This window comes from Triplophysa dalaica, chromosome 24 (genome assembly GCF_015846415.1).
Source record: "Triplophysa dalaica isolate WHDGS20190420 chromosome 24, ASM1584641v1, whole genome shotgun sequence".
NCBI classification, from domain to species: Eukaryota; Metazoa; Chordata; class Actinopteri; order Cypriniformes; family Nemacheilidae; genus Triplophysa; species Triplophysa dalaica.
In genome coordinates this window covers 2489919-2561726 of record NC_079565.1, presented here as the reverse complement: position 1 = coordinate 2561726, position 71808 = coordinate 2489919, and the positions used below count along the sequence as shown (strand labels likewise).

Sequence of the window (71808 nt, the reverse complement as noted above, 5' to 3'; positions counted from 1 at the left end):
CAAAGGAAGTGGGAAAGAGGAATTCTGGGTAAAGGGTTAGGTGCCTGAACTGAAACTGCAGTATTTACACTCACGTTTGGACAAAAACATGGTGTATTTTGCCTTGATCTATTGTAAGATCAAAGAAAAATGTTTTCAAGCATAAAACGTTTTCAAGCATCTTACTTATCTTCTTTTGTAAACAAATGCTTTAAAAATGAATATTTGAGGTGAGAAATAAACCATAAAAGAACAGTTTGCCTTGTAAAATTTGCGGTCTTTTACTGGAATTTTATTTTTTTTACCGTATTTTTAAAATTACATGAAAAATCTATAAATACAGAAAAGTTTTTTTTACAGTGTTGATAACATAAAATGATGTGTGTGTGTGAAACATGGTTATTTGACCTCTTGACCTCACCTATTTTCACATTGCCATGACAACCATAGACGATATTCGTAACTGAGTCTGTCACACATACACACCTCGGGATGTTATCCTGCGTTCAACTCACAGCTCATCTGGACATTAAACTCTTCCGCCCTGAAGAGAAATGGACCGTAAATCTGGAGACCGGTAAACCGTTCAGCAACCATTTACTCATGTGGGCTCTTTATCATGAGAGGTGTCAAACCCCTACACCCACCCCATAACACAATGGGGATAATCGCCCAAGAAACAGGACCCAAGAAGTGATTCAGAGATAGGAAACAGATTAATAGAGATAAAAGATCATTTCCAAATCCTATTGTCTCATTGGTTCTTGTGAATGTAAAACATTCGTTTAGCTCTTCACTTTTGGAGTCCAATAAATATTTGTAAGCAAACTACTTCAACTACTGGACTGCAGCCTCAAGTACAATCTCATCAGTTTGTCTTCTGCCAAATATTTTTCGACATCTTTTAAAATAACCTGCGGCTCCTCTGATCATTTTGCTGTAATCCTCGCCAAGAATGTGTTGTTTTAAATGAGATTTTACACCGCGGCTGCATTCCAATTGACATATTTTCATACAAACTATAAATATGTGCTATATTGGTGGTGTGTAGGCCAGTGTTGTTTATCAATAATATACATGTTTTGGCACTACAGAAACTTTGTCCCTTATGTTATCAGTTTTTAAAAAGTACTTTTAAATGTTTGCGTATATGTCAAAATCCTTAAACATCATTCAAACTCCTTAATATGGCTCCTGTACCCCTCTCTCTACTCTCTCTAATATATAAAAAGGGCAAAAAATATATACGTTACTACTTTAACTTATGGTTCATTCAACATTTTCTGTATCACATTTGTAATTCATGTGGAAATTAACGTGTAATTAATTTGCATATAAAAGCTTATTTGCATAACAGTTTTAAAAAACTTTAGAGAAGAAAAACTAACAAATAATTAAAAAAGTTTATTGAAATCTGAGTTAATTTTGTCTCTCTCTCTCTCTTCCTTTTTGTCTCTTAAACTTTTTAACCATAAAACTTAAGTATTATTCACACAATCGTGTGCAGTTTATCCTACAAGGACAAAGAATTCACTTCTTTCCTCTCGAGTGACTGAGGATTTATTTTTGAATAAGAGGGGCGGGATTGCCATTTCCCCGAACTTGAAACATTTGAAGTATCTGAACCCTTGGACCGACTCTGGTCTGGATTAAAGGAATTGCCGGCTGGCTCTGGACTGTCAGGGTGTAATAACTCACAGATGGGCTCCGCCAGACCCCATCGGGGCACTCAAACCGGGTCACCTTAAAACACATTACCCTCTTGATCTTATTGAGTTATTTACACTGATACGCCGGAACCGTCTGCGGTGAACAGACTATTCATTTTCCTCATGCTTTTTAAATTGTACATTAGATGAATGGTTAAAGAAATATCTGCTGTCTGATGATACGGTATGGTTTTGTAATTCTTCCAGAAGTCTTGATGTTGATTCAGGTGTAGTGCATGTTTGCATGCCATGCATGATGCGGTAATGAATTACATCTTCTGCTGACTCATCACCAGGTGTGTTTTACTCTCCTTCGCGTGTTTGTTCGCAGGTGTTGCGGTGGAATTCACGTCTCCGTCTTCACTATCATTTACGAGACCCACATAAAGATCTGTTCATCATTTCTATTCAGGAGACACGGAGCAGTTTACGAACAGGTAAGAACAGGGCAGAACCTCCACGCAGGTGTGCGGTCGAAACCAGGGCAGAATCCCAAACTTCTTTATGGGACTGGCGAGGAAACCGAGAATCAGGACCACATGCAGATGTCGTCATTACGTGCCGTCAAAATCACAGCCTAGATCAAAGAGGGCAGAGTTACGCTCGCGTGAGTAGCGCAGGGGCCGGGGTGGACTGGACGGCATTAGAGCTTTGGGTTGGTGAGGCGTTCCAAAACTAACAATAAAACAAAAAAGTCAAGGGGTGGGGTGTTTCATTAAACCAGTGGTACCACCTAAACCTTTACTCAGAGTTGACACATTTAAAGAAACAATACAGTATATTCACATCCAGGTTTTTCCAGAAATGTAATCTTAAGAATATTAGGCTTCTCTTTGCCGTAGTAGTCTAAGGTTCTTAGAAAATAATCATTTTTTGTTGCCGTTTCATACTCTGTAGAACCATTTCATTACAAATACCCGTTTTTATGGAACCCTATAGCCAGAGAAAGACTCTTTTGGGAACAATTATTTTTAGGAATGTTGTTTGATTTTGTTGTTATTTAGCTTTTCTAAGGAACTGAAATTGGAGAAATTTTTTATTTCATAAGTAATATTCACTTTACTCCCAAACCACATTATCAAGCATGTATCTATGACTTCACATTTAACGTATAAAGAGAAATAGTACAAAGTTGAACAGTATACAATATTTATATGAAATGTTATTCTGCTTTGTGTAAAATGTAAGGTTCTTGAAATAAAACCGTCCACTTTAATTGTTGGAGCAGGTTGGTGATCTTCTGTTTGTTTTACAAAGAAAAAGACATTGAGGTGAATGTCGGTGTAAAAGTCATTTTTGGGCAAACAGTTGCTGATTGTTTTAACTATGCCGTCTAATGACGACTTAAATGTTTTAAACTTGTAACACGTGATCAACACAGAGAATATAACAACAAGCGATTAATCGATTGCAAAATAAATGTTTGTTTTTTCATAATATTCAAGACACAGATTCCCACGCATCTCTGTGTATATCTGCGTACACCTTGCAGCAAAGAATATGTTTTGTCCCTACACAAATAAATACAAATAAACAAAAATTGGTATGTTGTTGTATCTAAATTGGTGCTGTTGTATCGATTAATCACGATTAATTGATTGTAAAATAATTGTTGGCGTTTAGGTAATGTGTGTGTGTGTGTGTAAATACACAAACATGCATGTATACATTTGATAAATAAGTTTCATTTATTTATATTTATAGATAATATAAATAAAATATAAATGTATATATATTTTTTAAACATGTGTTATATTATATTACATATTCACAATCGTTTATTTTGGAGTTGATTCATCATGCACTAATTCAGTTACAACTTAATATCTCACATACCACATTTTTTTCAGTAATATTAATTTGTGTAGAGACAAAAAAAAATATGCAAGAAGTACATATACAGTAGATTGGAGTCTGTACCTTGGATCCATACAGCTGCGCTGGAATTCCTTCATTACGAAAGCATCAACCATATCCATTCTAGAAAAACATCCATAACAAAACAAAAGTAAACCTCAGTAACCCGAGAGTCTTTAACTTCACGTGTCGAATCCATCAACTGCAACAACAAGAATGCTCTTTAAATATTTATTATCTTGACTTCTCTTGTTTGAATGAACGCCTAATCAAATTTAAAAGGCCTATTTTCCCATCACAAAATAAAGTAGACGGCCGTAATTACCGCACCGTTTGGCTCTACACACCTCGTAAATGTTGTTCACACTGCTGTTTCGCATTCATGTCTTTGTGTTTGTATCATTTGTGGTTTGTCTTTTATAAAGTGATGATTAGATTGTTTGGGAGACCCAAACACTGACACCTTAATGATACACGGATGATTTTTCCTTACATTATAGTTTAACAATCGAACTAACACTTACGCATTTGGTCGCTCTGTGCCAAACAACGTTTCAAAATGAGATTCTTTTCTGTTTTCCAAAGAGGAATGACTGAGCAGTAATGCAGTCCAGACCCCCCCATCCAACATTGCTACTGACCGGCTTCAAACTTCTCCATTTCTAACAACAATAAATGACTGCCACTCACATGGTCCTGATCTCCCATCCAGCCCACCCAAAATCTCAGACCTGGCTGTGAACTTGACCCTCACAGCGGTGGAATCCCGCCCGGACCCGTGCTGAGATCACTGGCGTAGTTGAGATCTTAGAAGTCTCCCTCTTGAGAATAAAGTAGAGGTGGATGATGAAACAGAGATGATGTGTGTATAGACATGCATGTGTGTGGGTGAGAACGTGCTGCCTTTCCTGTAACCTGCTTTCCAGATAAACTAAGTTGTAGGTTTTAAAGAGGATGGTCCAAGCTGGTATAGATGCTCAGAGAAAAAAATCTGGCGAGTTGATGGTGTTCTCTGTTGTGTTTCATTGAGTCATCAACTTAATCTCAGATGTTTCTTCTATGGTTGCTTACGAGAAATCAAACAAATGAGACTGTAAATGTTGGAACACATGAAGGAGTAAAATTTGTGTAGATTGTGGAAGTAAAATAATCTGGATTTCGGTCAATTTGATGAGAAATGTTTGAGTTCAAATAGAGATATTCAATAATACTGACTTTTGATTGCAGACTTGACAAATCTGAGCTCAGTTTGAGAATTTTTTTGAGATCTCGTCTCTCTCTCTTATGAGCTTTCTGCCTCTTTTTCTCAGGAAAAAAATATCTGAGACACATGCAAAAGTTTCCATTTGCTCTAGGAGTAACTGAGAAGGAAAGCTCAAACCAAGCACCTCGAACCTTGTACAGTCAAAATGAAGGTAAAGATTTGTGGCATTTGAAGGACAGTCTGTTTAGCTTCTGTCGAAATGAAAAGTTATATGATAAACCGATATGTCAGACAAAGGAAAGTAAAACACATTTGACAGTTTTGTTCTTCTAGTAGTCAAACTGTACCTGTTCTCAGAAGAACCGCAGAAGAACTTTCTGTCTGAAAACATTTTTCTCCCACTTTTCTCTCCAGGACAGAGTTTGATCTAAAATTAGGTTTATTTAAGGACTTGAGAAGTCGTCCAACTGTCTTTCACATTGATTCAGAACAGTTAATACCCCCCCTCTCTCTCTCTCCCAGGTGTGGGGGTCTGTGAAATAAAATCCAGTTCATTTTTATCATCCTCTTGGCCTTTTGGAGAGTTTTGGATTGGCATTCCTCCTCGCTTGATCCTAACGCTCCTGCGTGACATCATTAAGGTGGAATGCATCCGTACGCTCTCCGATTCCAGTTTTCTTCTCCATCCCCCTCGTTTCATGTTTAATTCCCTTCTTTCCTGAGTGACAATCTAGCCGTGCTTTCATCACGTGAGAGCTGACCACATTCCAACCCTTCAGACATGACCCCCCCCTCACACACACGTACATACATACACCCGGGCTGTTGTTTGGCTCTGTTTCACCTGCAGACTTTGTAGCTGTCAAGCGTTTTGAGTTGTTTCACTGACCTACTTTCTGCCAGCGGTGAATACATGAGTTATCGGAGGCGCCCGTTGGACGGAATATTTCTCTGGACGGGCGCGCGGCTCGCCTTTCTCCTCTAGTGCTCAGCACTGCTTTTGTCTGCGCACAGAGCGATATAAATCAGCCAACAACTCTGAAGTAAAACTGAAGCTCTGTGGAGTCTGAGGGTGTGTGGAGCAGAACTCCAGAGGTCTGCTGTGGATTCATATCTTCCAGCTGACAGTGGAGGAAAGCTTTGTCGTGCACTCAGAGATGAGCCTTGGACATACATTAAACCCGTGTGGGACTACAAAGGATTTCATGTCCAGAATTTGAGTTTGTGTAGAGTTCAATCTAAGAGTTGTCTTGAAGGAGAAGTTCAGCCAAAAATGAAAATTCTGACATCATTTACTCACTCTCAAGTCGTGCCAAAACCGCATGACTTTTTTCTTCCGTGCAAAAAGAACACAGAAATTTTCCATTGAAGGAAAAAAGAATAGAGAACTGTGGAAAATAATAGTACAGAAACAGGCCAAAAAGTTATATTTCTGCCATAGCTAAAATAAAATGCTGACAGATTATAACTCTCTGTGAGTCGCTTTGGATAAAAGTGTCTGCTAAATGACTAAATGTAAATATATGTAAGCTGTATGTAAGGTATTTTAAAGATGCAATACAATGTAAAAATATAATATATTTTTTCCATTTATTTTGGAAAAAAAATCATACTAAAGGTGTAACAATATATAGTTTTTACATGACGATAAAATATTTTTGTTTTTGTTGCAACAACATAAATTTACATACAGAAGGTTCAGTTCAACCTTAAATAATTTCGATATAGGTTGATGTACAATTTCTTTTTAACTTGTTAAAGTGATAAAAAACAAATATTACATTTTTTTATTTCACTTTCATTTTTAAATGTTGTTTATCGTGACAGCATCCTGTCATATATGAGCCCTGTTGTTTCTATATATTTTATATTATATTTTAAATACCCAAAAATCCTACATAATATTTACATGACATTTACAAATTATACATAATATACATAATTTTGGGGAGTTATGGAAGAGGGGAATATTCTCTGAATTAGAACTTTTGGTCTGTCCCTATGTATTTATACGTTTCATCCTACATGACACAAAGTTCTTAGTGTGAAAATAAAACCATGCAATCTTTAAAATTGAAAGTACGTTCATGTGAAAACTTTGATGCTTGTTCTCTCATCACTCATCGCTCAATTTCACTAGTCTGGTTTTCACAGGGAGGGTCTTATTTTTGCTGGAAAGAAGTACGTATACGTACATATTAAAATGCACATTTTTAACACAGACTAGATATCTCGGTACAGATCATTCACTTCTGCATATGGATCTAATAGAATTAAAGCAGCCCTCCGAGGTCCGTTTCTCCCCAAACAAACACATGAGCATTACATAACACCCCTGCATTCCATTACCTATCCAGTGATGTTTACCATCTCACATTTCTCATTATAGTTCACAATACATCATGGGATGAGTCTCAGGAGAGCGGAAGGCCCGCCGAACCTCTCTGTACAAACTCTTGTGTAATGCTTTGTAGGGGAGCACAGACATCTACACAAAAATGTTCATTCTCATTGCTGTTATCAGATCTCACCGAGTTCCATGTGGGCCACCATACGTGTCCAAACATGCGTCCGTTCTTTTAAATAAGTGTAAGAGTTCATTATATAAGAGTGCTCGTGCATTCTTACGGAGTGATGCACATGTTGCGGAACATAACCGCACAACCTCTTAAAACATCACAAGGTGACCTGCCGCTTTGGGCAGAAAAGGTTCATTTAGAACAGGTGCTAGACAAGGCTCGCCAGACGATGGAGGGTACGTTGCCGTGGCGACCGGAGAGTAGTCACAGTAATGACAGGACACATGTATGCGTGTTCTCTATTAAGAGAGAAAGAGGCGGGCATGTCTAGTAGAGTTTTAATGTTCCCTTGGTTTATATCATTTTTATTTTTTTTAATGCGTTTACTTTTATCCAAGTTGGTTTTCTGATCTCTTGCATGTAATAAACTTAGTGACCCCGCTACATCTCTCACTTGGAAATATTCGGTCGAGCCATCAGCAATGGCATAAACCTCACAGACATCTCGGGTATGACGGGACGCGCGCCGCCCGACAATTACGCCACTGTTACCCGAAAGCCAATCTCACGAGGGCATCTGGGTTCGCCTGCCGCGCTTCCATCGCCGCGGTGTCAGATACATGTTGAAAGAGCTGGCATGCGGTTCCTGTGCTGTCCCAGTTGAAGCTATGCAGTACCAGCTCGCCGCAGGCTATTTTAGGGTCAACCGCAACCATGCGCGTACGCTGCCCAGATACTGTCAGTTTTCTGGGGCCCGTATCTCAGCGCTGACCCACAGTATGCATCCTTTAAAATTGTTGAGCGGTGAGCCAGTGGCTTTATGAGCATCCGTGGATTAGTGCTATTTCTCTTTGGGAAAAGCGAGCTGTAGGTTTAAATGTGTAAGGTCTGGCTGCTAAACTGGGACCCCATTACAACCTGATACGACTTTTATTCTGTTTAAGGTTAGAAAGAAGTTCAGAAATGCTTCCACAGAGAGATTTGTGATATTTTCCTCTATGACTCAGTTTTTGTTCAACAGTTGTCAATCACCACTGCTCTTTAAAATAGTTTTGGTTTCATTTACATTACAGGGTCAACCCTGCGACTTGACATTTCGACAATGACATCTCTCTCACAACTGTCTAACTCTTGGGTGTGTCCTGTTTTGTAATCTATTCAAACATTGTCTTCTATCTCTCCCTCCATCCGCAGATCGCGCTGGGACGTTGGATCTCTCATCTTACACAAGCCAGTAATCTCTTTAAGCGTCGACCTGAACAAAGACAGGCCTAAATTTGCTGCGTTTCAGATTTTCCTGGAAGCAAGTCAACCATGAGAATAGCAGAGATCTGTGTATGAGGGCATAAGTGATCGAGATAAAGGATTCTTGTTAACTCAAGTCGATTTGGTCGCGGATATCTTTAGACCATAGTAATCTTAAACCAGTTTTTATCTGCAAAGCTTATCTGCAAATTATGTGGTCCTTCCTTCAATGAAAGTCTATAGACATTGCAGCCAGGTTATCATCCGTCAGGGAAAAATCATTAGTATTATCATATAATTTATAGATTTAAATCAAGTCTGAGCACAAAAAACTTCTCGAAATGATTGCTGCCTGATGAATCTTAATATTATGACGTGCATGTAAACAAGTCCACGGAAACGATTCTTAGCTATTTTAAAACCCAGAGTAACTGAGTCTGTTGTGCATTAATGTCACACATTTGTGTGCGATTACAGTGAAGATCTGAAGGATTAGAATTAAACACAGGAACAGACTGAGTCAAACAACCATTGTTGGCGTTTTGATGAAAGCGTTATAAGTGATAAGACGGCGCTCATTTCAACAGCCACTTCCTGCAGTATGTGTTTAAAATCAAAAAGATCCGTCATCATGTGAGAGGGTCGGATGTTCTTCTGGGATTTGTTCCTTTAAAACAAACCACAAAAAAGGACGTTGGCTTTATTTTTGCTGAATAGACCCACTTCATTATCGAAACAATGACCGCAGCGCACATGAAACAAAGATTGACGGATTTCTTTTTTTTCTGGTTGTCATGTGCCAAATTTCGCAATGTGCCGGAAACAAAGATGGCCAGAATTTAAAACCATTTCCTTCACTGGCAAATCGAAGGGTTTAAATGTTCCCAGACAGCTTGTTTTTCAACGATAAAACATTTGTACTTTAAATTAAATAGTTTAAAAGATTGAGCAATGATATCAACATCTGATCTTAATTCTGTTAAATTCATTCAAGACTTCTGACGAAGATATTACATTTCGTGTTATAAGACAACCCATGAGAAAGAAAAGTTGCTGAATACTTTCTCCTAGATATCAATACATGCACAGTCTTACGTTGATTATGCTTCATAAGCTGATATATGTAAGGTCATATAAACTTCTAAAACGGTTTTATTTTATTGGGGAAAGCTCATTTTTTGCACATTACTCCATTTCGCGCTGCACGTAAACGCCTTTACCGGTTTTCTCTCAGTTTTGTTTATGTGCGCATTTCTGATCGCGCAGTAGTAAAAGTCCCAAACGGAAGTAGTAGTAAAATAATGCATAAAAGTCTGCTCTCGAATCTTGCAGTTGATGTAGAAATGTCAAAATGAAGAACTATTGTTGCATATGCAGGTCCTGCGGACATGATAAGAGTTCTGAAATACAGCTTCTGACCGTCTTCCCGCTGCATTTTTAATTACTAAACAGATTATCGACGATGACGTCACTGCAAGCGAGAAACTCTGCAAGTCTCAAACTTCCATGTAAACACGGTTTTCAGCGTAGCCGGTTTATTGTATGTAAACACGTGATTTTTGATATATACGTTTATTCAGTGCATGTAAAAGCACACATTGAGAGAACAAATGAATGTCTCATCTAAAAGAGACCTCAACAATGCCTCAGATTTCAATATTATTGAAGATCTCAATATGAACTCAAACAATTCTCGTCACATTTACTAAATCCAGAATATATTCCCCCTAAAATCCACATCCATTTTACACCTCCTAAGCAATTTTTGGAGAAACTTCTCAAACTAACACAGCTGAGAACTCCATCTAATCTCTTGAGCCATGAAAGAGCAACATCTGAGGCATGAATAGATTGATTTCATTAAGCCTGGCGCCGTGTTTACTTTCTAACCCCAACACAACCAAACACAAAAGTCATTTGCAGGAAACGTGCTGTACGTTCACCAACGCAATTAAACGCGACTGCATTACAGGCTGCCGGTGAAACCAGAAGCACATTTTTCGACGGTCATTCATCAATGCCAAACCTCAGCCTGCCTCATGCAGGACGTGTAACTCTTTAAAAACAGAGAATAAAAATCAACCCTGATTGCAGATACCAGTTATCCTTCCTGAGGGACTCAGACCATTAGCTTCTTAATAACTCCTGCCCTGCAGAGGCACAAACCATCGGCAGAACCGGCTCGGATCCAAACCGCAGAGCTCATTACACTTCACGTGTGTACATTTGCGTACGAGATGAGTGGCACCCCCGTGGCGTGGGTTTAATACGTTCAACTCGTGGAATTTCTTTGCATCTTGTTGATGGAGTGAAGAAGGAATCATGAACCGGTTTGATTGCTTTCGTTGCGTTGGTCGCTGTTGCCATCGACAATTAAGAAGCGGTACCAAGGAAAACTCATTTGGTGCACCATGTGCCAGCGGCGGTTGAATTTGGATGATGAGGTGACCAGACGCGTATGTGGTTTAAGAAGGATTTACTGCGGTATGCAAGGAAACGTAATGTAGAACGACACGCTGTGCCCAAGAGAAAGAGAGAGATGTTTAACTGGTTGTTGACCCGTGTGGGTCACAAAGATAATGGCTTTAATTGTCTGTTTCCTGATATTAACTCCACACCGCAGTCCAGATTCATCAACCAGCTATTCGTGATAGAAGAAAAACAACCTTTTTGAAACTTTCGTTTATTTTGAGAATGATGTTGGGTTGAAAATGTAATGATAGGAGAATAATAACTTCATCTCAGATGTTTCTCATATAGTTGCTTATGAGAAATACGTGAGAATGTTATTGTTGAAATCCATGATGTAAAGCAAGTGGAAATTATGAAGATAAGAAATGTTTGAGTTCTTATTGAGATCTTTAATAATATTGACTTTTGATTGCAGTTTTGACCAATCTGAGCTCAGTTTGAGACGTTTTTGACATCTCTCCTCAAACTCTAATGACAGACACATTTATGAGATTAATACATATATGGAATTAAGAAATATATGAGATGCAGATGCAGTTTGCTCTCCATTAAATGTCAGTTATGTATGCATTTAATCCTTTAGTTTTTTTTACTTTTCTTACTTTTTTTAATTACATTTTTTAAACCAAAATTGTTCATTTTTGTTAGCCTTAAAGTGAGAGTCCACCCAAAAATGAAAATTCGGTCCTCATTTTCTGAGCCTCTCGTCATTTCAAGCCTGAATGCCTTTCTTTCTTTCGCAGAACACAAAAGAAGATTTTTAAAAAAATATTGTGTTTGGACCCCATTCACTTGCATTGGTTTTGTGTCCATATAGAAGTGAATGGGGTCCAGTGCTGTTCGGTTACCAACTTTCTTCAAAATATCTTCTTTTTTTTGTGCAAAAGAAAGAAAGTCGAAAAGCTTTCAAATGACAAGAGGGTTAGTAGACGGTAAACATTCATTTGTTTCATTTTCTCTTTTTCGGAGTATCCCAAAAAACGGTCAGGAATGTGTGGGCGGAGATGAGGGTGGGGGTGCTCGTGCTTTCAAAGGCCGGTGGAAACCGAGCGGACACATTTTCAAGCCTTGGGTTGGTTTTGGCAACGCTCTCGCTAAACGACCTTTGTGTTTCTCATTACGCTGCCCATACGGAAGAGGTTAGCAGCTAGAACCCTGTTAGTACAATGCTATTCACTGTGACAACCAGCTCTGAATGCAACCCGGCTCGGAGCGGTCGGATTCCAGACCTAAACAACCAACCCAATATGAGCCAGGAGACATTCAGAGGTCTTTCTATACATTTTTATCCCAGATCTCTCATACCTGTGACCGTTTGCGTTAACATTAGAGCTAGTTACAAATGTTTGCATGAGCATTTCATAGCCTCCTGTTTACAATAGGCTCTGGAACCGACGAAAGCCATAATTCCATTTCGGTTGAACCAATGAGGAGCTTCAGCAAGCGCCAATCCAACGCATCGCTCACAGCGCAAATGGGTACGAAACGCCCCCCTACCGCACTTTCCAAATCAATTTAGAAGGTTCCTCAGAAGTTTGAGTGAAAACACCTGGTCGGGTTATTGGGCCGTAGCACGGCTTCCATCCCGTGCCGCACCGGTAAGAGTCGCGCCAGCGGCTTCAGTGCACCCCTCCACAATTTTACAGAGCACAATTTTTCCAGGATTAGTCCTTCCGTGATTTAGCGCCGCTCTCTCCTGACCTCTGGAATGCAATGAATGACGGATCTATTTTCTTACATTGTTTCACCTGCTCTAAATAGAACCACATGTTGCTAGCGGCCGCCTCCACGGCCTTTCCGCCGTAATTGGAAGCACATTGGAGAGGCGCAGACAGCCGAGGGGCTTCCATTAAGCCAAAGCGTGACATTCGGAAGAGGAAAAGGGCAGAGGGAAGAGATATTGTAACAAACAATAGGTGGTTGACGGGACAGTGTGGTGGTCGGTGGATGGAAGCGGTTATCCGGGGAAATCCGAAACCAGGTCCTCTCCAGTCTTGAAAGACGTGTTTAGAGGAATCCTGTATAGTTGTTCTCTGGTTATAGTGAAGAGTTGGTTTATGTGATATACTCAAGAAGAGCTTCACAGGTGCATTGTGTCATATTTTGGAGGATCTATTGATAGAAATTTACATTTATATTACATTTAGTCATTTAGCAGACGCTTATCCAAAGCGATTTACAAAGAGTTCAGGGAGCAATAAGTAATATGTTATACAGGAATGCGATCTAATATATACATCACTATGTGTTCAGAGGTGTTTAAAGATCTTACATAATGAAGCGTTATGTTTTCATTACCTTAGAATGAACTATTTCTATCTACATACACTGCGGGTCCCCATACATGGAATTCGCCATGTTGTTTCTACAGTAGCCCTAAATGGACAAACTGCTCAACAGAACGCATTTTGTAAATATGTAATCTCCTTTAAAGAAACAAAAACGTGATGACATATTAGTCCTGTGTCAGCCACCGTATTGCTTCGAAAGGGAGAGGGGAGATGTGCCGTTGGTTGCAATTCGTAACCTCTTCACTAGATGGCACTACATTTAATATATTGGACCTTTAAAGTTATGACCGCTGTCTCTTGCACTTTGATGGTCTGGTGTGAAGCTGATTCTTAATCACTGGTTGCAGATTAACACTGATGATTAGGGTGAGACCTTTTCAGATTAAGCTTTAATTTCTTGTGGCCAGAAAAGATGCTCGCTAAATCAAATCTGCTGGTTTATTACAAACAGGCTTTTTTTCCTGTACTTGCTAGTTAATCCAAGTTGGAAAAAGCTCTGCTGGATAATAAAAAAAACTCAAGTGGTTTACTTGCCTTTGCTTCAGCCAAACTGGCAAACAACCTTTGTATTATCATATCACTGCAGTCCTTCTAAAACATCGTTTGTCTATATTTTGTGATTTTTATTTTCTGTCATTATTATTAATCATCCTTTATGTTTGTCAGTGTTTTTTCAATTTCATGAACAAGCAAATTTGGAAATGAGGTTTGGGAAGGAGGGACACCACATTGTAATAATCACATGAAGCAATGAATAAATGAACTATTTTCGATTTTATGTTTAATTCTTTCACATTGTTCGTCTTTATTCCACAAACGAAAGCATTCAGTGGATTCCAAGTGGTTGTAGAAACTTATATTTGACAACACTGACATCTGGCGGCGGTTTGAGGAACAGCATGTATTTCTCAGGAGAACTTGTTGGCATTGTTTAACCAAGAAATTAAAATGTCGATCAAAACGTGAATGAGTCCTTCTTTCGTGGAACACAAGAGAAGATATTTTGAAAAATGTTCGAACGATGAAAGTAAATGGAAAAAATATTAGTTTTTTATGCTTTAGATAAAAGAGTATGCTAAATGACTAAATGTAAATGTATGTCAATGGGGGCCAATATTGTTTGCTTAACAACGTTCCTCAAAAAATGTCTTTCATGTTTTGAAGGAAAAAGAAAGTAATACAGGTTCGGAATAACATGAGGGGTAAATTATGAACGAATTTATATTTATGGGTGAACTGTCACTATCACACATGCAGTTTCCAATTTAATTATGTTATATAACTTGGGTTTGATACTCAAAGATAAACATCTGAAAAACAGCTTATTAATAACTATTAAAGTATTTTTGGTCCCCCTATAGATGCTTTGTGATTCTCATCAGCCCCCTTCCTATTGAAAATAGATTATAGTTTCTAGGGTTTGTGTACAATATTAGCTTTTTTCTTGCTCTTCCTGGATGGAGCACATCTGTTGTGGCTGCTATCAGAGGCACAGATCTGTGATGGAGATCTCACAGGAACAATTTCAGCTGATGACTAACAGGCAGACAGCTGCAGAGTGTGTGTTTGATCACGTAACTCGAGGGACACAGATTCAGAGTTTCATCTGTGTGGTGTGAAACACTGTAACATTAGGTCAACTGTCTTCCTTATTTAATTCAACCAAACTCAGAGCGATGAACAATAGTTTTGTAGTGTATCACACATTAAAATAACTACATATAATAAAACAACATTGCATTGTGATTTGTTGGCAGACACCTGAAGAGACATACAGCTCCGGAATAAAATTAAGAGACATTTTCAAATTATTTTCAGAAAATGAAAACTGGAGAGACAGGTGAAAAAAACAGAAAGGATGCTCAGTTTTTTTCAGACCGCAAATACAGAAAACAAATTCATATGCATTAATATTTGAAAAGATATTTAGGAACAGTTAAAAACTAAAATTTGTATGTGATTTTTATGTGATAACCTGGATATTTATTACATTTTGTGTGTTGGCATGCTTTCACTCTTTCACATTGCTGTTGGATGACTTTGTCACTCATGAGGTTTGATTTTGTTGAAATTTAACACAAAACACCTAGAAATGCTGATTAAACAGGAATTTGGGATGGTTTCTTATTTTTTCATATTTTTTTCATGGCTGTACATATATTTACACGACCTGTGTTTCTGTGTAATTGCTGCCATTGGGTTATGTTTTATTGTGCAGACACACAAATTGTGTGATTGAACCCATAATAAACACAAACGCTTCTTATTCTGAAGGTGACACATCAAGAGGATTTTAACACTGTAATCACATATGATTAAAAGTCATTCCATCAGAATTTCCATCGAATGTCATCATCAAACTCTTTCTGTGTTTTTCCACCCCAGAAACACTCATTTATGACTGTACTTTACAGTTTGCAACCCTCATAAAGATTTCAATATCAAAAGGTTTTTCATTCTCCAGTTCTCCAAAAAAAACATGCGCTGGTGTTTTACAGAAACCGGAATGCAAAACCATAATCAGAAGAACCTCTAATGTCACAATATGATATCCAAACTTGAGTTAAATAGAAGAGATCTATTCAATTTTGATAAAAGTGTATTTAATTTACATAATTCACATACACATAAAATGCTAATAATAGTACAATCACAGGTCACTAACCTGAAACAGTTTTAAGAAAGAGAATAAATATAGGTACTCTTAGATACGTAAATAAGTCGTTTATAACAATAGTTAGGTGATTATCAAAGAGTGTTAGAAAAAACTACAGTCCATTAATGTCATTTATGTCTATTTGGCCATGATAGAGCATGAAATATGATTTTAGTAGTCATGACGACAGACCTCCAGTCATCTTACTGCTCAATATTACAGCTAAGCCAGACCACCAACTTTACACAATGTAAAATATTTAGACACCCTGTCTGAATTTCTCTTTATTCTGATTCTGCAGATCGGTTCTGCCACCGTGAATCCAAATGCCAGAAAATCATCCCGGGTAACTGTCGCCACGTTACTGATGAGAGGTCAGATGGCGACGGTCCCCATGGCAACAGAATCTACACTCAAAGTCACAATGATGCTCAGTGTTCCAAACAGAAGCCTCTGTGTGCCGGCCGTCGTGATGTCACTGTGATGTCATTACGGCTCGATCGCTTCTCGTTGCGCTTCCAAAAACAGCTCTGTTCTTGGTAATCCCGTCTGCTGACATTAAAGAAGTCCATCTCTTCACATACAGCGACTGCATAGCTTTAATCCTAAAGAAACCTTTGTGGTTTCATTTGATCTGCTGTTAGACTGCAGAAGGAAAGAGCCGTTAGTTTACATCAAAACACCAGCAAATGGTTTCATTTGAGGTTTAGCAGATGCCAATAATTGGAAAAGTCGTGCAACTAAAGGACACGTGTGTGCTGTCTTTAACCATGTTATTAAAGTGATGGTGACAGGTCACACACACGCAGAAATCTTTGAAGTTATTTTTGTATGGACCACTTGGAGACACACACACCTGCTGGCATTATTAGTATTATTGCAAAAACAAACGCTGTACTTGTTGGGGACATTTTGACCTTACATGCACAAACTGAACACATTTTCGTTCTCTATTGCGTGTTTGGGCACAATAAGCACCTGCTGTTCAACAAATGCTCTTCACACAATTCAAGAGCACGAAATAAAAACATACGAACAGCCACACAGCACTGCTGAAAGATCTTTGCACAATCTGCCTTCAAGGATTATTCCGGGTTATTAATAATTTAATGTCTATGGACAGCATATGTGGCCTGCTGTCCATTACCACAGGCGATAATTTTAACTGTTCTGTCCGTTCGTATAAGCAAGTGATAAATGCATTTTTTGATTTACTTACAATAGCAATCTACATTTACAATGCAAGCTATGCCATACAATAGTACAATAACAACTAAACACATCATTCATTTTTGCTTAAAGGGGCGGTTCACCGTAAAATACTAATTGTGTCATCATTCATCCTCGTGTCATTTAAAGTGTGACTTTCTTTCTTCAGTGCAACACAAAAGACGATATTGTGTTTGCACTGTCTCAACGGTTTCGTGTTTGGAAGTTTTCCAAAAGTTTTTCCAATGGAAGTCAATGAGGGTTGTTGTTTGGTTATCGACATTCTTCAAAATATCTCCTTGTGTGTTCTGCAATAACAAGAAAGTCATACAGGTTTGGAATGGCACGAGAATGAGTAAATGATCAAACAATACAAATTGTTGGGTGAACTGTCCCTTTAAGAAGTTTTTGCTGGTTGGTCATTCCAGACAGTTTGATGTGATCCAGACTCTCTGATGTCGTGCGGTGAGGTTTTGTAATCTAAGAATTAATATCTGTCTGCTTCTAAAGCAGTTTGCTTCCTGATTCACAGGGTTATTATGGGTAATCATTCCAGTCATTACATGACTTAATCACGACTGTGTCGTCGTGAGGCCTTTCTTCATTCTTTTCGAAGAGAAAGAAGACCTGTAACTAAAAGGTCATTTCAATAATGAGTTATTATATTCTGTTCTCGGATGCACCTAATCACATTGTAATACATCACATAGAGGTCTGTTTGTGGTTTACCATCAATGTATTTTTAGGTCATCAAATCTATTTGAAGTTTATGAATCTTTTTTGAGTTCATCGTGAATCTAGATACATTTGAATTTGTTTATGATTGATGAATCTATTAGTAAATTGAGAATTTGTTTGTAGATAAACTAGAATTGGGTTGTTGTGAATCTTGTTTTGTGGTTCATTTGTTGGTAGATAAATATGCTTAATGAATCTGTTTAGTTAATGATGGATCTATTTGTAGATAAACATTCAATTGTTTGTAGTTCATAAATGTGACCCTGGATGACACAACCAGTCTAAAGTAGCACGGGAACATTTTTAGTAAAAGCCAAAAATACATTGTATTTATCAATTTTTCTTTTATGCCCAAAATCATTAGGATATTAAGTAAAGATCATGTTCCATGAAGATATTTTGTAAATTTCCTACCCTAAATACTTAAAAACTTATTTTTTGTGAGTGGATGGCCTGCTAAAGCACCTCTGATGGACAACTTTAAACACGATTTTCTAAATGTTTAGACTTTTAAGCACCATTAGATTCCAGAGTTATAAATGTGTGTATCTCCGCCATATATTGTCTCATACATCAAAAGAAAGCGTCATTATTCAGCTTTCAGATGATGTAAAAATGTCAATTTCGAAACATTGGCCCAGAAGACTGGTTTTGTCGTCCAGGGTCAGAAATCTGCTTGTACTTCATGAATTTGTTTTTTGTTAATTGTGAATCGGATTGTAGATAAACATGAAGTGGGTTGTAGTTCACAAATCTGTTTGTAATTTATTAATCTGTTTTGGTTGATTATAAATCTCTTGAGTTGGTTATGAATCTATTTGTAAATAAAAATGAAATTGTTTGTTCTTAAATCTGCTTGTTGTTTATGAGTTTATTTTTTGTAATTTGTGAATTTGATTGTAGTTGATCATAAATCTGTTTAGTTAATGATTTAATCTACTGTTAAAAAAATGTGTTAAGTAAACTTAACAATATGAGTCAACACAACGAGTTTGCATCAAGTTCATTGGCTTTACTTGTATTTTTATAACTTTACTCACATTGCATTATACTATACATTTGTTTCTAAGTATGGTGCAATTAAGTACGATCATAAAAGGCAGCATTGTTTTAAAAAAAAACGTAATTGTTTGTAGCTCGTGAATATTTTGTAGTTAATAATTAATCTGTTTGTAGTTCATGAATTGCAGTCATTGAATGCACTTTGGATATGTATGTGTAATTGGATGTGTAACATTTGTGACGCTTGGCACTTTTGTGAGGATGATCATTCCATTTTTGTGTACAGTATGTACGGTCACATTTGGGAGATTTCTTAGCATCTGAGGCTGAGACTGTTATTATAACGTCTCTTTTTATTCTCACCTTTACATGTTGATTTTGATTGGTTAGCAGCTGTGGTCAGGTCAGCGGGAAGCCCCACATACACACCTCCATAGTTCCTGCAGAACCCAAACAAAACTGTTCTGATTCACTTACATAACTGCTGGTTTTATAGCGATAGTTTTATCTTTATTGTAATGAATATATAGAAGAACATCTCACCTTCGTTTCTCCTCATCTGGGGATGGTTCTTCTGTCCTGCAGCAAGAGAACAACGATTCAGGATTATTTCATTTATTGTAACATCAGAAAGTGGACGTTAACGTCTGGTAACTTCTTCGTTAACTGGTGAGATGTGATGGAGGTGTTGGGCAATGATTGTTAATTGGTTAGCGTGTGTTTGGGCCCTCGGGGGCTCACGTACATCACAGTTTCCTCGAACAAGCTGATTAATTCTCCTCCACGATTTAACTATGATGAAATGTGATGGAAATATGTTCGAAATTAAAGATGACTTACACATCTTTGACTGCTTCTGCAGGACCTGTAAGAGACGGAAGATGTTATTTCTCCATGAGATCCTAATGACTACGTTTTCTTATTTCTGTTTAAAACAGAGGTCCGGTTCACCTTAATCCGGTGTAGTAGCTAAAAGAAACGGCCCATTTAATATTCAAAATAAGAACAAGCTTAATAACGGATTTATAAAAAAGGGTAATGTAGGATATTCTATAAGATAAGAAAGAAAGGGAAATGTCTTCTCATTTAGGATGTTGGATGGTCCACAATGTTGATCAAAACATCATTTTCACAAGACTTTAATAATGAAAATGATCACTGGATTCTGTCAGGAGACATGAACTGGACTAAGAAGGATACAGCTTAATGTTTAATTTAATCTCTCTCTCTCTCTCTCTCTCTCTCTCTCTCTCTCTCCTCTCTCTCCATCTCTCTCTCTATCTCTCTCTCTCTCTCTCTCTGTTCTTTTAACACTTCTTTTAGTACTGAGTGTACAGTACAAGTCCTGCCGCTTATCAGTGACTGACATCATGAACACAGAAGAGCTGAACAATGTACGGGTGACCAGATCACTGTAATTCACATTATATACTGTACACACAACACCCCAGATACATCTAAATACATGCTAATTCAAGTTTAATGTATTGCAATGTAACTTAACATAGCAAACGTGTAATTTTACCTAACAGGTAATAATACATAACAGTATATACAGCAGGGTAATATTTGTAGCCTACTGTATTAACAGTAAGAACATTTTGAGGGAAATTTGCTAGAATAACACAGTGAAACATACTCGTTTGTCCTAAAAATATATGTATATTTCTTTATGTGATTTTAAGTGATTTTATAAGTCTATGTGTGGACATTAGCAAGAAAACAAAATCACATATATAAACACTTTAATGACTCCGTTTGAACACAAACTAACCAGCACTTCTTATGTGAGCCATGCGGTAAATAACTATCTCTCTCTATTCTATCACTGCATTGATACTGGAAATCACCAGAGGACAGTTTCCAATAGTTTATTCAGTCTGTCACACAGTAGAAACTACAGTTCTCAAATGTTCAGTTGTGTAAGGACCCCATATTCACCCTTAAAGACAGGAAACACACTAACATTTAACAGGGAGATCTCTCTCTCTCTCACAAACACACACACTCATTAAAACATAGACTCTTTGTTTTGCTCTTAAAGAAAGACCATCTATTATAGATTAACGCACAACCAGAAAACCATTCCACTGATTGTGTTTTTGTTCGCAGGAGGTCACACAAAGAAACCGGGTCAAGGGTCAAGAAAAGCATCCAAGCAACCGCACATCCACAGACGAGATCACCCTAACAAATCAGTCGGCTCTTCTACAGCAGATTTTGGGTTTTATCTTCCTTTTAAATATTTCACATTAGGACGAACTGTAATCTCCAAGAAATCGTATGTTTCCGCGAAATTTCTTAAAAAAGCAACATTCGTGCAAACAGATGTCAGGCGACACAAACAAACTGATGTTACTGATTTCACAGAAGTGAGAAGGTTTGTTCTTCATCATTATGGTTTAACAGCTGGAGATGATTCAGGTGTTATTTCACCTCCAAAAAAAGTAGCAAATATAATTTAGAGGATGGAATTATTTTACACGCAAACAAATATATTTACCATTAGAAACTGTGGATGTCATTTCATTGACAGCCAATAAATACAATAAAATAAAAGGAATTAGTCTCGAGTGTTATAGAGAGAAATATGACTCAAACGATGCTCAAAAATGGGTTAATTGATGTACAATAAGAGTAAAATGAATTAATTTGATGAGAGATGTTACGAGTGCTTTCATATTTTCTGTATTCTATCTGAGCTCAGTTTGACTATGATATCAGAGACATCAAGAGATTATTGGAGATTATTATTGGAGTTGCTATTAGTGACAACATTAACTCATTCAAATATTTTCCTTCCTATGGATCAGCTCAGTCTCTTTATGGAGTGTATCAGCACACACATATCTGACCTAAATACATATTAAACTACGTCCGGAGAGGACGATTAATTAACATCTGAATCTACAACCTCCACTGAATCTGGAGATTCTTCACCACTGTGACTAAAGCAACATTCCTACACATCTGTCTATGGTTGTTTGAGGGTTCCTAGTATAAAACAGAGATACAAGGTCCTAGGAAGGTACAAATGAAGATGTGGGTCCTTCACAGTTTGTCCCGTATAGAAGTCAAATGTTCACAGACGAGAGATGTCTTAAATGGAACCGTCAGAGACACACACATACAAATCCAGAACGGACATGTCCATTGATAAAAGGGCAACGTTAAAATGTGACTCACACTTACACTCACCTCCCGCTGTTGTGCTGGTGGCTGAGGAATTTCCGCATCCCATTTTGGCATGAACACAGCTCTCTTTCTGAAGCGTGATGCTTTGAAGGAGAAAAGCGAGGAGACAGATGAATTAATGAAGGACGAGTCTGATGAGCTCTCTGGAATGCTTTCCAATGCAGCCTGGACCATTCTGCAGAGAGAGAGACCAAGAGAGAGAGAGAGAGAGAGATGCTCGACCCTCACAGGATTCGCTGCTCTCCTCCACCCTGACAGGGTTGCCATGGAAACATGGAGGGAGGGGCTATGCCCTGCCTCCAGTTTCAAAGGTGCACAAAAAGTGAAGGTCTGTCTGTTTTTACGTGTGTCCTGTTAAGTTTGCTGTGTGATATAAAAATATTTGCCTGCACCTCTAGTGGCCACATCTGACTTAGTTTGCTATAGTTAACACTATAATCTAGATAACGTTTGTGTTGTATTTTATGTATTTTTACATAAATATTAAATATATTTACATATATTCAAACTGACGAGACAAAAATGGCATTTCACCTCGTTGATGTCAAACCCGAGGCCTCATTTATAAAACGTGCGTACGCACAGATCTGATCGTAACGCAAAAATAAAAACGTACGTCTTTGACGTGGAAAAGTGCTTTGCGCACGTTACGCCTGAGCACGAACGCACTTTTGCTTGTGCGAGTGCTACAGTTTTTTGGAAAAATAAGTAATTCATTCCGAATGTATAGGCTTTAGACGTTGACTGGTGCTCTTTCATATATCATCATTAAAAGATTTAAATCTGAAACTGTTAAGCTGCGAGAAATTTCTCGACGATTTGCGATTTATAGATTTCACATCTGATCTGATAGCGAGGCGTACACGCGTTTTCTGTACGTACGTTCGTTCGTACGCACTTTGAGAAATGATCGCACGATCTAATTTAGGACGGTTTCTTCGCAACATTTTATAAACGAGGCCCCTCATCTAGATCTATTCTTCTGACCCAAACAGAGAAAAATAGAAACACAAAAGTATTAAAAAAACTAAATTTAATGTAAAAAAACACCCATCTCTAGGCTGTAATAATGGGAGTGTCGTCCAGCAGGCGGCGCTGTTGTATTAAAGGCATCAAGTTTAATGTTTTTAATGTAAAACTGTTTTATCATATTGCGTTTAATAACTTAATTTTTCTAGACAAATACACGACCGCTACTTTGTAGGGGTTATCTACGATTTATTGACGAAAACTACATCACTATTTTTACCCTCGCGTCATATTACTAACGACTACATTTTCCAGCGTTCAACGGAGGCTTTTCCGGCTCCGACAGGCGTCTTTGCGCAAGTGCATGCCGGGAGCTGTAGTCCTCTTTCGTTCATTCCGTTCTCGCCGTCTGCTACGTGAAAGATGCCGGCTGTACACCACAAATTATTACTCGAAGATGCCCTGCAGGACAGTCCGCAGGTAAACATGTGTTTACTGGCGCTTTTTAAGCAGGTTATTTTACATGAGCGTCAGATTTTAATGCGTTTTGCCTCGGGAAAGTTATGATGAGGGCGAGACGCGCGAATGTTGTTGATTGCATCACGTATGCTCGTGCCTTCATCTAAATGTACAATTGTATTACGTTGGAATAAATAAAGTACACCTTTAGACTTTTAGAGTCACCTAGTTTGTATGCTATTGCATGTGTAGGTTAGCTTATAAATGGATCATTCTAACAATTGACAGGCGTCGTGCACGTATGTTGATCATATGTTTACTAACACGAGATATAAACACGCGCGTCTGATGCTTTAATTCGAGTTCAAATCGGTTTCGACTCTATAAAGTTGTAAATGTTGAAAGTGAAGTGCTGTTGGAGGTGTTGTTGTTGTGGATGGGTGGGCCTGTATGGGAAGAGTCAGATGTTGTTTAGTTGATCGGACCTCCGAGAGTCTGATCCTTTACATCAGATCTGATGTCAGCGTCTGATCTGAGACATCGTCGTGAGCATTTTCACATCAGATTAACGGAAAACTACAGATTAGCTTTAGATACACAATATTAGCATCAGGACTGAGACATTTTGGATCAGAAAATCAGCATCTGTTGATTCGTCTGATAAGGGTTTCTAGAATCAGACCTGATCATAACATGACATTTGATCTGAGACAGCATATCAGATCAGAGGAGATATCACAGTATATCAGACTTCAAAATCAGATAAGCAACAGTTCAGACATCGGATCCCTCAGCGTTATCCAAACATAAGACCTGAGACATCTAAAATATAGATCAGACGCAAAAGATATGATGAACATCCAAACAGACACATCATGGTGAACTAAAACAGTAGATCTGAGTATTATATCAGATACACAAACATCAGATCAAATACACAATATTTAGACTGGAGACTTCCAAGATTTTGTAGCATGTCAGATCTCAAATATCACTAATGATGTCATTAAAACATCAAACCTGGAAGTGAATTTATAAACGTTGATCGTAAAGAACCGATCTGAAAATCTCAATTTTCATGTATAAATTTAAACCGTACAACCATTGGAGGTTCTTGTGATGTCTTTAGTCAACTATTCGTTTATTAGTTGTGTGTCTGAGTCATATCCCATAATGCAGTGCGCTTGAGATTACGAGTATGATTTTACGTAAGTTGTCCGCCCTTCAGATTGTATTGTATGTAAAAGAAAGGCACCTTCTGACACGCCCTGCATGCTCGAAACGACAGGAATGGTTTATTGGATCCATTAAAGACCTCTAACAGTGTGTGATTGAAACATGTGTGGAGGAATACTGAATGCCATGTGTGTTTGCCGTCCCAGACGCGTTCCCTGCTCAGCGTGTTCGAGGAGGATGCTGGGACACTCACAAACTACACAAACCAGCTGCTCCAGTCCATGCAAAGAGTGTTTGGAGCTCAGGTACACAAACACATGCACATTCTTCTCATGTTAATGTGACGTTACTGTAGAGTTATTATTTTGAAGAAAACAAATGGTGTTAAGAATCCAGCGTCAGCCTCCGACACACATTTTTGCTGATGTACCCAGTTTACATGAATAATAAAGTAACATCACACAATCTAGTTTTTCTGCTGAATATTTAGTTTGACTTCGAAATGTCACATTTAAAAGTTAAATTTAGTCTTGCAGTCTTTGAATGTAATTATAATATAAATAATATATATTTTGCAAACATGTGCAACTGCAGTATGTCCCCAAAATTCACTATCAGTGTGTTAGATGATAAAATGCTTCAAAATCACTGACCAAACCCATTTCCTTTGTTTCTGTGTGCATTTGGGTGTGTGCACATCTTTGTGTGTGTGTGTGTGCGTCTGTGTTCATATATGTGTGTGTGTGTGTGCGCGCCTGTCTGTGATCGTCTATGTGTGTGTGCGCGTCTGTCTGTGTGTCTGTCTGTGTGTGTTTGTGTTATCGTTTGTGTATGTGCGTGTCTGTGTTCATCTATGTGTGTGTCTGTGATGCGTGTGTGTCTGTGTTCTTCTGTGTGTGTGTGTTCGTTTGTGTGTGTTTCTTCTTTGTGTGTGTGTTCGTCTACGGGTGTGTGTCAATGTGTGTGTGCGTGTGTGTCTGTGTTCGCTTGTGTGTGTGTCTGTTTTCGTATATATTTTTGTGTCTGCGTGTGTTTCTTCTTTATGTGTGTGTACGTCTATGTGTGTGTGTCTATGTGTGTGTGTTTTCGTCTGCGTGTGTGTCTGTGATTGCGTTTCTGTCTGTGTTCGGTTATGTGTGTGTATGGGTGTGTGTGTGTGTTCGTCTATGTGTTTGTTTCTGTGTGTATGTGTGTGTGTGTGCGCTTGTGTGTGTGTGGGTTTGTATGTGTATCTGTGTGTGTATATTTGTTTTTGTGTGTATGTGTGTGTGTTTATGGCAGAATGAAATGGGGCTGGCAACAGAACAGCTTTCTAAGCAGCTCTTGGAATATGAGAAACAGGTAAATTCTCACATCATCAGCAGTAATGACAGCAACTTCTGAAAGTGTGTTTGTGAATCGGTTGTGTTATTAATGACACTGATGTCGTGGCAGGACTTTGCTCTGGCGAGAGGTGATGAAGAGGTCATCAACACTCTGCAGCAATTCGCCAAAAGTGTAGAAGAGGTAAGACAACTGATGTGCGTGTGTGTTTGATCACATGATCTACAGCAACTTGACTTCCAACTCGCTCATCTGATCATTTATTGGCTAACTGATTCATACATTCTCTACTGCTGATCTGAGTGAAGAGAAGAACCCGTCTGGATTCACACATTCTGACATATTTCATTTCATCTCTCTCTGTCTTATTTGAATTCTAGTTGAACTCTCTACATGCTGAACTGGCAACTCAGATGGCCGAAAAGATGGTGTTTCCCATGGTACAGTTCAGAGAGAAGGACCTTACAGGTACAACCAAAACGTTTGTGTCATCTTTCTATTATAAAGTATCTGATTATATGAGTTCTGTAAAGGATTTTTGATGTAAAGAGATTTGATTTCTGTCATTCACGTGATTTTCTTTTGTTTCTAGAGATCAGCACGCTGAAGGAGATATTCGGCATCGCCAGTGATGGTACGAAATAATATAACTTGATCAGCTGTGACGATGTATTAATGCTATTCATGAATTCACATCATGTGTTTCTCCTCAGAGCATGAAGCCGCCATGGTGAAATACAGCCGTTTACCCAAAAAGAGAGAAAACGAAAAGGTACACTTTCCCCTCATGTACTGTATCTACAATAACGTGTTATAGTGTCGCTGTTGGGTGTCCATTCTGTTGAAAAGTGATTCATTCTTTTAAAATGCAAAGCTCTTTTTAAAGCTTTTCATTGATTACATTTTCACAAAACCCACAGGAAAAATACAGCATATATAAAACATAATACATACGCATAAAACTTGAAACATGATTTGTGCAAAAATATTTAAATCACAAAATGCGGAGATACGAGGTGGTCGTCTGACAGCGACGATATGAAACCCACCAATCAGAGCGCAGTAATGAGAAGTGTGTGTGTACAGATGAAAGCAGAAGTGGTGCGAGAGGTGGCGTACTGTCGCAGAAAGCAGCATCAGGCAGCTATGCAGTATTATTGCTCTCTGAATGCGCTGCAGTACAGGAAGAGAGTGGCCATGCTGGAACCTATGCTGGGATACACACGTGCTCAGGTCAGACATCCCACCAATCACAACCGCTCCTCACTGTTAACTCTCCTAACATCTGATTGGCTGAGACGTGCATCGAGCTGTTGTTTCTTTATATGCACATGTTCAATTCATTTGATATCGAAGGGCTTGTAATGATGAACTAGATCGGATCATTTTAATCTCTAGTTTTAAAGGAACACTCCACTTTTTTTGGAAATATGCTCGATATAACATGATATAAATACAGAAGAGTCAAGTTTTAAAAAGGAAAAATATCAAAACTCATTTTTGAACGTGATGCTACTGGTCTAATTGGATTCAATGATCTATGCTAAGCTATGCCATAAGTGCTATCGGCAGACCCGCAGATCGGCAGAATACATTCCAAAACGGTAAAACTCAATAATAAACTCAATTTATTAACTCTCGGTGGGTTGGAAAATGAGCATATTTCCCAAAAAACTGGAATGTTCCTTTAATAAGTCAATTGTTTAATTTTATTGACATTGATTTGTTTCGTGATTTGCATTTAAATGCATTATGGTTAATGTTATCTGACTTCCCGCAGATCAATTTCTTTAAGAAAGGGATGGAGCTGGTTTCTAAAAAGATGGACAGTTTTCTCAACTCAGTTTCCAACATGAATGAGAGGTAAAGATCAGCAAACGTTCCGAAAACACTTTTATACATTTTATAAAACCTTTAATAAAAACAACATTATTGACTTTTCACAAAAACATCTGCCTCTCTCTCTGTGGTCAGTATTGAGTCTCAGTTAGAGGTGGAGACGGAGGTCATGCGCTCGTCTCAGAGAGAGCTGCTCTCCGTGGATGATGTCACCTATATGCCGGATCGTGATCTGACCCCTGTGAATCGAGCGCTGGTTCAGAAAGCGGGGTATCTCAACATCAGGAAGTACGGGTCACTTCTGTCTCTTTGTCACAATACATGATTTCTGCGAGTAGTGGCATTAAATAAAACACAAACAATGTCTCCAACTTGCAGTAAAACAGGTCTGGTGACGACGGCGTGGGATCGGTTGTTTTTCTTCACTCAGGGGGGTAATATGATGTGTCAGCCGCGGGGGGCCATCGCAGGTGGGATGGTTCTGGATCTGGACAACAGCTCCGTCATGGCCGTGGAGTGTGAAGATCGTCACTACTGCTTTCAGATCACCTCACCCAACGGCAAAACGTGTGTTGAACCCCTGAAGCATTTGTGTGCGTTTGATGTACCGAAAAGCAGTTTTCAGATTCTCAAGCTGATTCAGTGAACACTTCTGAGGGACAAGCTGGCATGAAAGTGAATGTTTTGTTTGAGGCACTTCACCAGCGCACGTGTGGGACTGTAGAACTGATCGGTGTTGATGTGGCGATAGATGAGATCAGTAGAACTTTCTGTCCGTGGACCACAAGCTTGTTCAGAGTTTCTTTTATAAACAGAAATATTCCATTTGAATATATTTGTAACACAATGTGTGGCTCATGCAAGCACATGTTTCTTCTCCATTCATTCCTCAGATCTCTTTCTTTCTGATTTGTTATATGCAAAAAGGAATGCATGAATGTTAATGTTTTTTTCTGTTATCAAGGTCTTTGATTCTTCAAGCTGAGAGCAGAAAGGAATATGAGGAGGTATGTAACACACTTCAGTGAAATTAATTATAAAATTAATGACTAAAGTCTGTTTCATGTCTTTATCTTTTGTCTACACAGTGGATCTGCACTCTCAACAACATTTCAAGACAGATTTATCTGACCGACAATCCTGAGGTATCTATCTATCGAGACTGTCTGTCTGTCTGTCTCTCTGTCTGTCTGTCTTTCTCCATCCATCTGTCTGTCTATCTATCCATCTCCATCCATCTATCCATCCATCCGTCTGTCTCTTCTACATCTAGAGCACTATTTATCAGTAATCCTGATGTGAACAGATCTCAGATCAGTGATTGTGTGTGTTGTTTTTTATAGGCTGTGGCCATCAGGTTGCATCAGACGGCTCTTCAGGCAGTGACACCCATCACCAGCTTTGAGAAGAGAGCTGAAGTTTCTCCAAACCCTAACCAGTACTAAAATGATCGTTCTGAGCATAAGAGCCAGATTTATATTAGATCATTCTAGTAAACTCTGGCAATTCTGTAATCCCAATGCCTGTTTTGTTATTGTCCTCTGTAGAGCGAAAACAAGCGGTGTGGCCAGTGTTAATTCTCAGAAAGGCCCTGTAGTCTATGAGCCTGAAGATCTGATCGCTCCGGGAACTCCCATCCAGTTTGACATCGTGCTGCCCGTGTCTGAGTTTCTGGATCAGAATCGAGCCGGAGCAAGGTCATATCACCCTACATCTGATGTCAATGTTTGATACTTTACTGCATATTACAGACTAACACCAAACATTTATTGGGCAGTATTCTCCTTATGGTTTTATTTACTTTTATTCAAAGTGCCTTACAAATGAGAGAACATCTTTTCACATTTATTAGTTTATTTATTATTTTTTTTTTTCTTGTACTGCTGACATGAACTTTATTTCCTTTTTTTTGTTGGAATATGTCAGACGCACTAACCCGTTTGGTGAAACAGAAGAGGACGACAGCGGATCAGATGACACGCACGGTAAGACAAGCACATTTCAACATGATATTTAATGTTAATTAAAAAAAAATGTAGGATGTAAAGAAGATGGTTTCTGTATGTGCACCTCAGATTCGCTCCTGCAGCAGGTGTTTGCTGTGCGGTTCTTGGGTTCGATGGCCGTTCGAGAAGGTCACACGCAGGAAGTGATTTATGAAGCCATGAGACAGGTTCTCGCCGCACGGGCGATCCACAACATCTTCAAAACCACAGAGTCACATATGATGGTGAACAGTACCTGCGTCAGGTACATAAGACTAGAAACAATCGTATGGGAATGTGACTGTGAAGTTTTTTGCACAAGACCATTCAGGTGATAAATGTGTTTTTTGTTTCTGTTGACAGATTGATTGATCCACAAACTCAAGTCACCAAAATCTGCGTAAGTCATTTCCTAAAAATCAATTATAAAGTGACTTTAAGGCAAGTTTGTCAATATATAAAGTGTTTATTTCACAAAATAATATCCCTAACTTTACTCAGAAGTAATAAATACACATTTAAAGCAACATTTATTTGTATTGTACGCTGTAAAAAAACCTGTTGCCTTAAATGTTGAAGAACAATCAGCTTGGCTTTATAACAAGTCTATATCAGGATGTTTTATTGAAATCAAATAAAATATTGGCTCAAAAATTATTGGAAAAATCTAAACTAAGCAAAAAATGTAATAACCTAAAATAAGTGTATGGCACCAAAATTATAATATAATAAAAAATTATCTTATATATATATATAAAGAAATAAATAAATAATAAAATGACAAAAGCATGTAACAAAATAGCTAAAAATATAACTAAAATGAACACAAAATATTAAATCTAAAACAAAACTTTAATTCTTTTAACTTACTATTTTGACTTGTGGCTAAAGGTGTTGGTATAGCTTATAAAAATATCATTTATTTGTTGAGTTGAAATAATGTAATAAAGTAATACAAATATTTTTTTACAACGTACATCGTTTTACATTTTGCTTTATTTAACTGACACGTTTATAAAACTTGGACTGCACTTCTGTCCTTACATTTTGAGAAACTCGCTCGTGTAAACTTCACTATTCGGTGACTCTGGATTGATTTATTTCTCTGCACTGAATCTTTATCTCTGTTCTCTGTCTTGTCTGTCAGTTCCAGCTGAAGGACGTGTCTCAGTTCGCAGCCCATCAGGAGAACAGCAGGCTGATGGGTTTCGTTCTGGAGGGGAGAGATTGGACTAACGGAGGAGACGGAGAACCTTCCTTCAGCGTGTTTGTGTTCGAGAGCAACACTGAAGGAGAGAAGGTGCGTCTGCAAACCCTGATACTGATATCTCACCTTCATTATCAGAATAACCCATGAAGTTTGCGCTTTCTTTTACAGATCTGCTACACTATTAACTTGGGGAAAGAGATCACAGAGGCCAGGAAGGTAAGAGTGCTTCAGTCATGTGATGTGATTTTATTCCTTTGAATTTGATCGGAAGGCTATAATAGTTTTAATGTAATTCACAATGCATGTACTTCGACAGAAATAGATTTGGTATTAGTGATGTCAACAATACGAAGTTAGTTTCGAAATTATTTTCAGGAAGTTGATTCATTTAGGTTTCATGTCTCCTCTTTTGAGCATCAAACTGTGTTTGTGTATCAGGACCCTGAAGCGCTGGCCCAGCTGATGAAGTCGATGCCCCTGACAAACGATGGAAAGTTTTTGCTGCTGGAAAATGAGACGGGAGACGCAGCAGATGGAGTCACACCAGATGACCTTGAGTCAGAGGCCTGACCTCAAACACACACGCACACACACACACACGCGCATCTGCTGCTGTCCTCTGATCTCTAAACACACTGCACTCATTATACAACACGCATTCAGTTCAGATGCTGTGAAACTGCTGTGAGTAAATCACATGCGGGTTTACATCAGATTCTTAGTTCAGCCACAAAGTTGTACATTTTCTTATATTAGAAAGCAAGACTTTCTACAGTCTCATACGAAGATGTCTTCAGAAAACGGAAAATATGACGCACGAGTTGTATGGGCTACTTAAAATGCTTCCCTGGTTTCATTTTTTTATGTCTGCGGAAGAAAGTTGTGTTTAGTTGTGTGAAGTGGTTCTTTAAAGCAGCGATCTGTAACTTTTGCCTCTCTGTTGCCTTCTCTGTTTGAAACATACAATAGCAGATTGAAGCCGTGGACAGGCTTGACTTTGAGCCTGCGAAGAAAGTCGGACGGTGGTACAAAAATGGCCGGGCGCAATTCCCCACTTTTCGACGTTTTGATCTTCTATTGATCTCACTCACTCATGTCAGAGTTCACCAAACTTGAACTTTGCGACGCAGCAAAATGCGAAATATTGTTCAGTCACATTCGCAAGTGATGAATGGAAGTCAATGGAGAGAAAAGTCAAGTGTGACCGCGGCTTGACATAGGTCAGATTTCCCACACACTTGCAACAGAAAGTAGGAATGATCAAATATTAGTGCAACTAGGTGTCGTGGATTTGGGAGACTAAACACTTTTTAAACACTAACTACACTTGTTTAGTATTAACCACAAAGTTACAGATAGCAGCTTTTGTTGAACCATAATATTTATGTGAGTTTGTTTCACAATGCAAACTTTTGGTCATAGGAAACACAAAATGTACATTCCATTCACATCCACTTCATCATTCCACTGTCATCACAGCTTTCAGAGAACACATGAAACTGCTCTGAATCCCACTTTACAAACTCATCATCCCTGTGAAGTATTCGAGATCACTGCATCATAACTCACTGGATGGTGAAAGGTGGCAAGATGAATCTTTTAATTTTTTAAAGGCGACTTGGAATGCGAGCTGAAGTTTTACGCTTTATGAATGAAGTTTTATTAATGTAAGGTACTCCTAGATACGAATGCTTATGTTAAAAAGCAAATAGCATGTTATAAACAGGGTCTGTGTATTGATGCAATTTTATATCGTGGCATTAGGAGTTTCAATTGGTGTTTGTATGACACAAAGATATGCACTTTCTATTGTCATCGACGCATGTACTTGTAAACTGGGATTCAGTCCATTATTTTTTTAATTTGATAAATAGTTCCACTTAGGTTGTTTTGGATTCCTGTATTTTTAAACACTACATTGAAATCAGACCTCTTTTCTTAGTAAGTTAATACATTTAAAGCCTAAATACAGTGGAGAGAATTTAAACAAAGGATCTATAGATTGGTATATAACAACAACTGTGCTAGTTGTGTATTATCTATTTTGTGGACAGCATAATAATTTTCATTCACTGTGTAATATTGTGTCTTACAGTAGCTTTACAGACCACTACATTTACGTTACAGTTCATTTATAACATTTGTTTTTTGCTCTGAAGGGCTTTTTCTCCGTATTTTGTCTGAGTTCACCTGTGTGTTTCCTGTAACATTACCGAAGGAGACAGTTCAATCACGTTTCTTGGTTTACAGTGAGCTGAGCTGTTGTTTACATACTAAGCTGATGGCGAGAGCTTTAAAAGGCAAACGTGATCTCAACATGTAACTCAAAATATATCTCTGTCCGTTTAACATGTGATGAGCTTTAGCATGTCATGCTGGAAAATAAAAACTATTACCGTACGAGCAGCGGTTATTTTTCTGCCCATGTAACATGCACCTGTCTGTCTTTTCAGTATGTTAAACTTTAATAAAGCTTTGTGACCGTTTCTAATTCCCTTTCAGAGTCGTGACAAATCTCACATCAGCTGAATTTAATTCAAAATTTTATTTCACACGTACACAGTTGAGTCAGTCAGCCTCTGTGGATAAAAGCATCAATACTTGCACAAGTCACACAACTTTTCAGTCGATACTGAGAAAAAATGTATTCTGCCTATTGACTTTTAAACTTAAAATATCTACAGGCGCTGGTACAGGATCACAGCAGCAAGCTTTTCTGTCCGAAATGTGACAACGGAACACGCAAAGGAGAATCAAGAGTCTTTGTAATAGTTATTGAGGTTGATCCGCAACAGAAAGTCCTCCAAATGTGGTTGATAGCCTTTGTCCACCAGTTTGCTTACCACTGTAGATGACAGATACACATTTAAATCAGATTCATTAGAAAACATGATTTTATAAGTTTATTACAATAAAAATTAAGTTTATTATAATGAAACCTTTGGAGGTCATTTCACATCAAGGTAAACTGTAAAACATTGCATTATTAGCTCCTATGAAAAACTATCATGGTCTAAAAAATGACTGGAATGCTGAAAGAAGTTAACTGTGTGACTGTCTTTAATCTTATCGGCTTCTTTCCAAAGCTAGAGACTCTGATCTTTCCCCCACACGGATGAGCGCTGTATTAACCTCTCTGATAAAACACCGGTCCTCACCTTTGAACAGGAAGCTGGAGTAATACTTGAAGGTGTTGTAAGACTGCTGCATGGCAATGAAACTGGGATGCACCGGCTCCCCCTGCTGGAGCTCCCAGGGCTGTGCGATGAGCTGACCGCGAAACTTCAGGATGAGACTGAAGATGCTGTGAATGATGTTCATCACCGGAGCGGCTTTCTCTGTCAACAAACCCCTGAGACGAGAGGAATGAAAAGATCAGCGACATGTTTCACCCAAAAACTGAGACAATTCTTAACCTTTTTGGTTAAAATAAACAAAAAAACTGTGATCATCAAAATTAGTGTTCAGTATTATTGACCCGACTCACAACAGTAAGTTAATAATTATGATTTAGAAGTTGAGCTGTAACGTGTGTACTTTTAAAGGACTTAAATGTCATTTGTGAACAGCAATTTTGGTACAAAAAGTACTATATAGTCGTAAATCAATGCCACTAAAAAAATCTTGAAATTTAGACTAAAAAGCTGGTCAACATAGAAAAAAAACATTTAATGTTTTGTCACTTTATGGAACAATTTCCTTTTAGTGATGAATGCATGAATGAATAAAAAAAATAAGACAATAAAACGATGTGACATGTTCATGAGACAAGTGTGATTAATGCGTATACATTATAGTTTACTAAAACTATTCAAACTTTTGATGATTGAAATCAAATAAAATACTGGCCTAAATATTTAGAGTAAATAAAAAAATATATATGTTGCAAAGTTAAAAATTCATAAATAGTTGACAAAAGCACATTACATTTTAAACTAAGATAAACTAAAATGAACACTAAAAATAGAAAACTTTATTATTATTTATTATACATTAATATTATTATGTGTTCTAATATGGTTATTGATCATTTATTATATTGTGAATACAATTACAATAAAAACTAAAACAACACTGAAACGGATTGTACACTTCATGTGTATTTGTGTATTTGTGTTCCTCTCACCTGAAGATGGCTCTGTTGAGGTATTCTGCATGCGTGCGGTGAATGGCGTCCAGATCGCTGGCGCCGCTCAGTTTGTGTGTGAACTCGCTCCAGGACACCTGAAGGATCTGATTAGCGATGTAACCCTGAATGACCTTCACAAAGTGCTGCATCTCATGTCTGTAGAGCTGAAGCTGATGGAACTGAACGGATCGACCGGCACCCTTCACCAGAGCTGACAGAGAGAGAGAAAGACCGATATCATTCCAAACATCTCAACACTCACAGACTGCGTTATCAGAGTGGAACACAGCCAAATCCAACTGTGGAAAAGTCTCACTTTTAACTTTTTAAAACGAAACAACCTTGAAAATATGATGCCCAAAGTCAAATCATTCTCCTTTCAAAAGCAGATACTTGTAAATGTGTAAATAAGATTAGCGATGTAAAGATTCACCGTTATATGTGACGATTCAAGTCGGTAAAAAAAATGTGATGAAAACACATCGTGAGATCAGAATCATGAATCGCATCGCGACCTGAGTGAATGGTTACATCCCTAGAAAAGAGATTCATGCAGAACATGTCTATTCGTCAAGAAAGGAAATACAAACCTGTCCTCTTCAGGTGAAACCAGACGTCCCTGAGGGACCAGACCATGTGTTTGAGTTGCAGTAAGAATGAAAACAGTCTGTTATATTTATTCAGACAGCTCTCTGTTATGACGATATTCACCGGCCAGTCCACCTGCAGACAGAAACGCAGATATGATGAACATCTGTCCGACTCGTCAGAAAGTTACAACAGGAGATGCTGAACTTCACCTTGTAACGCAGCTCAAGACAGTTCAACGAGTCGGGAGCGTGAGGGTGAAAGATCTCCGGCAGATATCTCAGAGCAAACGTAAAGTGAGCGGCCAGCTTGCTGTCGCCGTGGACGCTGTACTGTAACGCTTTGTTCAGAATAGAGTTCAACACCAGCGGGGTCAACAGCTCACCTGGCGTCTGACCGCTGCCCAACTGAAAACACGCCCATGATCACATTCACTGCACTATTTTTCATATTCAATTTCTGGTGAGGAATTTGATTTGGCTTATAAAATAGTAAACAAAATACGTTAAGGACACAATGCAAGGGTTGTGTTCAGACCTTCTCGAAGAGTTGATCGCTAAGAGAGAGCGCAAACTCTCCATCCTCCATTAACAGGAAATGTCTCAGAGTCTCGAAATGCTTCTCCACACCCAACTCCACGAAAAAATAATCCACCACAGCCTTGTTTACCATCGACACGCTGCGAGAAAAGAGACAGGGTGTTCAGGAAATCTGGTCTTGACCGTGCAAAACTCATCACGGTTGTCTGAATGTTGCTACAACGTTTCTCAGGTATGTAAATCAGCCAAGGACAAAACAGAAGGAAGACCCTCGTCCAACAACAATACCCCCAAAAATAGTCTTTAATGTTACTAATTAAATGTTACATGATTAAAAACAGGAAACTGTCCACCAAAAAATTTATATTTTTTAACAGTAGCACAAAAACAAACTATTATAACTTCCCAATTCCATCTGCCAATTTTGGAAGTATCAGTTCAAATGTTTATTAGTTTAACAGTCACCTAAACAAAATTTTATAAAATAGGTTAATGCTTTGTGCAAATATCTTATGCTAATGTCAAATAAGATTGCATTTACAAATTAGTTTAAACTAGGCCAACTTTACATTTTATTGTAATCAGCAATACTTCCTTAAACAATAATTGAACACAAAAAGTGAAGAATATTGTGGCCTCAAGAGACTTCCATACACAGCCACTAGATGGCGCATCTACGTCATTTATAGACGATTTTTTATCCTAATTAATCCGCAGGTTTTGCAAACGCTGCATGTTGCGGTTATAGTTCATATAAATGTATCCTTTCAGTAGAGACTTCACCGGGTTTATATTATAGTGACTAGATCGGCCATTTGTATAGTTCCCATTTGTATCCAATTAAATCATATCATATAGACGTCTCAACTTACAGACTCACGATTTTCTGTATAAGTTACGGAAAAATCATATCCCTGGTATCTACAACGTTTTGGATGATTTTTCACCCTAATGTGGTTACTAGGATGTTATGATGTCATTTCTGGGTGAAGTGAGTTACAATATTTGCTCAGCGATACAATTGGGACCCAACTATAGTCTCTTACTGTGTTATCAGTGGCGTGGTGACCGAGTGTTTCATGAGAACGGGAAGCGGCATCATCTCGCTGAGCTGAACGGCAGTGGCCTCGGTGGCCCTCTGAAGCGAGAGGTCGACTGGCAATCCGTTCGGACCCCGTGTCACCTGCTGCAGGAGCTCAGATTCTGGATCTGCACCTATATCAGAAACGAGAAGGCAGACATCTTTATTTTTTGACACAAAGTAGTACAGATCTGGAGGTTTATACAAGTGAGAGCAAGAGATCGTGGGACTTACTCATCAGGCCGTACGAGTCCTGGTACTGCTCGACCTGGTACTGTGAGGCCAGGCCGAGGAGGTATCGATCCTCTGGGCTTTCTTTAGGGGACAGACCGAGTCCGAGAGCCCAGGCAGTGAGCCCCTCGTCGAGGGAGAATGACATACTAGGGGGCGCTGTGTTATGGGCCAACAAATCAAAACAACACGGCAATGACGTCAGTGCATTTACATTGTTTGTGTATGGAGAAGATAACATCTTGGTATTTCTTTCTTGGCAGGAGAGAAACTACAGGTAACAGGCTAAATAAGCTTGTCCCGTAAGATAAAATGTCCAATATAATGCTAATAAAGAAAGATTCATTGGTTAATTTCCCAGAGCAGTGTTATCACAGGGGTTCTGTCAAGTTGCAATATTGCATTGTTGTTTGGGCGGCGTGATACAGCAACATTGGCTCGACCAATATTGTGAGGTTGGCACAGGACTATCTGTTTGGCTAAACAATAGCTGTTATTTCTTTAGCAATTCCTGAAGACTACAGAAATTACCCAGTGATGCCTTTAAATTTCAATTGACAATTACTTCTTAAAGCGTCCCAAACTTTTGCACAATTCAGTTTTTTTTAAAGTAGTTATTTACACCTGTAGCACCTGCCCTTAAACAGACACAGATACATCAGTCACGCGTTCTTACCCTCAGTGTCCATCCAGGCTTGTTTCTCCGTCTCATCTAAAGGCTGGTCCGATCTGTTCGATGCCTTTTCACCGTATAAACTCCCTGGCACCACGCCGCCCACCCTGCATCCCATACCCAACGTCGAGTCTGAGGAATGTCCATGAATGCTTCTGGGAAAAGAGTTGGCTTGAGTGATGTCGACCCCACCGACGACGCAACCAACACCCAGCGTTGACTGCGAGGAATGTCCATACTCGCTGCCAGGCAGTGCAGAGGGCTGGAGGTGGACGCCCGTCACGACACACCCGCTTGTTAGCGTTGAATCTGACGAGTGACCGTATGCGCTGCCGGGAAGAGGGGTGGGTGAAGGTGCGTTTTCAGGAATTGTGCAACCCGCTTTAAGGGTGCTATCGGAGGAGTGACCGTATTTGCTCCAACGTGGGCGAGAGGTAGCGACATCAAACACAAACTCACCCACCTTTATATGGGCGTCAGAGGCGTGGCCATGGATGTTAGGGGTGGGGACATATGTTGTTTCTTCAGACATGTGTTCACCTACTCTTATATGGGCGTCAGAGGCGTGGCCATGGATGTTAGGGGTGGGGACATATGTTGTTTCTTCAGACATGTGTTCACCTACTCTTATATGGGCGTCAGAGGCGTGGCCATGGATGTTAGGGGTGGGGACATGAGTTTTTTCTTCAGACATGTGTTCACCTACTCTTATATGGGCGTCAGAGGCGTGGCCATGGATGTTAGGGGTGGGGACATATGTTGTTTCTTCAGACATGTGTTCACCTACTCTTATATGGGCGTCAGAGGCGTGGCCATGGATGTTAGGGGTGGGGACATATGTTGTTTCTTCAGACATGTGTTCACCTACTCTTATATGGGCGTCAGAGGCGTGGCCATGGATGTTAGGGGTGGGTACATGAGTTGTTTCTCCAGACATGTTTTCACCTACTTTAATATGGGCATCAGAGGCGTGGCCATGGATGTTATGGGTGGGGACAGGAGTATCTAGCTCAGAGATGTGTTCACCTACTCTTATATGGGCGTCAGAGGCATGGCCATGGATGTTAGGGGTGGGGACATGAGAAGTTACTTCTGACATGTTTTCACCTACTTTAATATGGGCATCAGAGGCGTGTTCATGGATATTATGGGCTGGGACAGGAGTATCCAGCTCAGACATGTGTTCACCTTCTCTTATATGGGCGTCAGAGGCGTGGCAATGGATGTTATGGGTGGGGACAGGAGTATCTAGCTCAGAGATGTGTTCACCTACTCTTAAATGGGCGTCAGAGGCATGGCCATGGATGTTAGGTGTGGGTACAGGGTTAGTTACCTCAGAAACATGTCCCCCTACTCTTATATGGGCGTCAGAGGCGTGGCCATGGATGTTAGGGGTGGGGACATGAGTTGATACTTCAGACATGTTTTCACCTACTCTTATATGGGCATCAGAGGCGTGGCCATGGATGTTAGGGGTGGGGACATGAGTTTTTTCTTCAGACATGTGTTCACCTACTCTTATATGGGCATCAGAGGCGTGGCCATGGATGTTAGGGGTGGGGACATGAGTTGTTTCTTCAGATATGTTTTCACCTACTTTAATATGGGCATCAGAGGCGTGGCCATGGATGTTAGGGGTGGGGACATGAGTTGTTTCTTCAGATATGTTTTTACCTACTTTAATATGGGCATCAGAGGCGTGGCCATGGATGTTTTGGGTGGGGACATGTGTTGTTTCTTCAGACATGTTTTTACCTACTTTCATATGGGCATCAGAGGCGTGGCCATGGATGTTAGGGGTGGGGACATGAGTTGTTTCTTCAGATATGTTTTTACCTACTTTAATATGGGCATCAGAGGCGTGGCCATGGATGTTTTGGGTGGGGACATGTGTTGTTTCTTCAGACATGTGTTCACCTACTCTTATATGAGCATCAGAGGCGTGGCCATGGATGTTAGGTGTGGGTACATGAGAAGTTACTTCTGACATGTTTTCACCTACTTTAATATGGGCGTCAGAGGCGTTGCCATGGATGTTATGGGTGGGGACATGAGTTGTTTCTTCAGAGATGTGTTCACCTACTCTTATATGGGCGTCAGAGGCGTGGCCATGGATGTTAGGGGTGGGCATGGTGGAGTATACCTCAGAAATGTGTTCTCCCACCCTTATATGGGCATCGGAGGCGTGTCTATGAACATCAAGGGAGGGTTGAGATGAGATCATCGTTGGATCAGTGCTGTTATTTTTCATATGTGCATCAAATTCTAAGTCATGGAAGCTGATGAGAGGAGGCACAGATTGCTTTTCTTCTGGCTGAGAGGAGTGAGAGGGCTGGCTGACACTCTCACAGGACTTGGCTTTCTCTGTTGGCTCCTGGGCTGCTTGCTTTGGCTCTAAACCTGTGCTGGCTGCTACAGGCTCTGTTCTCGCCTCATATCCAGTTGGCCGTTCCTCTGTGTTCTGGCGATTGCTCTTTGCATCACAAGCTCTCTCTTCAATGGCCCGGGCGTTTGAGTCCAATCGTATTGTACCCTTGTCCTGCCCTGAGGCGGGGTAGTCGCTCAGCTGTACCGAGCTCTGTGAAGGGTGTCCATGAATGCTAGCCTTCGGCTGACCCACCGGCATCTCTGGAGTGAAATTACCCAACGGGAAGCTGGACTTGGATGCTTGTCCGTGAGGATTAGGAGTTGGGAAGGACTCCTGTACATCTGAGACGTTTTCTCCAACACTTATGTGAGAGTGTGAAGGATGTGGGGGGACGTGGTCTGAATTTTGTGACAAGTGACAACCGATGTCCCGGAGAGCCTGGGTCACAGCACCGCTATCAGGAGCGGGTGGTAGTTTAGGGAGGAAATCAGATATGTCAATCTCCTCTGATTTTAAAGCATCAACTCCACCAATCGCAGGAGGACAAGGATGAGCAGAGGATTCTGGGATAGCAGCGTCTTTTGTGGTCGGTGTTTGATTCATCTGCTCAAGGAGCTGCGATGAAAGCAGAATCAATAAGCAGTACATTTTAAGGTTTTAAACGCAGAAACAAGTGATTGTTTTTAAGAACAGAGAATCAGAAAATACACAAATGCAAGCACATCTGAATGGAAAGAGAAGCACACAGACCTGATGGTGTTGTTGTTTGTGGGTGGTTTCTGGAAGCGGCCTCGCCTGACCTAAAGGAAACTTCTCCATCAGAGCCTGTCCAGAAATCATTGAGAATGCCTCAGAGAAAGCTTTATCGCCCACCCAAAACTATTAAATTAATGACAGATTAAATATATATATACATAGATACCTGCAGACTGTATTATAACTACTCTAAAGTTTCAGCTCTGGAGGTGGTGGTCCATAAACTAGAAAACCGCTGTGCTCCATCATTATTGTTCACTTTTAGTAACCTACCATTTGGCAGAAGCTTTTATCCAAAGCAAAAAGACTTCAGAACACTTAATACAGCCCCCCATTGGCACAACCTGGGGTTAAGTGCTTCGCTCAAGAGTGTAATTTTGAGGAGTCATGGGTCACTAATTCAAAGACTTGAACCGACTACCCAACAGCTCTGAGCGTTCGCAAATTCTTACCCTTCCACCAGGAGGATTGCCATTAGAGGTCCAAAAATATTGCCATTTCAAATAAATATTCAATGAATTTTTTTATAATTTGAAACACTCCAATGCAAAGTGTAGGCGGTAAAAGTTCATCATTTATCACTGCTCACTAAATAAGACTCATAATATTATCTAGGACTTCACGATATATCGCAAGAGGTTTGCAATAATATTGTGTACCGCAATAGTAAACCATGTCTGTTCCCTTTTAGAAGTTGTAGTGACGCTTTCTTTTTCAAGTAAGAATATACTGTACATTAAAGGTTTTGTCATTTTTAAATGTATATAAATTAGGACTGCATTCAATTTTTTTCAGATAAACACGTTAAAATATTTAACGCAATTAACTCAGGATCCGTTTAATTTATCATACTTTTTCTAGCGTTGCATTATATAACCTAATCACGCACTAATTTATGTAAACCATTTAACCACGGTTTGAAACAGTTGCTTTAATGCGTTCAGTATAGCATGATGTGACAGCGGTCCCGTCTGGTGTGTACAGTCACGCGCTAAAGGCTGTGTCAGTGAATCTCTGTCAGACAGCGCACCAATATTAAGCGCTCTTTCGTGCTTGAATGAACAAAACCACACAAGATTATGTCTATTATGTAATGTTTTGTTAAGCATTTTGTAAGCACAGATGTCTACGTGATAAATAAAATCCTAAATGAATGCAAAGAGTTGTGAAAATGGGAAAGGGCGTCAGATCTGCGTAGAGCGGCAGCTCTTAAAGGCGCCGCATTCAGAACCTGCTGATGTGAGTCCTGTCACTAATGTTAGTCAAAGAACAGAAGAAAAGTTCAATGTGTTTTGAAGGTTTAATTCTGTGTTTAATTTGAATTTAGCATTAAAGACTGTAAGTGTTTGACTACTTAGTTCAATTTCCTGTATATTTCCCTAGTTATGAGAGCTCTCAGTTATATTGAACTCCAATGTAAAATGGCTATAAATATGGTTTACTATTGAAAAAAATGTAAAAGTATATTTAAAACATTATATATTAATGTTTTGTGCAATTAATCGTGATTAATCACAGAGAAAATGTGTGATTAATCTGATTATATTTTTTAATCGATTGACATTTAAAAGATTTCAAACACGAGATGGCACCGGTAAACTTTTGGGACGCCAGAGTCGGCAGACAAATTTCTGATCCTGTAACACTGTATGGGAAAAAGAGGATTTTTGGCCAGCAATTTTTGGGTGTTTTTTTGTAGATAATAAACTGGAAAGAATTATATCAGCGCTATAACAGATCCTCTTTACATTTACAAGCCAAAACAACTCGATTGTGTTACACGACCGGAAATTAGTTTGCCGAACCTGCCGTCCCAAAAGCTCACCGGCGCCATCTTGTGCACCTAGCCCATTCAAAACATATTTTTTGTAAGTCGCATATTACATTTTTTTAATTAATATCGCGCAGCCATATTATCGTAAAGTCCACAGTGAAATGTGTCCACGGGTGTGATGTCAGACCTGAAAATTCAGCTGGTCCTGCTCTAGAAAGTTCACCCGGAGCTCATCGAGCTTAATCCTCTGAACCTTCCACATGGCTCTGAGCTCACGCCGAGCGGCGGCTTCAGATAACTGACTGTACTGAGCGATCAGATCCATCTGAGGACACACACATACACAAACTCAGAGACCAACGCTGCCTTCAAGTCATATTGAAAGCACAAAGTCTTGCTTGTTTCCTTATTCAATAGGAGTTTAGTAATTCCTTTCATTACATTTTTAATCCTAAAACTTTATTTCCATCACATTTGAAATTTCAGATGTTACTGTTTGACTGTGTTTCGACCCTGCAGGCCTCACCGTGCCCGGCGCTCCAGCTGCTCCTCGACTGCCTGCAGTCTCTGTTCTCGATCTCGGAGCTCTCGAGCGTAGCTAAAATCGTCTTCCAGTTCCCTCCGCTTTGCAGTACTGCGCCACTGAAAGCGCATCGGCACAGTTAAAAATGGCTCCTATTGGCTTCTACTGCCACTGAGGTGTTTATCATGTTTATTACCTCCTGGTTCAACTCCAGCTGCTGTTTCATCTCCTCGAATCGCTCCCTCTTCTGAGCCTCCTCCGCCAGACGCTGCGACACCTGGTGGCCTGCAGGGGGCGAGAAAGAAAACAGCGGGCGTCAGCTGTGGACTCCAAACGCCGCTTGATGTCCAATCATCTGCCTCGGTTGGAGGAACTCCTCTCAGTCTGTCTGTACTAATAATTAATGCTTGACCTCCACAAGGAGAACAGCTGTGTGCTCTTCTGGACCAATCACGAGAGAGTCTGAACTGACGGAGACGCTTGAGCATTGATGGAAAAAGGTCAACTTGAAGCATCGTCCATAACCCATTTTACATTAATGATCCCAGGCACAAAGGGCACTTTAGAAAAATGATTCGAGGTTTTGAGATTGTAGGTTCTTGGACTTTTACATTTATTAACGTCTTGCTCGAGTTAAAGCAGATAACCTTACGTGCACACCTAAATTCCCCTTTGCCCATCGAGTTAGACAGGAAATAAAAAAAAACTTTTTTACAAGTTGGTCGTATAGCGTCACCCCAAGCAATTATTGTCCGACGTTAACCAGACGACACTTCACGTTGACAGTTTGGCAACCCAAGTCTAATAATAGCCAGACAGAAAACTAGAAAACAGCAAACAGTTTCAGATGTGTAGTCGGGGACTGAGGAGAAGTATTCTGACCTCTAATCCTCTCCAGGGTCTTGGCTGCCGTCTGCATGACCTGGTTAATAAGCTCCTGTCGTGCCTGCTCAGTGCGTATCGCCTAAGAAAATAAGTGTTATGGGAAGAGATAGCGGGAGACAGAAACCGAGAGAGAGAGAGAATGAAAGAAGACAGATTAGAAGAAAACAACAAAGCTGATTTTAGCCCAGGTCAGAGCGTCCTCATGAAACTGGGTTAATAGATTGGGCTTTCAAAATCTTTTCTGTTACCATGCCGACAGTGCCGGCTCGACAGTTACTGGGTATCTGAATCCAGCCGACACACTTACAGAGTAGAGTTGAAATGTAATATTTTTTTTGTTATAGTAACAGATATATTAGCATATCTGCATAGCACCTCTAATCTCATCACAGATGCAATACCTTCTCCTCCCTGCTGATGGCGCTGTGCTTGGCGATGGTCTCCATTCTACCGCGATACACGGCGCAGTCTCTCTCGATCTTTATCACTTCTTCCAGTGAGAACGTCACAGCTATCCTGGGCACCGGTACATCCGACCAGAAGATGTAGTGCTGTATAACATAAACAACAAATCATTTTAGTTTTGGATTGTAACATTTTTAACTAAATCAGCGATCTTTGCTTGATTGGCATTTGTTTAAAACATTAATTGCGGTTTAAAGTATGTGCTTTTCATAAAATTGGTTGACATTTTCCAGGCATATCGTTAAGATCACACAATGAGCCTAAAGCCCGATTTTTACTTCCGCGTCGGATCTTTGCTGTAGCATCGAAGCCGTAGGCTACGTGTCGGTCTTCATTTAATCTTCTACGTCGTTGTCCTTGTCAACAGGCAATGACCACTAGGCGTCAAGAGTCCACACACGTGAAACCAAGACAAGAACCGAAGAAGAAGCACCTCGCTTGAGAAGCATTAGCAGTGATAGCGGAAAGTAAACAGTCACTTTTGTTGCAGATTTGAGATGTTAAATACAGAAGCACAAATAATTAACATACATAATTCATTCGGAAATGCATTTGAGTAAACATGACTTTATCGCATAATTTTTTGACCTGAGGGAGGGGTTCAAACAGACTAATCACAGCGCTTGCGGTCCACATAGGTTCTGAGTTGTTACATTTTTTAGAGGTGCGTGTCAGGCTACGGCGTAGGGTACGAGGCTCTGTGTAGGCTAAGGCATACGCCCGACGCAGAACCATTAATTGGGCTTAACTTTTAAAGACCCCTGTGTTGAAAATCTAGTTTATGTTTATGTGGTATTTATATGCTTTAAAACGAACCGTGTGCAAATGTATAATTTTGACCCAATGTTGAGTATTTTCTCCATAAAACTGCAGTTTTCCAAAAACTGCTCCGGTTAATGATGTCATTTGACCCCTGTGGATCAGCAGTTTGAGGCGTCCTGTAAATATTCTAAGATGGCGCACAGATTTGGGCTAAAATGATCGCTGCACTGCTGTGTCGGCTCTCAGTTTCGCTTTCAGTTTTAACGCCGCCTGGAACTGCGGAGCGCGATCGAGTGGAGGCGGGTCTATTTGCATATTCATGTACCTGCGTATACTTAATGAAGCTGAGGTGTAGAGTCACATTCAAGCTATTTTAAGGCAGGAAAAAGACGTTCACAGAAAAAACATGTTTAAATATGTAACCTGTGGGCAGCAGATCTTTAGCAGGTTGATGGTTTTTCCACAGACATAAACGTCGTTGGCGATGTGTTTGAGAAAGACAGGCACGCAGTCCTCCGCGTCTTGTGAGATGAGAGTGTAGCCCTGCGTCCAAAAATTCTTGTCTATAGCAACAAAGAGGAAATAATGTCTTTCAAATTTTTGGGTTAACACAGCTCATACCTTAGAAACGTTATCACAGAAAATTTGAGTGGTTTTGAAACCTTGACTCTTTCAAACCTCGGTATACCTTGAAACCGATATTCGGCCTACATTTGACACATTGTAAGCAACATACAATCCATCCATCCATTACGAGAGTCTGACACCTGCTGGACATGCTCACCTCTGTAGGTCAGATAATCTTCATTGACCTCAATCATAAACTCTTTATAAACATCACGGAAGATGCCTCCATACACCCAGTCTGAAACAAACCTACACATGAAATATAAACGTTAGCACATCTTAATTCACTAGAAAGAGAAACTGGTTTCAAAGATCTAGAAGCTTATGCAACACCCCTGCAAGTTATACACAATATTCACAGCAGAAAATAATATAGGGGGGAGGATTTGCCAAGATTATGAAAAATGAGCCATGATTATTCAAAAGTCTTAATACATTTTCATAAAATAAAAATAAAAGTTTTTTTCTTATATAATAACATGCAGTGATGAATTAAACAACACCAGAGGTGTTATATAATCAAATTAATCTGAATAACACTTCACCGAACGCAGACAATGAATTGGAAATGTGGGTTAAATGGTGAAAGCGTCTCACCGGGTGTACGGCTCACAGCTGCTCTTCAGGAGAGAAAGCAGCACCGGATGATTCTCATTACTGCAGTTACTCTGAGCTTCATTATACAGACACGAGAGCAGCTTCACACCCTGAACACACACACACATACTCAAACCCACCAGTCAACAACATGTCTTAACTGAAAACAATACCTTAAAAGCGGATGTCTCAGGTTTTCTCAAGTGTGTGATATTTCAAGCGTGTTAAGAAACGTATCTTACTGCGGGAAAAGTTGCTCGTCCCACACCAGCGACTCCATCCACACAACACAGTTCTGACAGATACCTGATCAACAATAGACACTCATTTGAACATCTGCTAAAACTTCCTTCAAGTGAAAAATGTGACACTTTGTCACTGAGCTTATATATACCTGAGCTGACGACCCAGTTTGCGGAAGTGACACCCGATTGTTAGGAGACTCAGAGAGGATGGAGTGCTCAACACGCACGCTCTGTAGTAATGCAGATAACGCCGCATCCCACCGGTAAACGCCTGCAACACACACATGGCTGTGTAACTTCTCTGTATGATGTGAAATATTGATCCTTTATCAGTTGTATGGACATAAAGGCAAGTGTTACCTGGAAGACGAGTCCTTTTTTACTCCCGCCGCTCATCGAGAAGCGACTCAAGCGCAGGTAATCCGTGCCGTACTGCGCTAGCTCACTCAGGAGACGAGACACACTCTCAGGAGACGTCCCGGACACGCATATATCAGGACGAACGTCAAACTGCACGCTTCCCTGGAGTGTAAATAAAGAGAAGTTCCGATGTGAAATCCCTAGTAATTAATAAATATGTCTTGTACTAAAGGAACAGTTCACCCGTCATCAATTCTGACATTATTTACTCACATTCGAGTATGTATAAATGTCTTTGTTCTGATGAACACAGAGAAAGATATTTGGAAGAATGCTTGTGACCAAACAGTTCTTGTCCACCATTGACTACTATAAGAGAAAAAATTGCTTTGTAAATTTCTCAAAAGAAGATATTTGGAAGAATGTAGGACAGCAAACAGGATGACTATAACTATCATTTTTCTACTATGGTAGTCAATGGGGTCCAAGAACTGTTACAAGCATTCTTCTAAATATCTTTCTCTGTGTTCAACCAAACAAAGAAATTTGAACAGATTTGAAGCAATAAAAAAATTTTTTTTTTTGGTGAACTGTCCCTTTAAGAGTCTGTATATGATCTAACAATATATATAGAATAAAATTATGTTTTCTACATCTTCAATTTTTAAACTTAATCAGTTTCTCGACCTCTGAAATAACCGAGACTGTTCAAATAAAAATTACATTAACCAATAATAACAAAGCTTAACATTCACCATTCAATCTATTCCTGATTAATAATTTAAGTCCAGTGCTATAATATATTTTCCTCCGAATAACAGAATCCGAAAGAAGTTTATTGTCGAGTGCACTTGCACTCAAAAGATTTTTTCTTGGTAGTTGAAGCATTTATTTTATTCAGCTACCTCATTGAGGGGGAACGTTGCGGAGGCAACACCGATCAACACATTGAGCACATCTTTGACCAGCTGACTCTGACAGTCCAATGGCAGCGGTAGGAGGGGTGACGGGGTCTGTGTGGACAGAACGTTTCTCATTTCTCCTTCCCAAAGCCTGTACAGCTGATCAAAGGCCTCTCTGCCGGCCTCCGTCAGGTACGGAGAATCTGTCTGACCTGGCGGACTGACGGAGGGAGAATACAGAAATAGTCTCCATGTTCAAAAGTAAGGAATTTTAAAGTGAACCGATGCGTCTTTCTCACCAGCCAATGTTCTCCCAACAGCGGCGTCTACCTGGCACGAATGTTCGCAGTGCCTCCCACACGTCGATCTCTGGGCCGGGACTGGGCTCAGACTGGGAATCTGGAGTCAGATTAGTGGCGGACTGGAAGCCCTCATCCTCAGATTGATCCAGACATGAAGGAACCTGCAGAAATGAGAACATGCCGTCAGAAGTGATTATTTTAATGTTCACTTTCTATAAACTGTAATTGTAAAACTGTAATACAGCAGTATATTATCTTCACCCGTATACTGAGTCCGGTAAGGTCTGCGTTACTAGGAACAGGCGGCAGGTCCAGTCGTATGTCCATATCTGTTGTTCTAGAGTGCTGGAGGGCACCAAACAGTGACAGTCTAGTCTCCCTCTCAAACTTCTCCTCCGTCTCCATTCTGCGCCCCAATCCCAGCAGCCCAATGCCCGGCGGGGCGTCCATGATGTTCAAGGTCCTACATACACCCCCGTACACGCCCCACTCCTCCCTGCAGATCAGGGACCACGCCCTCTCCTCCAACCTCTGCATGTCCTTACTCAAGTAACCACCCAGCGGGGGTCTCCGCAGCACGGGACGGTCCCGCCTCATGTAATCGCGACTGAAAGACAAAGGGGCCGGAGCCTCCGATCCAGCAAGCTGCACTAGGAGCTCAAGGATGGAATTAAGTTCGGATAGTCCGGAGGCGTCTACACCGTCAAACAGCCGCTTCAGGAGCTCCTCCAACCGCTCCGCCTCCTCCTCGCGGCCAGAAACTCGTAGGTCGAAGGAGATCATGAGTATTTTGTTGCGGGCGGGAGTGTTCGCCAGGGCGTTGGTTGCCGGTATGGGCGCCCCGTCTTGGAAGAGCCCGGCCAGCAGCACCCCGTACGCACGCCTGCGCAGGATTCGACGCACACCCTCCCGGGACACAGCGCCATGAGCACGGCGTTTCCATGACAACCCGGAGAGGCTGCAGTCGCAGAGAGATGCTAGCAGCTCAGTGATGCTGCTGCTGTGGCAACTGCTCATCTCAAAGTGCGCGCGCGATCATGACGCGGTGGGACCTGCTCAAAATAACACAACATTTATTACACCAAATTATAAGATCCATACTGTAGAACATAATAAATATTCGATTAAAATGAGTTCGTCGTCTCTTATTATAAACATAATGTTCTATTTTGCTGCTAAAATATATATTTTCTCCAACGACAGTAAACACACCTTCACCCCTAGAAACGTGATTTATAAACGTGTATATTATTTAGACCTCTAGTGTACATTTTTATATCGTTAACATTTTTGTACACAACCTTACATTGGCGTATATACATAATATGTTTGTACAATGTAATATGTACAATGAATGAAGCATACATTTGCTTAAACCTAAATAACGTTATATGAAATACTGTCATGCATACGACGAAATACGTTTAGCCTAAATCATATTTTGTATATTTTAAATACAAGTTAATGTGTGTACTTTACTGGCTGTATGAATAACCGAAGACGTTAACAAACACTGCGGCGTTCAAACATCACGCTCGTAACTGTCAACGCAATAAGTTACTCACGATGTGTCTCGAGCTTCAGATGTCTAAGTTCGTCATGTGTTATTTATATTAGTAATCAAATACGCAGTAATTAAAATCAACACTTATATAAACACAAATAGCGCTTTCCTGACAGACTTCCTTAACCCCCGCGCCGCACTGCTAAATCCCGCCCTCTTTCCAACCTCATTGGATGAAAGGCACCTGCTTCTACGCATTCATTGGCTAAACCCAAGGCAGTGCGACTGAATCCCGCCCGTTTCCTACATTCATTGGATGAAATCTGACGACCAGGATGGTCATTGGCTGACTCAGAGGAGCTTTGCACCATTGCTCGAAAAGCGCGCCCACTTGCGGAGCGGCGGAAACGGTCACGCGAATGTTAAACGCACGAACACAAATGTGTACTTTTTTATTTGTCTCACACTCATTCTGTACAACTCATGAATATTTTAATCTTGGCAAGACTAACATTATATTCCCATTAGTTGGCTCCAGATGTTGCCGACGGGAAACACTTGAGTATTTATGCCTTTTTTGTCTCTAGCAGACAAAACTTTGAGTCCACTAAATTTTTGATTCTTCTCAAAGGCCGCAACTCATTAGTTATTAAATCTTATCGTAGTATGGTTTTGTTTAACAGCTCCGAATGCATTCGTAACAACTAAGCTATTATAGACAAAATAAAGTGTTTTGCATGCAGACGTAGTTGGTCTCCTGTGGGAGAGCCAGAAAACATGATTCGTTTCGCCGAAAGGGAAAACGTCCAGAAGTTAACTTTCTAACAAGCTCAACCAGAGAGAATGCAGAAGAGACCCCCGAATCCAGGTACAAACACCCCCTCTGGCTCACACGAAATATGCAGATGCTTTCAACACCTCCCCAAGCTGCAGGTGTTTGTGGTCAAGCGTTGCATTATTAATCGTCACAACCTCCTTTTTAAAGTTTCTTTGACTCCAGCCAAGGAGAATCCTTGAAAGCTTGGAAGTCTGAGGGTCTGTGTCCCCCTTTGATGCAGAAGACAAAATCTCATTAATATCTGAGGTGTGAAACACCACTGCAGGTGAATACAAACACACACACACACATGCCAGAGTGTGTTTCCTAGTGATGGATCTCACAGAGAGAATGAAAGAGCCAGGCCTTCTTATTTTCCCAGCGTGAGGAAAATCTAAACTGCTTTCAGGGTGAAGCCCAGTTGCTTATGGAATCGTGACTAAGTTAATTTGGTGTGCTTGCAGGGGGGCTGCACGGTCTTATCGGATTAATTCGGTTATGGAATAGTGGGTAACATAAGCCCTTATGAGAGAGAGAGAGAGCAAATTCATTTACACAACACAGTTCTCTCCCTTTCCTGATTTAACTATAGAATTACTGCTGGATTATCACTAACAAATTGTGAATTTACATAAGAAGCGAAGGCACTATACCTAAACTGTGTCTTTATTCTTTCTTAAATCTAATAATGGAAAGGTGTCTGGATTTCCCTGCAGTGTAAATCAAAATATTTGAAATATTTCGTTTTGGCATTTTTCTGCATGTCAGTTTGCATTGGTGCGGTCAGAATGACATTTTTTGATAACATGTCCATCCTCTCGTCCTCTACAAAACACAGAAAAGCTTTCATCTGTTTGAAAGTGATTCGTGTTCTTTTTGGCTTGCGTAATCCAATCATTTTAAACCATCTGATTTTTAATATTGACAACAAGATAACAATGCCACAGGTGTTTTTATTTCATAAACAGATGATGCTTTTAAAGAGCATTGAACCATTCTACTTTTGAGATCCATTTTGCACAAGGTAACAAATCCATTTGGTTCTCTTAATGTAAACGCTGCATATAAGAATGAAGACATTGCAGTTTTTTTATCAGAGATGAGAAAGGACCATCAGATCTCTGTTGGTTTTCATGGACCTATCTTCGACGTCACACAATATTGTGGTGCTCTGATGGCATTTGGAGTCAATGTGAAAACGAATCCTGTTTACTTGGCTTTTTGTATTGATTTGTCAATAATATACATTATTCCATAGAAGAAATACAAATATATGAACTTGCCTCACCTGTGAAACTACACTCTTTGAAAGCCCTCTTATTTATTACCAGCCACTTGAAATCCAATGAAATACCAATTTATTTGATCGTATTATGGAATGAAAAGAGATTAATGAGCTGAGTTTAAAAACCCAGAGCCATCCATTCCAGTCAGAGGCCCAACAAAAGCAGAAATAATACACTTGAGAAATGGAGATGTATGTTTATTGATATAAGGAACAGATGGCATGTTGTGACCTCACAGATCACATTTATGACATCAGTCCTCTGAGAGCTGCCACGTCTGAATGAGCCACGACCATCTACTTCAGTCCCCCGCAGTCCCAGAATGCTTTGCTCTCGACACATTCAAAAGTAAAACGAAAGATCTTGACAAAAACACAAACGTTTCCTCGGAGCGTAATGCACAAAGAACAGTGTGGACAGATTGCATTTTTAATACAAAGGTATATATTTTCATTAAGACATAAAATAATAGTATTAACTGCACAGCAGTAAGAAAAGGTCGTGTACAGATTATTTGTTCATACACCACATTAAAACACAAATTCGGGTTGGTACAGTCATAAAAACATTTGTGCTAAACTCTTTTTGCATAAAGAACAAACAAAATGGCAGCCATCCGGAGGAATGATTCGACAAGTAACCAAACATTTACTCCTCTCGAGGGGTTTCCAATGCAGTAAAACTCCTAAAAAGCACACGCATACACACACGCCACAAACACCCAAAAGATTTGCACATTTTTCAAAAACTGCGATTTTGCTCTATACATACAGCATGTTCAAATATATTGGCATATTCTGGCTACAGCACACTTTAGAATACTGCACATATGTCTAACACCACACTTCACAAAGCCCACGACCCCTGACCTCTAAATGACCCATGACTACCGCCCCACCCCGAGAAAACTCCACCGTACCAATAACCCTTAAACGCTTTAAGGCACGTTTTGGCTACAGAAAGGCTTAAAAGAAGCGTTTTACACGGAGCTACAGAGACTTGCATCTGTGTTTGTGCTCTTAAAAGAAACCGAGAGAGTCAATTTTAAAGCATGGAGTCAAGATCACACATGCAATTACAATCAAACGACTCCCCCGCTGGTTTTATTCAAGCGGGGGGATGAGAGAGAGGGCCATGCAAAGACGTTTCACGTCGCTCTGCACCGTACCGAGCCGCCCGACTCTCAAACGAGTCCCATCGCCCGACGCAACAAGCCATCTGTTGTTGAATGCTTGCTGTCAAAATCGCATCTAGACGTTAAAGACGTCACTTGCTTTGAGATCCTGTAACTCAAATCGTGAAGTTTGACATCACAAGCACGCTAAAAGCTGCTCTCAGATCGGTGACGATGACAACACTGTATCAACGTATCATTTGTCAATGTTATAATATAACAAGGGCTGTATTTTTCGGTAGAAAAATGAAAAGAAAACAGTGATGACTCATCCTGCACCACACTTTTTGGCCCAATAAAACAGTATGTGAAAGAGAATGCCCCGCCCCCTAATTGATTAAATTATATATCTATCACTAGCAATTGCTTGTGACACAATGGCTGCACTTGCGATGTATTAAGATGCTAAATGATGTCATAGACTCCAAAATATATATATATTCAAGGAATGATTCAAGCTTCTCTCCGAGTAGATTTTTGGCCATGATTATCATACCATGTTGTTTCGTGCCGCCCAACAAACAAATTAGTGCATCATTATACTCGCTGCCAAAATAAAGGCATTAACATTCCACATCAACATCTAATTAAACAAAAACTTTGAGGCCAGAAAGAATCAAATCAAAGTTTTTCCAACTCTCATTGCTCGCCAAACTGTCTTTAAGTCTTGAATAATAATTATAATACTTTATGCAAGTGTATGTACAGTATTTAAAGCTGCAATCCGCGACTTTTGCCTCTATATTTCCATCTCTGTTTGAAATATAAAACCGCAGGTTACTTTATTTACCTTTCTTCACGTGGGTTGAAACTGATGACATTGCGAAATCATAATTTTTAATAGGAAAGCAGATTTTTTATGTACCGTTTCATAACTAGTCTTTGTTAAATTTTAACCAAAATTAATAAATTGTCATTTTATTGTGTACTTTTGCACTAACAAACCTTAAAATACTTAGAGAGTCATCTTCACTTTAACAATATTTTTTAAGGGGTAACTTCAGGCTGAAAGTAAATTTTTTATCAAATGTGCCAAACTGTAAATAAGAAATTCAGTCAGTTTCCAACCATTTGAAAATAAACCAAAAAAAAAGTTTCAAAGGTACCATCATACAGTATACAAAAATGAACCGCCTTACGACGAATTGTTCATTTTTGCTTATTGATTATGTTTCTATAGCTCAGTTAGTGGAGCACTGTGTTATCGAATGCACTGTACGTTGTTTTGGATTTAGCGTCTGGTAAAATACAAACACCTAAATTTTATGTGGTTCTGCTATTTGGTCCATTAGATTTTACCAACTGTGTTCGAAATCCTAGCACACTGCTTAGTACATATAGTGAAATATGCACTGCACACTGCCTTCTACTCTAAAATAGTACTGGAAAGTGATGCTTGTGATGTCACCTTCAGCTGTTTCTGATTGGATGATACCAAACGCGCCCTCACTTCAGACAGAACGTATGCCCCAGACTCCTATTAGTGAATGTCCCTTTTGGTCAAAATATAGGCATCTTGTTTCACACACACTCTTGCACACACACACACAGAAGCTTTAAAAACAATTGACACAAGGCTGTCTATTTAAAAAGTTATTTTCCTCTTATAAAGCTTTCTGCATAAAGACTGCACATTAAAAAAAATATAGAATACAATTCTTAAAACCTTTTTCTCTACACAAGAAGAAATTGAACATCTGATTATAGTTATAAGCTAGACACACGCAGAGAGAGTCACTCTCTCTCTCTTTCTCCACCGATAGAGTTAAAGGTCGGTCACTTTGTTTTCCAGAGTGGCTTTGATCTGTTGGAGTCTTAGAGTTAACTGTTTACTCTGAGCGGCAGGATCCTCGTTCAGAGAAGTGATGATCTACAGAGAGAGAGAGAGAATGACCTTAAGTCGTTTAAAGTAACATTTATAAACACTGAATAACACAGGTGTGATAATCCAATGATAATATTATATTCAAGTGACATGTGGTCACAGGAGCCAGCTTTAAATCCATCTCATTAGATTTGATCCTTGTAGCTATTAGTATTTATAGTAGCTATAAGTCATTTTCATGTATTGTGAGATTTCTGCATCGTGTTTTAATTAATACAAGATGTTGTTTAAAAGAGATGAAGTGCAGCACATCACATTTAATTTCATGTCAAGTGTGTGTGTATACTCACCCCATCGTAGTATTTACTTGCATATCGATAGAGCTGGTGAAGTGCAGCCTGTGTGTTCAGTTTATCCGTGTGCGCCTGAAAAACAAACACAAATCAATATTGACGATTTTTTTATGTATGAAGCTACATTAAAACTGTAAGACGTCCTCACCCGTGACACTTCAGCCAGGTGTGTGTTCATCTCCTGGTCGCTGACCGGCACCATCTCTCGGACTCCTTTGTAGTACCTGTGGAGACATAGAACAGCAACTCACACCAGAAATCTGACCATCACCATCGCAATCAAATCTACGAATTGCACGAAGCCAGCCAATCAAATTGTAGATTATAGCTTCCGCTGCTTCATCTGGTCTTTTCTCCTGTAAAGCGTCCGTGGGCATATGGTTCAAGGGCTTCATGCAAGCGGTGTGAATTTGTTTCCCAGCAGCACTTACTCGTCTACCATCCGTTTGTAGTTGGAGATCTCCTTTGCATAGAGTAATTTGTTGCTTGGAGAATCCTGCGGGCGAAAAACACAGCGAGTCCGTCAATTATGCGTTTCGGCTCCCGGCTCTTTGTCATCGACGAACGTCTCGCAGACTCACCCGACTGAGCTTGTGCTCGGTTTTCGTGCAGGCGTCCATGAAGGTCTGAGCGATGACGGACAGGGAGGCGTCCACGACCTCGCTTACGTGCACATCGAAAATGAAGTGGGGATTCTTCAGGATGTTCACCCAGAAACGCAGGGGCAAACTGAGACGACACAGACAGGATATTAAAGTCAACTTACAATTTATTTGGTCGATTTCAAAGACTTAAGAACGTTATTTATTTGCTCCTCAAGTGAGTTACATAATGGCAGATTTTTTTTGGGGTGTACTGTCCCTTTAACAAAAGCCACTCATTTGTTTCTTGCAAACACAAGATGAGTCAGGATTCGTCCTTGTGTCCTCCGGAGGTATCATCCTCTAAAGGATGCAGTAGACGGAGGATACTTAACTTGGAATTAAACGAGATGTCCTTCGTAGGACATACTGGCAGAAAAGGAAACAGGAAGTACCACTTTGCTATGACAACACGTTGCACTCGCACACCTGTCAAATTATTTTAAATGATTTCTTCAGAGGTAACGTTGGTTACTTTCTACCCCAAACAATGCCAAAATAGTTAAACAGATATAACAGTTTTGCCTTGCTTCAATTTTTTTAAGTTTAAATATCACTAAACACTTGTAAACCTATTGACTACACATGCCTGCTAAGTTTAAACAAACGTGACACAAATTGTAAACGGTTCACAATTAATCGCCACATATTTGATTGAATGTGCAGCTGTCGCCGTTTATTCAAATAACAGATGTTGGCCGACGCAAAGAATTGTGGGTTATCTCAGCAACGAAGGATACAGCTCAGAAATCCTCCGAATCCCTGTCAAAGAAGGTCGCATGTGATGGGATGAAACGAGACAGCCTCGAATGAGACCTCTGGAGGACGCAGCCTTACGAAATGAGGCACAGCCACAGTGTGGAACACTTAGAGTTCGAGTGATTCGTTCAAATCCCTTACTCCTAATACAATAACAGTGACGCTTGCTATACAAACACTACTAATTATGCATTTAATCCATTTAATACATAGCATCCTTCCTTCAACCGGAGCACACTTTCTGTACGGAGCGAATAATTCACTCAATCTGCTCCTCAACATTCGTGCCATCAGAGCGTGAACGCAGACAGACGGCTTCTGCATTTTAAACAGGTTCTTAAACAGCTCGGGATTTTGTTTCCTGTGATCTACTTGGAAAATCACATTCAGATGAGCGATTTCGGAAAACACGTCAGCCAGCCGCATCTCCGCGGAGAACAGCAACAAAAAAATCAAAGCGTATAATAAGAGAACAATTAAATTAACCAGGGAGGTAATTAAGGCGTCTGTTTGGCTGCGAGCGGCTTTGTATTTAATCGAATCGCAGAGCTCTCCTGAAGCTGCCAGACGGATGATATCGCGTTTATTCACGGCTCGGCGGCACCTGTCAATCACGCCGCATCCACGTCGGGCGGGTAAACGAATGCAAAGCTGATATTAGCATACGCCCGCCGCTCTCGAGAGAATAACGGCGAACGGAGATCAGAGGAGCTGGCTGTGACTAAAAACATGGAATTCTCTCACCTGTTGGTTTTCCAGATGTGTATGGTCTCCTCGTCTACGTTCTCGTGTTTAAGGGCCTGCTCGTCCAGGAAGTCGAAGAAGTATTTAACGGCCGGAGGGACCACGGCGACAGAACAGAGCACGCTGCTGAAGACATCGTCCACGAACTGCTGCAGCGTTCCCTAAAACATACACACGTACACATTCAGATTCAGTTTTACGTAAGGCTGCAATGGGTTTCATCGACAGATGTGCCTGGCGTTGAGTTATTGTAGGAGGTGGAAGATTCGCAGGGGCAAATATCCTCTTTTATGGCTTCATTTAAAATATATAGATATACATAATATATACATAAAGAAATGTTTTGGAATTCGATCAAAAAGAATACTACAAAATATTGAATTTGTCTCGTTTCCCCATCTAAAATATACCTTAAAATGAGATATTCTTTTTGGATTGCAATCATAAATTAGGTTGATTTTTATATATTCCTCAAGGGAATCGTTTTCTTTTTGCCGATGGGGCATAACAACAAACTAAAGATGCTTTTTCTGCAAGTCTTTTGCTTCCTTAAACACTTTAGGAAATAGATTTGACAACTTCTCTATTGAAATAATTACTAACGTGGGTTGGCAAAAATGTTTACAATTGATCTATCTACAGGATGTCATGGACAATGCACAATCAGATCCCATTGGACAGTGTAGTGGATGAGTACCTTGACGGAGAGCAGTCGTGTGAGATATATCTCTGTGATGGCTTTAGTCATGGATTTATCCTTTATACTGCCTCTCTTAGATTTCATCTCATCCAGCTCGTCCGCCGGTCGCACCAGGTGGAAAACTTTATCGTCCTCCAGCAGGGCATTTCCTGTGTGTTTGGGGTAAGAGAGTGAGACGCTTGCACAAATAAGTGTTTGTGACAGAGATGGTGTAGATTTAGAGTAGACTCACTCTCTTCATGGTTGTCGTGATTTTGGTCGTATGACTGTTGTGTGTGCTGAACTCTGGAGAGGACCACTGTTGCGTTGTCTCGTACCTAAACACACACAGAAGTTAGCAACGCATCAAGTGAGTGGGGTGATTATCGTTCACTAAATTGATTTAAACATTTCTGTGGATTGATATCAAATCTAATAAGCCTAAATTGGAAAACATACATTTGGGAAATGTTGCCTTAGCAATAAGTTGAAATAAGTTGATCAAATCCAAAATAATTTAAAATTAATTAAACATTATAAATGAGCTGAAATAAGTAAAGATAATTATTGACTGAAAATAAATTAAAAGCGAACTAAAACTGAAGTGAACATAAATTAAACAGATTAATAGACAATATCATTACGTAATATTATAATAATACTATTAATAAATGAACTCAGGTAAAAACATAAAATGACAGAAGCACATAACAAAATTGCTAAAAAACAAACAACCCTTGATTTGGACACAAAAAATATAAAAATAAATCCTCATTTAAAACATTAATAAAACTGCGATAAAACAAAATAAATCTAAATATAGAAAGGATAAAATACAAACTAAAAACTTAAATAAATTAATAAATAAAAAACAACAAAAGTAATACATAAAAAAAGCAATAAATAATTAAAAAGGAAATGACAAAGCTGCTTAAGATTAAGCAAATATTATGATGAAAAATAAAATAAAAAATATTAGTAAAACTACACTAAAACTGAAAACTCTTTAAATTATTTACTGTATAAAATAAAATAATGAAATCAGATTAAATTCAAAAATACATAAATACTGCATATTATATTGCAATATTAAAGAAAATATTATGCAATTAAAAAGGTAATAAGTTCCTTAAATGTAAACCTAATTAAAACTATTTCAGAATATTATAAAATTACAAAAAACGTAAAAGCTAAAATAACTTTGAAAAAGTTGGACTATCATCATTTGTAATGACTTTACGCTGGGGGGATTGGCTTACGTTATAATGTGCCAGCGTGTTGATGCGTCTCCATTTGCCTTCCTTCTGAGTCGTCACGTCCAGATCTGACAAAATCTGTCCCGTCGAACCCGGACGCCACTCTGAAGAAACACAGTCAAGCAGGTAAATAAGTGTAACACTATCGATAAAATCATAACAGACGATTGACAAACACACACCGACTCACCAAGTGTAACGCTGTCTACTTTGGGTCTCTGTGAGTAGGGCAGATTCTTATACACTTGTTCGAGGATTTTTTCCTTCACCTGCGAGATGGTGTCACAGTTCAACACTTTAACGGGTGTGATGTCAGGCCCCTCCCCCTGAACCAGCACCTGCAGCGTCTGCGGGTCAAAGGCCAAACGTTAAAACCGATCATTTCAAAACGTTTTGAACCCAGGACCGCCTGCGTCCAAAGAAAGCAGCGCTCCGTACCAGCACGCTGTACTCCACGTCATCTCCGAGCAGGCCCGTGTCGTTCAGTGTGTATTTGGCCTTCTTGAACTGCGAGTCCACGGGCCCTTTCTCGATCTGATGTTTTATTGCCCTAAAGAGTTTGTACAGCGGCTCTCCGGCAGTGTCCTAAACAAACACAAAGCACCAAAACCGTCCGTCACCTCATCAGTTAACCGCTGTTAACTTTCATTACCAATAAAAGAGATCTATTTATGAAGAGCCGAGTGTACAGTTAAAGCGTTTCTGTGATGCGGTTATTCATGCAAATGAAGAACAGAACCTGGATCTCATTAAACACTATTATAATCATCTCAGCTAGACTCATGAATATCAAAGATTTGCCAAAAACACCCTGTGGTGAGAACAAAACCAATCATTCTGAAATACTCTGAAAAAACAGCTAATGAAATAATTGGAAATTAAAAGTGAAGTTTCCTTTTCTTTCCAAAGCACAATGCTAAGCGCTAATCCATTCTGTAGCGTCCTGAATACTAAACGCTGGGGCTTTTGTGAAGCCTGCTGAACATGTTTGAATGGACAGACTTGTCAAGTAGTCGGGACTAACAGTATAAGGTTTAAAGATTGATATTTTACCTTCAGGTATTGATACAGACAGATTGACATCCAGTTACTCAGCATCCTTTCCACCACTGTTTCAGACCTGCAGATGACACACAATATTTCAGTCCATTTCAATTCCCTCTTCTCTTTAAATCTTCATTGCATAAAGCTTGAGTTGAAGAACAAAATTATAGGTGTGTTTCCCATAATGCTGTTGTTTATAAAAGCTGTGATTTTCCTATGGTTTGGGGGATTCCAGTTCATACCGTTAGCAACAACACTCCTCAACCGTGGTAAGAAGTGTTTATGGCTTAATAAACACTTGTGGGAGAATTACAGGCAATAACAAACAACGATAATGAACATCTCGCAGCATGAGCAAAGAGATTTTAAACCTACTTACATCAAAAACACATGTACACGTTCCCACAAAAACATACTGTATATAGTATAGTAAACTTGAGTATTTACTATAGTAAACCGTAGTAAATTACACTTTAAGTACACTATGGTATTTTCTAGTATACACTACAGTGAATTGATCAAAACTGTAGAAAATTCTGTGGTATACTTTAATATCTTCTATGGTAAGTTTACAAATCCAAACATGGAAATTATTCTAAAAAAAGTATACGACAGATTTCGTGATTGTCTGAGACCGTCTGACTGACTTAACTATAAACACACGATTGTTATCAAAGTTTGTCTGCTGGTTTAGGGGTCAAAAGTCGGATAGTGTCTCACCTGCGGAGAAGCAGTTTTGGGTTTTTGCTGTGTACGTAATCGTCCATGAGTCTCAGCAGAAGCGTCCTCATAATATCTGTGTAATACTCCAGTTTACCGTGAAGTGCGACTGTGAGCAGAGACGCGAAATAGACTTTGGCCCGGGCGTTAAAATCCGGGCGGCTCTCGAGCGTTCTGATGAACTAGAAACAGAGAAACAGAGATTAGAACGGTGTGTCAAGACTATAGAACGAAACTTACATAAACCCTACTTCATCACTCTTACTTTAAAACAGAAGCTTCGAGCAGAAGATTTAATTGATCGAAACACTGAAGTGATAAATGCAGTCCAGTCTCAGAACACTTATGAAGTGTGCACGTTTGTGTGTGGTTAAATAAATATGTATATATATGTATAATCAATTTAAAAGTGAAATTGTGTATGCGCCGTGAATATAAAATACTTTAATGAGACTATAAGAGTAGATTGAGTCCTCGGAGACCGTTTTTAATGTCATTGGGTGTAATTGAAGGGGATGTTTGCGTACCCTCTATAGGGTTTGCTCACTAATGCCTGTTTGTGCCTGCAGTTTCTGCTGAGAAAACCTCAACAATTATCCTCCAATAATAATTTACTGACCTTTCTAGCTATTACCGGGGAAAAATGTGCTTAAATTGAACAGGTTGACATCTGTGTATGTACATAAATTGATGATAATTGCAGCGTGTGGGTGTGTTGTTGTGTGTTTACATTGATGAGAAACGTTTTGCTGTTCAGGAGGTTGGAGAACTGGTTCAGCGCTTGGGTGACCGTTGCCCTGCGGGATTCTGGGATGTCCAGTTTGCCGGTGATCATGACGTCGTTGGCTCCATCTTTAGAGGGCAGGAAGAAGACACGGTCTGTGTACGTCTTGTAGTCCAGGAACGGGATCCGACCTTCGCTTATGTCGTTTGTGTGGTCTTCCATTTCGATCATCAAATCTGCACCAGAAAAAAACACTTCATCACTTAAAATCACTGTTAAACCATGTCATTGCCATGGTAATGGCTTGTGTGTGAATGTATGACCTGTGAACTCCTTTTTGCAGCGGTCACGAACGCTCTCCTCCAAATTTTCCAGCTGATGTTTCACCTTTTCATATTCTCTCTCCGCTTGCTGGCTCTTCCTCCTGCACACAAATGATCAGATGAAATTAAACTTTTATTCAAATGATCGGCACAGATTCGTTCTAATCTTTAGTCTTGAACCTGTAGCAGACGACTGAGATGGCAATGATCAGCAACATGGGGACCACCACGGCAGGGATGATGATGGGCAGCGGGAGACTGTACTTCCTCTCGTACTGAACACTGCCTACCAGCCATTCGCCGTTCCCAAACTTAACCTGAGACAGAGAGAGGAAGAGCGAGAGAGATAGAAAACAAATAAATGACTGGTGTTGATGGAAATTGATGAGTGGATGAAGTGATGGGTGGATGAATGGATGGATGGGCGATAAATGGAGTCAAGGATGGACAGGCTGATAAAACTGATGGTAGGATGAAATGATGGATGGGTGGAGGGATGGGTTGATAAATGGAAGAATGGATGGGTGGGTGGCTGGTTGATTGGTTGAAGGAATGGATGGATTGATGTTGTGATGAAGGAGTGAGAATAGGGTGATAATAAAGTTGGCAATAAATGGCGTGAAGGATGTATTAATGGTGAGATGGATGTTGAGAATGAATGCAGAAATGGATGGACAGAATGATGGATGGGGTGATAAATGGAGTGATAGAAGGATGGAAAGGTGGATGGAGTGATGGAGGGTAAGATGGATGTTAAAATAGTGATAAATAGTGAGATAGACGAAGGGTGTGATGGGTGGATGAAAGGGTTGGATAAGTAGATGGAGGGATGGATACATTTATAAAAATGAATGAAATGAAAGGGTGAATAAATGAAAAGGGTAAAAATAGAGTGATAATGGATGGATAAATGTTGTGATAAATGGGGAGATTTTGTCATTGAAGGAAGGATGGATGGATTGATGGAGAGATGGATGGATGGAGTGATAAACAGGGTGATGGATGTTGAGACGAATGGAGTGATCGGTGGGTGGATTGATGGATGGATGGGGTGATAAACGGAGTGATCACCCCATCACAGTGAACGGAGGCTGGGTGGATGGAGTGATAAGATGTATGAGGTGATGAATAGGCAGATGGACGAAGGGCAGGATGGGTATAAGGATGGTTTAGATAAGTAGATAGAGGGACAAATGCTTATATAAGAAGATGAATGAAAGGATTGATAAATGGAAGGGGTAAAAAATAGAGTGATAATGGATGGATGAATGTTGTGATGAATGGGAAGATTTATTCATTGTTGGAAGGATGGAGTAATGGAGGGTAAGATAGAGTGATGGAAGGGTGGATGGGGAAAAGAAAGAAAGTGATGGATGGGTGGGTGATGAATGGAGGATAAATAAAAGGTGGGGGTTGGATAACTTGATGGATGCATATATAAAGAAATGGAAAAGATGGAAGGATAGTGTGAAAAATAAAGTGATGGATGGATGGAGTGACCAATGGGGAGATGGATGAAGGATGGGATGGGTGGATAAGTGGATGGACTGAACGATGCATACAGTATATAAAGAGCCGAATGGAAGGATGGATGGATAGATAAAGAGCTTAACAGATGGATGTATGGTGAAATGAATGGCTGTTGGAATGGATGGATGCTGATGTAAAGATGGATGAAGGGAGGGAGGGATGAAAACAAATAAAGATCAGAGTAGCTAGATGGATGGAGGTATCTCACCACCAGGTCCAGCGTGTCTGCGCTCGTGTCTCGCTTCTGTCTCTTGGATCGAGCACTGGGTGCGGTCGAGGGTGGATCCAGGAACAATTTATCATCCTGTAGAGTGTTCACGTTACACTGAACGTCTCCCACAAACGCCTGTGCCTCCTTCTCCGTCATCGCTTTGGAAAAGCCATGACCCTGCAGCACAGACAGAGATGAAAATTCCTCGCAACTTGCTCAAAGGTTAAAGTGTAACTCAGCCAGCTTTAAAATACTCACAGTGATGATGATCATGCTGTTCTCTGTGATGACAGTCTTACTGAGTTTATCAAAGTACGGGTCGGAGTGGTACTCAAACGGCGTCAAGGTTTTCTGGTAGTTATCTAGATAAACGGACGTTGTGGAGGAGTAGTAGCTCTCGTTGACAGCGGGTGACATGAACATGATCATAGTGTCGTTTTTAAATGTGGACTCCTCCACAAACTAAGACAGACAGACAGAGAGAACGATTGAATTAAAACCCCCATCTGAATTCATCACAACCAATTTTCCTCAGTTATCTCTCTTAATTTCCCAGCAGCCCTTGTGAGCAGACGGGCCAAAAGCCCTCCGACAACAAAAACTGCGATAGAACAGAGATTCTACAGCTGCTGGCGAAATCCATTGATATTCTGAGAAGAAACGGCAAAAATCTAAACGGGGCTTGAAACTCTGAGAGATAGAGCGATAAAGAGAGAGAGAGTGCTTGGGAAACAAGTCTCGGGTACAAATGCTTCTCCTCAGATAAGAAAGATGAAATGAAACATTCATCACGCCTTTCGATTGCTAAACGCTTGTTTAATCTCAGTTTGGTTCAGAACGGAGCGACGGGAGCTCCGTCCCGTAGTTTCAATCAGAGCTGAGAGATTAAACCTCAAGAGTGAGAAAACAAATAAGGTTCAGTCTGTTTCAGATCCTTACCTCCACCGCTGTTGTGTGGTTGGACCATTCACTGCCGGACGCCACCACCTTGATGGTGGCCTTCTGGACCAGTTCAAATCCGGAACCGACCACTGTGATTTTTCGGCCACCACTAAAACACACAATACAACAATTACGTGATGCTCTTATTTAGTCTCATGTCATTCCCAACCAACTTTTTACTTCTGCAGAACACATGTCAGAAACCAAACAACATTGAACCCTGTTGACTTCCATTGTATGGATCAAACGAGAGACATTTCGCAAAATATCTTCTTTTATGTGCCACTGAAGAAAGACTCATATACAAGTTCTGAACAACATGAAGAATAAATGATGACTGAAAGTTAGTGTTTGAGTGAACAATGCCTTTAAAAGTGTTGGTACAATAACAGAGATCAGATACCAGAGGAAGCTGCTCCTGGGTTGATGGTCGGACACAGAGGGGTTGTTGGTGAACCGGACCTTCTGAGGCACTTCGATGTTGGCGTTTTTGCCGTAGTGAACGATGACGGTGAGAGGAGGAGACGGAATCGTGTCTCTTTTGTACTCGCCCAACTTGCAAGTGATGACATCTCCAAAACTCTGACTGACAGAGCGAGAGAAGAAAGAAGAAAGAAATTTTATGTACGAAACATTATAAAAATACGTTTCCCATAATGCTCTACTGCACTCACACTACACAGGGCACGCTGTCCACGGTGATATGAAGCTCTTCCCTTGAACCTGTGTTCAGGCCATCACCGGTAATGGTAAGCGTGGTGCCTCCAGCTTTCGGAGCCCGAAGAGGAGACACAAACTTGGGTACAGGGTCCTAAAGAGACAAACATCACATTTAATATGTTTTGGTAGGATGTTATTATGCAAATTAGGGCAATCAAATGCTAATGAGATCACATTGATTTAAACGGATGGCTTATTTGTCTTTTGTACTATATTTGCGCTCGGTTTTTAATGTTATTATATATTCAACAAGTATTTGTTAAAAATCAAAATTACAGCATTTTGTCTTTTCCACCATTTACAATCGTTATTACAATTTGAATTAATTCACCCAAAAATGAACATTTTGTTTATTTAAAATCTTGATGCCTCCTTAGGTTTTCCCTGAGAATTTATGGAGACGTTGCAATGTCCGATTTGTGAACAAACCGATCTTTCGAGTTACTTTTTAATTAGTTAAAATGATAAATTATTATGAATTGATTTTAAATGTTATTACGCCGATAACAAGTTCTTAATTCAGCAATGCATAACTTTAGTCTCAATAGCGCCATCTCTGTTTGAAATCAGACATTGCAGGTTCCTTACATTTCTTTGCATGTTGAAGTCAAACGATTTTTCTTATAATAATAGCTCAACAATTATTGTAACCTTACTGTTGTGATAAAAGGACACTATTTTATGTACATGCTTAATATCGAACAAAAAATATCTTGTTGACTCCATTCGCAGCGGGTAACAGAAAATGAGTGACGATGTCGATTTCAGTCTGTTTCAAACTCAGGGCATTACATGGCTTCAAAGGACTGGGAATAAATAACAAAGTCAACTTGGTCCTTTCCGATCCTTATTTTTTCAAATCTGACAGCCTCTTACCACATTGCCAAGACGGAGAATAAATGAAGACATTTTTGTATCAAGCAAACTAGTCTTTTCAAATTTGGCCGAGAGTATAATAGTAATAATAGTCCGCTATGAAAAGCCAACACTGACAGACACGTCCTCTGCATTGCCTTCCTCTCGTAATAATTACATAATCCCAGGAAACTATCCGAGACGTCAGTCTGCCGAAGAAACGCTCGCCCTCAGCGTTCCCCCGCGGGACGCCCGAGACCGTCTCGCTCCCTGATAAACTGATGCAATAATTCTGCTAGAGCCGTCAGCCGTAGAAACACACACGATAATAATTGCCACTGCACATCACCCAAGGAAACGTGTGACCGTGCAACAAAAAACAGAGGCGAAGAAGCGTCTTGTAATTACATACGAAATGCAGAGACAGCTTATTGACCTCCACATACGAAACATTTACATTTCTGACATTATGTTCTCGAGGATGGAGGTGAGCATTCAGAAGGGTGTAAGGTATTACTGTCTCCTCTGTGTGTGTTAATACGCCCTGTTGGAAAAATGCACTTCAAGCTGATTGATCGTTTCCTCAATGGCTTCGAGCGAATGTGTGCAATGCGTGCTGGGTAATGTAGGTTCGTAGCTCACCCTGTAGGTGAAGCGGACGGCTTTTGTGGACACGCCTCTTTTCCCCCCACCGATGTCTATCTCTACCTCTCCACTTTTGTAAAGACTCGACGGGCCGGTCTCACAAACCACACTGCAACAAAAACATATTTAAATAATAAAACATTTTTTCCTTTTCTAACAGTTATGTCCCTATAATTGCAATATGTAATAATATAATGTCCAACAATACCGTTTATTTGATCATTTATTTTCCCCTTTATTTCTATAATTTCGAAATATTCTTTATTTCTCCATTTCTCACGTCTCTACTATTTGCGCTAACATTTCTGTAAATATGCTTTGTAAAAAACAAAACACTACAGAAATAAATTTTAATTAAATATAATATTCATGTATATTATAATTGCAATACGCAATAATGCAACATACTCCTTTTTTATCGCTCTCTCTGTTCAAAACACAACACTGCATGTTATTTTACGAAATTTCCTTTTACTTTTTGTTAAAAACAACTGACATTTTACACAAAATCACCAAACAAATGCTGTTTTCAGGTTCATGTGACGCCCGCAGATTGAGTTTATTTAATAAATGTAATATTTATAAATGCGATCGTGTTACCCCAAAACCTGGAACTGGACCTCCACAGAAAGATTCAACCGACAAAAAACTCTGTGAAAGCTTTTTCAATGTTCCTGTGCCAAACACTGAAAGATACTTTACAAACACTCAGTCGGGCTGAACGATTAGGCACAGATGTTGAATTATCGAATCAGCCAAGAAAACAAAAAACTCCTCCCTGGGTCTGTATACAAACAAGTACAATGCTTAACAAAGTACAAGTTTCTTCTAAGAGACAGGGAGGAATTCATACACTTGATATTTCATTCAACATAAATCACAGGCACAATGTAAAGCCACGGACGGAAGATCTACAAGACATTATTTCTATCCTTCTTTGGGCGTTTTAAACGGCAGGATTTTGTTTAATTCTTTGTTAACTAACTAGATCTCTCAAACAGGATGGTGAGTGAGAATCAGGCCATCTGTTCCTCAGAGATCTGTAACCTCAAACGTTCGCCAGCAATCGGATTTCATAAGAGCTCTTGTTCGATACTGAATCAAGTCGACTTTGAGTTTATTAAAAAGTGTCTGGAAAGTATTGCAGCATATGTGTGGCGCACTGCAGAAAATCATTCTCCAAATCAATATTCTTGTCCTGGTTTTCAGTGAAATATCTAAAGCCTCCATAAAACAGATCAACCGGTGGAACACACCAGAGGTTCTGGTTTGTTTCTCAGAAACACAGAACCGTATATTGTATATCGTGCCCTGCGTGCACAGTTAAAAAAGGGTCAAATGAACATATATGTTTATACAGTATAATCCACAATCTTAATTTTGTGGATTTGTTTATACACTGTGAGAGTTAATTTGAGCATTATTAACAACTGGTGATTTTGCTGTGTGACTCGCTTTGATAAAGTACGAATTGCGTTTTTTATCCCCATTGGCAAAAGTTGAAGAGTTGAAGAAAATATTATTACAGTTTATTGCTTACTACAGAGTGTTAAGAACAGAGTGATCCCTAAAAAACTATAAAGTCTAACTAATGCTAAAGAAATTCGAATATAAAAAATATATAAACAAGCAAATGTACCAACCTGACCTCACAGGAATTCTTAAAATTTTTAAGGGGTGGCTAATTTTTACATTTATGAATCGTATGATTATTAAAAAACCTGCAATGCTGAAGCCCCTCCCTTAGCCCCACCCCTAAATCCAACACCACTGGCGTGAAGCAAATCGCATTAAAACATCCAAATAAGATCGTATGAATTTATACGAATTAGCAATCATTGTAAAATAGTTACGAATTCCCGTGAGATTGTGTTGAAATACAAACATTTTTTTTAATGCATGACATAATAAACAGAAACCCCGGGAGCAAACTGAGTATGAACAGTGTGAATTTTACCTTGTCGATACAGAGTAATGTTCTCCGAGATGTTTGCACGGCACTCCGGCCACCGTGATGTTTTTGATGTCCTCTTTCTGAATTCCCAGGTTGGAGCCCTTAATAGTGACCCTTATTCCCCCTTTCAAGGGCCCGAATTTTGGCGTGACCTTGAACACATTAGAATAAGAGACATTCATTACGGACGGCTCTGAACGAAGACAGAGATATGCTGAGGTAACCACGACGCTACAAGGTGAATTACATCTAAGTGAATATACGCAGGCATTCAATAAGAGCAGAAAAGGACGCGACCTGAGGTTTCTATTGATTTTTAAATAAAGTCTCAAAGCTGCAAGATTGAAGGGCTGAAGGAAATTGGGAAAGAGAGAGATGGAGAACGAGACGGGGAGTTATAAATTACAGCTGGAAGTCTCTGAGCTGTGGCACTCTTCACGGAAACGCTGTTTATAATAAAGAATATCTCAAACCTTCACGTGACATTACGTTGCGTAAAACACACATATTTACAACATCCTTGTGACTTGTTGCTGTCTCAATTATCACATGAATTGCTCTGCAGTGGGTTTAATATGGTGTACTGTATTAGCAACAGTAATTTTGTGTATTAGACAAGCAGCGTTGCCAGATCTCGCTAGAAAAACAAGCAACCCAGTCTGCCAAAATGAGCCCCGTCTCTCTCACGCTCTCTCTCTCTCTCCTCTCCGAACATATCTAATGGAAAGGAAACAAGCACGCATTTCAAATAATTGTGGTGAGAAGCGGCTGGGAAAGGCTGAAATATGGGATGTGGGAATATTTGGAATCTGTTATTGTGGTCCGATATATTTGATCATGTTATGGGTGCCAAACACTTTATAGCCTTAAAGGCACAGTTCACCCAAATATAACAATTCTTGCATCGTTTATTCACCCTCATGTCATTGTAAACCTGTACATGAACACGGAAGAAGAAATTTTGAGAAATATCTTTGTTGTTTTGTGCAATGGAGGTCAATGTTGTTCGGTTATCGACATTCTTCAAAATATCTTCTCTTGTGTTCCGCAGATAAAAGAAAGCCATACAGGTTTGAAATGACACGAGGGAATTATCAATTTCAGGTGAATTATCCCATGATGGAAATAAGTCAGACGTGGCAAGACTTGGTCTCAAGAAAAGGAGTCGTTTAGTTTATGTGTACGTTCAGCCCCCCTCGATGACAACATCCACGGGGGTGAAGTACTTTGAGTATACTGAATAAAGGATCATGTTTTGAAAATTGCAGAGACTCACGTCAGTGATCTGCGGGTCGGGACACTGCTCGGGTTCCTTTGAGGCACAGAGATGTTCGTACACACACGAGCTGGTCTGAGTACACCACACACACATGTATTTGGGATCGGCGTTTTTACACAGACTGCAGTCCTCACGTCCCATAGAGCAGTTATACAGAGTCACTGTAAAAAGACAAATTAACACTATTTACAAAAGTCCCCAAGAATCAATAAATATCATGTATTCACCGATATTTTGGTCCAAACTTTTGTACGTTTCTGTGTTTTATATCGCAAAAATCTCATTTGCATTGTACATTTTTGAAGAAAGGTCAAGCTGCATATAACTAAAGCAAATAGGGACTGAGGGCCGTCAACTTCCACAGTGAACAAAAGTGAGATTATAAGTGAATCATTCAGACTGGTGAATCAGATCAAGAGATTCGTTCAAAAGATTCAATTCAATTCATTCGTGATATTGGTTTTGTTACTTTTTCATTGCTAACACAATGATCTACCAGAAGATCTACAGGAACACTTGAAGAGTTTGATTTCAAAATGAGATATTGAGTGCATTTTTCAAAAATCATGTTTTAATTGTGTTAGTTAGCTGTATTTTTTTGTTATTATGGCCTAAATCAAAGCAAACCAACTGCGGTTTGAGTGATAATAATTGGAAGGCACAAAAAAGAAAAATGAAGTTATCTCATTTTGGAACCAAACTCTTCACTTCTACACCTATAGGAACATGTCGAAAAAAATAGGAGCAAATGTTTACTCTTCTGTGAGAAATAACATATAGTGCACATTATATGGACTACCTCTACCTATTGACACCAAAACCAGTCTACATAATCTACATAATCTGAAAGATGAATAAATAAGATTTCTATTGATGTATGAGTTGTTAGAATATAACAATGGTGCATATGAGAGTGCAAAAAATAAGCGAAATATTTAGAAAATTGCCTTTGAAGTTGTTAATCAGGGGCACTGTGGCA

General features: G+C 39.7%; 4 protein-coding genes across 4 annotated transcripts in view; 1 reads left to right on the top strand and 3 right to left on the bottom strand.

Annotated features, from left to right (window-relative positions):
* Positions 1-15563: 15563 nt before the first annotated feature.
* Positions 15564-22606, bottom strand: LOC130414392 (overexpressed in colon carcinoma 1 protein homolog). The gene is made up of 5 exons (XM_056740262.1): positions 22080-22606; positions 19722-19746; positions 19425-19460; positions 19245-19321; positions 15564-16577 (listed from the first exon to the last, which is right to left on the bottom strand). The coding sequence occupies exons 1-5, from the start codon at positions 22120-22122 to the stop codon at positions 16573-16575; spliced, it is 186 nt and encodes a 61-aa protein (XP_056596240.1). The 5' UTR covers positions 22123-22606; the 3' UTR covers positions 15564-16572.
* A 791-nt stretch (positions 22607-23397) lies between these two features.
* On the top strand, positions 23398-33510 carry appl2 (adaptor protein, phosphotyrosine interaction, PH domain and leucine zipper containing 2). Its single transcript, XM_056739468.1, has 21 exons — positions 23398-23525; positions 24887-24985; positions 25962-26021; positions 26115-26186; positions 26384-26471; positions 26596-26637; positions 26717-26775; positions 27090-27236; positions 27784-27866; positions 27978-28130; positions 28221-28409; positions 28807-28849; positions 28931-28987; positions 29186-29280; positions 29390-29539; positions 29769-29827; positions 29918-30092; positions 30191-30227; positions 30975-31127; positions 31206-31253; positions 31476-33510. The coding sequence occupies exons 1-21, from the start codon at positions 23469-23471 to the stop codon at positions 31605-31607; spliced, it is 1998 nt and encodes a 665-aa protein (XP_056595446.1). The 5' UTR covers positions 23398-23468; the 3' UTR covers positions 31608-33510.
* A 57-nt stretch (positions 33511-33567) lies between these two features.
* tubgcp6 (tubulin, gamma complex associated protein 6) lies at positions 33568-50541 on the bottom strand. The gene is made up of 25 exons (XM_056739467.1): positions 50410-50541; positions 49106-49896; positions 48842-49005; positions 48546-48762; positions 47641-47802; positions 47430-47551; positions 47278-47341; positions 47036-47145; positions 46596-46687; positions 46235-46374; positions 44986-45135; positions 44582-44663; positions 43896-43984; positions 43703-43818; positions 43364-43502; positions 41397-41471; positions 38282-41261; positions 37609-37764; positions 37340-37508; positions 36292-36433; positions 35967-36161; positions 35757-35889; positions 35164-35377; positions 34196-34389; positions 33568-33882 (listed from the first exon to the last, which is right to left on the bottom strand). Exons 2-25 carry the CDS (start codon positions 49859-49861, stop codon positions 33791-33793), a joined length of 6753 nt encoding a protein of 2250 aa, XP_056595445.1. The 5' UTR covers positions 49862-49896; positions 50410-50541; the 3' UTR covers positions 33568-33790.
* A 2091-nt stretch (positions 50542-52632) lies between these two features.
* The window catches only part of plxnb2b (plexin b2b), a 109283-nt gene continuing 90107 nt past the window's right edge, over positions 52633-71808 (bottom strand). The window contains 24 exon segments of the mRNA XM_056739264.1: positions 52633-55495; positions 55801-55875; positions 55952-56027; positions 56235-56299; positions 56385-56532; positions 57948-58108; positions 58645-58796; positions 58880-58964; positions 59886-59986; positions 60073-60229; positions 60321-60467; positions 60936-61002; positions 61647-61828; positions 62377-62606; positions 62694-62794; positions 62874-63010; positions 64432-64611; positions 64693-64896; positions 65374-65485; positions 65780-65962; positions 66051-66187; positions 67594-67705; positions 69554-69702; positions 70827-70990. Of these exon segments, the coding sequence (XP_056595242.1) occupies positions 55391-55495; positions 55801-55875; positions 55952-56027; positions 56235-56299; positions 56385-56532; positions 57948-58108; positions 58645-58796; positions 58880-58964; positions 59886-59986; positions 60073-60229; positions 60321-60467; positions 60936-61002; positions 61647-61828; positions 62377-62606; positions 62694-62794; positions 62874-63010; positions 64432-64611; positions 64693-64896; positions 65374-65485; positions 65780-65962; positions 66051-66187; positions 67594-67705; positions 69554-69702; positions 70827-70990 (3230 nt within the window). The 3' untranslated portion in view covers positions 52633-55390.

Bases quoted from the DNA above. Each gene is read 5' to 3' on its own strand.
- appl2 (XM_056739468.1), top strand. From the start codon at position 23,469: ATGCCGGCTGTACACCACAAATTATTACTCGAAGATGCCCTGCAGGAC. The intron at 29,281-29,389 runs GTACTAAAATGA...TGTCCTCTGTAG, and splicing joins GTTTCTCCAAACCCTAACCA to AGCGAAAACAAGCGGTGTGG. The intron at 30,228-30,974 runs GTAAGTCATTTC...CTTGTCTGTCAG, and splicing joins CTCAAGTCACCAAAATCTGC to TTCCAGCTGAAGGACGTGTC.
- tubgcp6 (XM_056739467.1), bottom strand. From the start codon at position 49,861: ATGAGCAGTTGCCACAGCAGCAGCATCACTGAGCTGCTAGCATCTCTC. The intron at 47,803-48,545 runs GTAGCTGAATAA...TTTACACTCCAG, and splicing joins CAACGTTCCCCCTCAATGAG to GGAAGCGTGCAGTTTGACGT. The intron at 34,390-35,163 runs GTGAGAGGAACA...CTCTCGTCTCAG, and splicing joins CTCAACAGAGCCATCTTCAG to GGGTTTGTTGACAGAGAAAG.
- LOC130414392 (XM_056740262.1), bottom strand. From the start codon at position 22,122: ATGGGATGCGGAAATTCCTCAGCCACCAGCACAACAGCGGGAG. The intron at 19,747-22,079 runs GTGAGTGTAAGT...CGTCTCTTACAG, and splicing joins CACCAGCACAACAGCGGGAG to GTCCTGCAGAAGCAGTCAAA. The intron at 19,461-19,721 runs GTAAGTCATCTT...CTCTTGCTGCAG, and splicing joins GCAGAAGCAGTCAAAGATGT to GACAGAAGAACCATCCCCAG.